The sequence below is a fragment of the Paramisgurnus dabryanus genome, chromosome 1, assembly GCF_030506205.2.
Source record: "Paramisgurnus dabryanus chromosome 1, PD_genome_1.1, whole genome shotgun sequence".
Classification (NCBI taxonomy): domain Eukaryota; kingdom Metazoa; phylum Chordata; class Actinopteri; order Cypriniformes; family Cobitidae; genus Paramisgurnus; species Paramisgurnus dabryanus.
In genome coordinates this window covers 65,785,335-65,857,423 of record NC_133337.1, presented here as the reverse complement: position 1 = coordinate 65,857,423, position 72,089 = coordinate 65,785,335, and the positions used below count along the sequence as shown (strand labels likewise).

Genomic DNA, 72,089 nt, shown 5'->3' with positions numbered 1-72,089 from the left:
GCTATAAAGAATATTGTATATGTGTGAACAAAAGCCAGTTGGGACTGTGTTTCATCCTGTGTGCATGAGAGGGTTTCTGTTTTCTCTCAGCTGGCTCTTGGGGTCAGATACAAGCTTCACAAAAACATATACACCGAGACGTTGCCTTATATGCAATTACATTACAGATTCCATTAAACACAGAAGCCATAACATACATACGTAACAGAGTAAAACACAGAGTAAATTGTAGTTTAAAAGTTAGGGAAATGTACAAGACAAACATGCAAACGCAGTATTAGCAAACGGAAACCAAACTTTTATGGAACTCTTGCTAAGGTGAAGATTTTCAAACTCCGGTCGCAGCATTGTCGTGTAGTCGCTAAAACTGGAGTTTTGGGCTTGTGATGTTGTTATTTGTGCCGAGGCGAGACCCCGCAATGGCTTCTGATTGACCAACATGGCTTTACGGTTAGGGATATAACGCCATCTGTTGGTTTGGCATGCTTTTGACAGTGCTTTATACCATTTTTTCATGTGGACTCAAAATATTTATTGACATTTTTTTTTTTATGAAAATGGGAAAAACTCTTAAATTGTTACCATTGTGTATGTGTGCACAGGGCCTAAGTCCCATGGCTCTGTAACAGCAAAGAAAAAATATATTCATTGATGTAAAACAGCATCTTGTTCTTTCTTAGAAATTTCCACCAGTTCTTCCTACATCTGTGTACTTTTGTGTCATGCCAATACACAAACTCTCTCTTGTTTGAGAAATTATTATAATGACCTGATAGGATCTTTAGGAAAAACTTCTTGTCACCGACCCAAAGAACACTTCCTGGAGCAATTCCATATTATCCAGGATAAATGCTGTCATATTGTAGTTTATAAAAGTTTGTAAGAAATGCTTGACGTCAATGACTAAACATCTCTGATTTGTTAATGTTGCAAATTCAAGAATTTTTGGAACTGTCTTTGAAACGCCGATAAGCATTTTTTTTTAAATAGATAAACAACCGTTTCTAGCAATCTGCATGAGCCTGTGTCCACCCATACACAAAAATCATAGGTGAACCAATTTAAGTGCCAAATACAGGTAGCACCAATCTATAAGTGGAGATAGACATGCTTATGGTTCTACATAGGTGCTATATAGCATTTAAAGTGGTTCCCCTATGAATACCTCTTTAACATTATGGCTTTAGCGTGCTGTGGAATCATCTTCTGGCCTGGAAAATTAATAAAGCTGACTTCTCTGTGCACATTGTTTAGATGAGTTCAGTACAAGTGTGAGACAGTCTAAATATAAAATCCATCAGCCAGCTTGCCTTACATTCCACATTTCAGTTACCATGAACACACCCTCCAAGAATTCATTCTTCTTTAATTCATCATTTTTCAAACCAACTACTTCCAATTTCAGTAATATCTATAGGCCACGCCATAGCCTGAATATAGAGAGACTAAAGCAATTTGCCATTGAACATATAATAAAATTGGCAATACATCCGTCGATAAATCCATCTCAGTCATTGTTCATGAGATAATGTTGAGAGCACATATCGTTTGATCTGAAAAGCTATTGAAACTCAGAGACCTTGAAGAGCGCTCAGGCCTCAGGGATTTGGATGCACGTCCTTTTAACCGGATTATTGAGAGGTGAGCGGTGTGTCACTGCTGTATAATACTTTGTGAATGGCTCACTCAATCTTTCTCTGACATTAACTGCCAATCATAGCACCTCAGGACTGACATAACTGCATCTTTTGCGTCATTTAAGGAATTCGCCCTCAATCAGTGCTTGGTCTAATCCTGATTTCATCCTCTCTTTTTACATTGTATTATTAATGTTATTAATCAAACGTATAGCGTTAGTTCTGGCAGGTCACTATAGCATCCGCTTTTCAATGTTAAAGTCACAATGAAATGGAAGTAGCAATTGTGTCATTTCCGCCTCATGACGTATATCCGATGGAAACAGCTTGTGAACTTAGAAAAAAGGTATGACGGGACTTCATCCATGGAGAATTAATTTAAACGTTGGAAAATGGGTCATGCTACTACAGTATTTGCTAATTGCTGTGATCTTTTCCCATGCCCCTCCATTCCTTGTGACCGGAAGTAAAGGGAGCTCCATACAGTATCATCCAAAATGTTTATGTCTTCCTTTGTTCAGTTGAGAAGAAATAAATTTTTTTGAGGAAAACATTCCAAGATCTTTCTTCATTTACAGTTTTTATCGATTGCTAAAACACTATATAACCAGGCTTTTGAACTAAAATTAAAAACGATAATGCCATTTTTCAAGAAGCACAATCATTTTGCTGAACTATAAACACTACTCCTCTGCTTTAACACATGAGTCAGATTTGGTGAACTGTTACTTCAAAAAATCCCTACATTTCTCAGTGCTTACACCATCTGGTCATATGGAAAGCACTAGCATTCAATGCTGTTCACTCAAGTCGGCACAGCTTAGGCTCAATTAGCAAACAATTACCAAGGTGGAAACACTAAGAGTCAAAATTGAACACACATCAATCAGATCCTTCAAAAGATAGATAAAAGGGCCTGAATCAGTTCACTGAGTTTTGAAACAATGGATCCACAGAGAAATGAAGGAATAGGTTGAGATGAAGGAGAAGGAAGAGGAGGAGGAGGGAAAGAAGGAGGACGTGGTGAAGGAGGAGGAAGAGGATATGGTGAAGGAGGAGGAAGAGGACATGGTGAAGGAGGAGGAAGAGGATGTGGTGAAAGAGGAGGAGGGAAATAAAGGGCAAGGTGACAAGCAGTCTCAGATGAAATTTGAGCCACTCTAGCTGACCATGTCCTTGTCCATGGTATGACTATGAGGGAGGCTAAGCAACGAGTAAAGCCTAATTTGAGTCACCTAATTCTTCACTGTAGCAAAGAGTATAGAAGCCCAAGAGGCGAAACTCTGTTGTGTTATGGGTAACAGTCTGTAGATGGCGCTGCGGAGCCACGGCCGCCATTATGGACTGTAAGCTGCTGAAATCGTTAGCGCGCCTCACAACTGTTCCACACTCTTCCATTCTATGTCAGTGCCTCTTCTCTCACAAAAAGAAAAAAATACAACAAAACTTCTCATACACTAATGCTCACACAATAGATGGTGGTGTCTGATTAATTACTGAGATCTTATGGCTCCATTTTAGTACTGTTTATAGTTCATGTGTGCACTTGCTAGATTGCACATCTTTTTTATACCTTTCCGCCTGTAATAGGACATTCACAGATTGTTTTTGTTCTTGCCGTTGAAACGTTCACTGTGTGCCCTTTCACTGAAGATGTTGAAAAAACTTTTTTAAATATTTTTGTGATATTCTATGTAAAAGATTAACTCTTAAGAAATGTTCATTTATAATTTATTTATTTATTTTTCCAAATCATATATATATGGTGATGTTCACTCATTTCAAAATCAACATTTGAATAAATATCTTATTACTGTGTGTCTGCCTTTATATTATTTCATGAATTTCTGTTATTCATATAACAAGGAAAATGCATAATAGAACATGAATATTGATAGATTAAAGGTTTGCAGTAATTTTATAATTGTATCTTTGCAAACCGTAAGTGGAAGGCTAATGAAGCCGATTCAGTGGGGGAGATACCCTTACGAAAAAGTACTATAGGAATCTTATAGTATTTTGGGACAAAATAGTATAGTAATCTTATATGAATACTATAATTATTTGGGACATACTATAGAAGTACGATAAGACTACTATAGAAATACTATAGCAGCTTTAAAATATTATAGAGGTATTAGAACATCACAGAAGTATGTTATGTTCTGTAATACCTCTATAATATCCTAGAGCCGCTATAGTATTTCTATAGTAGTCTTATCGTACTTTTATAGTAATATTTTGTCCCAAAATACTATTTTCCTAAGGATAATTAGGCCATGCATAAACATGTTGTTTTCGTATTTAGATATGACGACCAGAAAAAAAATAAGTTATGCCAAGTTTTTGTTATGTTAAGTTGGTTCAGTGCCATTGACTCTCATTATTTTTCGGCGTTTTCCTTCAGTTTTCAGTCCATAATGGCGGCCGCGCCGTCACGTCATGGGGGCAACTGTTGCTATGGAGCGTTCTATTGAGCTTCGCCTCTTGGGCTTCTATACTCTTTGACTGTAGCCTCCATCTTCAGAGTCTTCAGGGAGGAAAACAGATAGGTGTACTTTCAGTAAGACTGGTCTGTATCTTGTGTGTGTATACACTGTTGGACTATGCTACTGGAATAAAGACATGCATAAAATTGCTTTCCATACAGATAGACATATCAGTAGATGAATGCCAGGGGTGGATCATGCAAGAGGATTTTACCCTTGCTGTTTGACTAGGAACAATAGCCTATATCTTGCGATGTGGATGAGATTCTCTGTTCTGACTCAGAACAAAGACGGCATGTTGAGGCGGAATTATTTTTTTTAAATGTTTTACAGTTCTGTTGTATAGCACATAATTCAATTAAAAAAGGGGCTAATGCATACAGTGATTTTGTCTTTTTTGGTCATATGAAAAGGTTTTGAGGGGGAGAACCACAAGCAACTTACCAGTTTTGGATATATTGTTTTGAATTACGTGCACCTGTGTGTACTATGTTGTAGTGTGTGTTTTTTGAAAGCTTGTGTGTGATGTCTGAGGGAGTGAATGATTTTGAATGTAGAGCTTCATTTTGACCTGAAAATAGGATGTTTGGAGAACTGTGTGAGATGTTATGGAATTGTGTTTACTGTTTCAAGAACATGAGGCATAGTTTCAAGAAATGTGTTTAAGCAACTGAGAAAAACTGTAATAGACATTTTTAGACCCCAACAGTTTACAGTTTCAATGCAGTTTAAAATTGCACTTTCAGCAAAGCTTCAAAGGGCTCTAAACGATCCCAGCTGAGGCATAAGGGTCTTATCTAGTGAAAAGATTGTCATTTTCAGCAAGAAAAATAAAAAAGATGTACATTTAAACCACAACTTTTGGGGTCTAATAAAGTCTATTAAATGAAGAAGAAATTAATTTCTTCTCAACTGAACAAAGGAATTTTTGGATGATATGGGGCTGAGTAAATGATCTGGATTCTTTTTTAAGAAAGTGGAAACATCTATACCAAATGATTTGCTTCTAGGTATTGAATGCTCGATCCTGCAGCATTGATGTGCATATCCCTTGTCTATGTTCCTTGTTGAATATTAATTAAAGATTATCATTTTGGATTCATCCTCATCTCCATCTCCTCCTTTATCCTCCACCACACCAACCATAATAGAAGAACGGACCTCAAAAAAATGTATTCTCCAGAGAACCATTAGCTATATGCAAATATATCTCTGTCATGCAAATATAATTCTAATAAAATGTTTTGGATCCCCAAGTGTGGGGGAAATGTTTTCCTGCACTGCCCGTTCTGTCCAGGCAAAGCTTCGTCAGTGATGAACGTTTTCATAAATGATGCACCAGTGCCTGCTGTTTAGATCCGTAACTAGGTAACAACTCAGTAGGGGAATATGTCTGTGTTATTAAAGTATTTGTCTCTTACGATTTATGTGTTAACTTTAAAGATACAGAATGTACATACATCTCTTATAGGGGGCATTTCACAAGACTTTCTTAAGATGTCAAATAATTCTTTGGTGGAAGTTTTGGCTCAAAATATCATATGTATAATTTATTATAACATGTTCAAACTGCCACTTTGTAGGTTTGAGCAAAAATGTGTCCTTTAAAATGCAAATGAGCTGATCTCTGCACTAAATGGCAGTGCCATGGTTGGATAATCCAGATTAAGGGGTACAGTATTATCCCCTTCTGACATCACAAGAGGAGCCAAATTTGAATGACCTATTTTTTCACATGCTTGCAGAGAATGGTGTACACAAAACTAAGTTACTGTGGTGTTCATTTTCACATTTTTTAGGTCGATAGAAGCACTGGGGTCCCAATTATAGCACTTAAACATGAAAAAGTCAGATTTCATGACATGTCCTCTAATATTTTACTCCATCCCACACATCATTCACAGTATATTATATCTGCATAAGGCGTTTTAAGTTGCACTACTGGATAGCAGTGCAAAAGGTCATGGGTTCGATTCAGGGAACACATATACTGATAAAATGTATAGCTTGAATGCTGTACTGTAAATCGCTTTACAGTCAAATGCATAAATCTAAATGTAAAGCACAAATCAAGTGTGTATGTGTTGTGCATCCACATGATGTAATAAGAAAGAGATAGATAGGTGGACCAGTGCCCCCAGGTGATTTGGAGTGCTATGTTAACTAAGACTGGACAGGATGTTCAGTGGTTTGTTTGTTTTTCCTCTTTGGATTGGACATATACGGTGGTCTGTCTGCCGGGGGCCCACTGAAGCTGACTACTGCTCGGAGAATGTAAACAGATTACGAAGACATGCAAGCACACAGTCCGCACCATTCCTCATCGTTCATCAAATCCATCCGTGCAAAGAGACACTCAATTGATGATAATTATGATTGTCACCATAAATATGTATTTAAAACCAAATAATGTGTCAAACTGATTATATCATTAACATATTAAGGCACAGGTGAAAGAGTACACGTACATGTACTGTAGTACACTTTGTTCTGTTAGAATGCTACATGGTTACTGTAGTAAAACCATGGTTACCACAAATACCACCAAAAACATGGCTACTACACTTTTAACACATAAAATAACATGGTTAATTTTTGTAAGAGTGGAGATATACACATAAAGGTTAAAATCAAAACACGTGATGAATTTCAATGATTATGCAGGTCAAACAATTTATGTATCTTATAGTCAATGTGTTTACATTTTCTAGACACCACCTGTCTCAAGCACCAAACACCCTTTGACCCATTTACATCTGCCCATAAATAGCTTGAACCGAAAACTGAAAAGATTCCCCTTTGAAATGTCACATGTTTACCAGTGGCAGCCGGTGACTTTTTTTTCAAGGGCGCACGATGCGAAGCTCATCTCAACATGTATTTAGCCGTCATGTGTGTGGCTCGTCATGACAAAATATGTGTTTGGCGCGTCATGTAAACTTATGTGCATCACGCATCATGTCAAAATACGAGCCTGCTGCAGATGCTTCAAAGGGCTCACGTTTGACAGATACTCACTTAATCTCATGTGCAGCAGGCATGTATTTTGACAAGACGCATCATGCACATGGTTCATATGATGCAACAAACACATATTTTGAATTCAAACGTACAAAATCAATGTGTTTCAGGAAGATAGGAAAATCTGGAGCTACAAAAATGTGCAATATGTGAAAATGTGTTTTTTGAACCATAAACCACGCAAACACATTGTATTATACCAATACACAAAATAACGTTTTTAGCAATGAAATAGGTGCACTTTAATGCCAAAAGTAATAACAAAAATACCAAAAGCCTTTTGTCATCTAACAAAGCTACAATACTAGGAAACCTAGAGTAGCACAGCCAGTGTTAACATGTAAGATGTGTTAGAGACCTTGAGAATCTTTGACTGTTAACATGTTTTACATGTTTATATGCATTTATTTTTTCAATAATAGTTCAATAATTACTAGTCAAGATACCAGGTTCCTAAACATGTCATGCATATTAATATGCTTAGGCTAAACTGCACTTTAACAAGTGCTTAGTGATGGGAACCAATTATCTCAAATTTAGTTTTATATATGGATATTTTGCATCAATTACCCTCAGAGTTTCTGTATTAACTCTTTCACCGCCAGCGTTTTTAAAAAAAGTTGCCAGCCAGCGCCAGCGTTTTTCATGATTTTCACAAAAGTTTAATGTCTTCCAGAAAATTTTCTTCTTCAAATATATAAACATACAATATACCAAATGAAAGAACAGACCCTCTGCTTTCAAAAAAAAAAAAAAACTTTCATCCTACCTTCAGTGGTTCTTTTGTAATCAGCTTTTGAATATGGGTAGGTTTCTGCAAAAACACCACATTTTGAGCAAAAAGCAGAGATAATTCCATGTTTGTGACGGACTTTTCATAGAGTTCCAATTCAGAGCGATCTTTAAAACAGACATGCAGCAGCTTGCCATAGGGCAATACTTCCGGGTTTAAAAAGTTGCGGAAGGTGGATAATAGTGGTATTGCGGAAAGACAGAAAAACTCGTCATTGGCGGGGAAGCATTTTCTCTTGATTGACGAGATATCTCGTCAATGGCGGGGAAAGAGTTAATCCCCCTGGAGCCGTGTGGATTACTTTTGCGCAAGATGGATGCAAATTCTGGGGTGGAAGAAACCTTCCCATTTCTAATATTGTTATAAAGCTTATAAAGTTATAAGAGCAAGGACATTTTCTAAAATAACTGAAAAAGTGTTCGTCTGAAAGATAGTAGATTTTTTATGACAAACTATCACTTTAAAAGGAGGCAGCATAGCACCATGCAGTTAGCTTAGCATAGCTTAAACAACTGTTGGTGTGTGGAGTATTGTTTGTGGACTTTGGATTTCACTTCTTTGGATTGTATATACACCAGTGGACACTGCACATTTGGACTTTTATGGTACTAGGCCTTATTAAATTGTTTAAGGTATCGTATTATTGTGTTTTCCATGCTTTTAATAGTCTGAGTTTTAGTGTGCTTTAGGTTCGATGTGAGTCTTGTAAATACACTTTTTATATCTGATTAATTTAACTTATTTGTCTCATCCTCCCTTTTAACACAGTTTTAATCTTGTGCAGTAAAAATCAGACCCTTTTTAACTTTTGTAACTCAACCGTTAATGCTGATCGTTACACTCAAAGATGAGTTTTAAGTGATAAAATTACTCATATGGCAAAAATATATATATTTTTAAGTAAATTTAAGTAAATGGCCAACAAATATATGTTTACATAATATGTTTACAAAATATATAAATATATTTATTTTTGGTCATTTTAAAATAAAAAAATACATTTTAATATGTTTCCCCATGCTGCTTTGCGTGCCAATTTTTTCCCGCTGCAAGTCTAGCATGGAAACTATGGACCTTTTTTGCCTCTGAAATAGGGAACCAATTACAGAACGGGCAGCAAGATGATGATGACGTCTATGCGACACACGGAAGCAGTTTTTTTTTATCCAACACAGCAGACGCAAAGTTACTTTTCAATGCAGCCTTAGATAGTGTTCAAAGTCATTTTGAACGCAAGTTTATTTAAAAAAAGAGAACTTTTGGGGTTAAACAATTTCATACAGTATCTGAGAAGGATGTTTGGATATTACAAGACATGATAGCCACGGAGTTTTATAGGACCAACCTGCTAGGCATCGTTGTCGACGAAATACAATTAACTTATAAATGGTAAGTTGTATTTATTAATATCATTTGTCATTATGCCTGTACTTTGGTTGTCACAGTGCCACTAAGTTGTGTTGCTTTTCAATATCAATATACAGTCAGCTACCGGTTTAGTTGTATAGCTTTCAGCTGTGTGCACACGTACCGATACAAGTTGTTTACGTTTGAATTGAGGTCGCTCTACATATGTCATCTGGTATAATTGAAACGATTGGCTATGAGCATAGCGTTCCCAGACCACAGCAATTTCTCAATATGCGTTCTTGTCTGTACTTGTGTTCTTGTGGACTCGTGAAACGTCATCAGCCGCGGCCCAAGTACTGTTCCAATTCAAAGTTCGCATCAAGCCCAAGTTCACATAAAATCCCCGGATGTGTTCTTGATCCGCCCATTTTATCGAGGATGCATCAGAGGAGACTTGTGTGGACTTATGACAGCGAAGTTTCCCAGAATGCATTTCGCGTCAGGAGTTCGTTCTTCCGAGTCTGAACTTGCAAATTCGAACTACGAAGGACACAAGTCCGAGTTCGGCGTACTTGGTTTTGAGAAAAGGCTTCAGCCTCCTTCCTATTATGAGGTGTTACTGTAAAAAATGCGCTAAACATGGCATTTTAAAAACCGGATGGTTCATTTATAGTTCGAATACGGATATTTCACGTCATGTTCGAATGCATATTCGAATATCGAATAAAAAGTGACAGCCCTAGTTGAAAGCAAACTTTGTTTTTGTTATGCATCTGTAAACATAAAATTTTTAAAAGGGTTAAAATTAAATATAGTTTCAACCTCAAAAATATACTTTATAAAATGAACTAATATTTGAAATATATTTTTTGTAAATATTACTTTTTTGCTTTATGGGATGTAAAATTAGAAATGTATTTGCTTGCCATTGATATGTTGATATATGAAGGTTAAAATTAAATATATTTCCAAATTCAAAAATATATTCAATTGAGCATTACTTTCTGCAAAATGTATTTGGCATATATTTTAAATATATTATTGTCCAGAGATTTTTTTTGCCATATGGGTATTTACTACAGGGGGCTAGTATTAGTAGCAACTGCCCAGATAGCAATTTTGTTCCGGCCCAGCTCCGGCCCACACAACCAGTTTTTCCTCGGCCCACATACAACAAAGAATGACGGCCCTACAGTGGCCCAGTTCTGAATTACGGACAAAGGCCACACATGGGCCACAACTGGCCCATGTCTCTGACAGATAATAGCCCATAATTGGCCCAAACCTGGGCCAGAACAGGTTATAACATCGGTACCAGTTCTCAGCCATAGGTCAACCATATTAAAACCAGCATTTAACCAGAACTTCCAAAACTGAGCCATAACTCAGCCTAATCTTGCCCAAATTATATTAATAAATAAATCACACGAAAAATTACTTTCAAATTGTTTGCCTTTTTATTAATCAATAGCACACAAGTCAATAACACTACAACATTGTATGTGTTAAAACTCTTCTAGTATAAACTGCCAGCAATAAACAAAAATACTAGTTTGTTCAAATACATTATTGGCATGAATCTACCAACAACTTAAATTACAAAGCAATTTCATCCTTAGTAAACAAACAAATGTTTAGAACAAACTGATAATAAAAAAAACCTTTGTGACAGTTACATTTGTGTGTTAAACGTAGCTTGCCCAAATTGCCAGCTATACACAAATACAGAAGTTCATTGAAATTAATATATAAGCATGAATAGAAATTTAAATGAATTACCATGGGTAAATACAAGTTTAAACCAAACTGAACTTAAAAGTTAGTTAATTAGAAACTTCATGTGTATGTGAAACCAACTCTACAGCCAGCCAGCCAGCAAAGATACAAGGTCCAGTTAAAGTATTAGCATGAATCTAACTTAGGTAATTTCAAATAAAACGAAAAATTAAAACAATACAATTCATAAAAATGAAACAAACAATCAAACACTAATAATAATCTATGTGTATGAGAAAGTGTTCCTATTCAGGATTGTCCTCAACAAGAAGTAATGCTTTCCAGTGTCTCTTTTCTTCTCAGCTCCTCTTTCCATAGATGTAAACATTACAGCAGCCCACTGTTATATAAAAGAAAACAGATGCAAATCAATAATTGTTATGAAGCAAACGCCATATAATAAAGTAATTAAAAGCATAATGATATACTTTAAAACAAACAGTTAGATAAATAATTAGAAGATGAACCTTTTAGGATGAACTGCTTCTGTTTTCTTCCTCAAGTTGCTTTGGATGAAAATGTCTGCGCTGAATGTCTAAATAAAATGAAACATAGCTTAGACCTTAAAGACGTACTTTTCATTTAGATACAAAGCAAATGAGATATGTTCTAAGCATGTATTTAAAATATATTATATTAGGAATATCCCCATTATTATTTACCAAGAAAATTAAGTCAAATCAATATAAATGAAAGAGAGAAGAACCATATACTGCACGTCTAAGGTCTTCACAATTGCTGTCATACTTTATCCACCTATGACAAATTCAGCTTTGCAGATATAATTCTAAAGATTTGTCAAGTATTGATTTTGGAAGCAATTAAATTAACATTAAATTAAATGGTGCCCCTGATGTACTGTCACTAACCTGAATGTCACCTCCTCCTGTCCTGTCAGCATCCTTGTCCCACCTCTTTACCTGAAGCAAACACAGCAGATGATTAACAGAAAATAATTTCACAGTATTCTATATATTCAAAATATTTGTATTTTTACCAATTTCCTTTGTATTCAACAATGCAATTCGGGTAACTAAAGTAATGTTAGGCTATGGTCAGTTCTTACTCACCTAATGAATGAAACCACTGTCCAGCCCTCTGTATTTATCAGCTTTCACTGAAATCACAATGTGACTATTTAGGCATATAGAGCAATCTTTTGATATATAAACACAAAGATGCAAACATGAGCCTCAATATTTAATTTACCTTAATGTGTCTATTTGAATATACACCCCATCATCCTTCTCTTGTCCCACTCCATAGTCTTCATGTCTTGATGAACACAGACACACTTTCATCAAAAAAGAAAATTAAACGTTACAGAAATACGTTTTTTAAATATGTTTTTTATATAAATGTTCTAACATCAGGAAGACCAGATAACCAAATTCGATCACTTTATTATAATATGATCACAGTTATTCTTAACCTGATAGAAAACAGCTAATTTAATATCAATATAACGTTAATTGTCACACATTACGTTATACACGAATCACGTAAACGTTTGCATCCCTTTATACGTTTGTAAGACATTTAAACAAAAACATTTTTATGATTGAGTTTAAATATTTAAGTTCAGGTACTTACTATCTTTCATCCTGCTGCCTTTGAAATCTCTGTGTCCGTTATGATTGATTGACACGGTGTAACTGCTACTCCGACGGTAACCCCGCCTATTGGTTAATTTGATTGGCCGCCGCTCGGCTTCCGTTAACAGGAAAGCTCGTCTTCTGTTATGTGATTGGCCAGTGGCACTCGCCTTTTTTGATTTGATTGGCCATCTCAATCATTTTTGACAAGGTGTTCGACGTAATGCTGAGTTGCAGGAACTAGAAAAAGATGACGTTAAAATACCGCGAGAGTGATTTGAAATCAGAATGCTGTCCATGATCTTTCGAGTCGCTCTCGCAGTACTTTGATGTCATCCGCGTGTAGGTTCTTGTTGCACTTCATAAATAAACTGCGCATCCTTAACGTAACGCGAAGGTTAACAATACATTTTGTTTATTTCTGCAGTATCTAACATTTGATTGTACACAATGATAGTTTTACTTAGTCATTGAAGTCAGAAATCTTCAGCACAGTAACGTTTATTTCTGCAGTATCTAACATCTGATTGTACACAATGATAGTTTAGTCATTGAAGTCAGAAATCTTCAGCAGGAATAAACTCCTGCTACAATGAAAATCGCGCAAAAGCAAGTTTAAATAGAAACGATCCATGGTGCTTCTCAAAGCAACGTTATAGAAACTTTTAAATTCAGAAAGAAAAACTTTTGGAAGTTCAGGGTCATTTGAACAAAATAATCTTGACCCATCTGAAGGCAAGTTTATGTGATTGAAATGTAGACAAACATTATTGTCCAAATATATTAGTTTCTTTTAATACAAAACTAACATTTTACTTAATAAAGGTTAAATTAACATTAAGATTAAGATAGCCTGAAAATCCTTCAATTTAATTATTTATTATAAATCAGTATTTTAAATGTGGCTTACAATCACTAGACTGATCTGGGCCAGAATCACTACACTGATCTGGGCCACATACCTCCCAATCACAACTGGCCCAAATATTATCTGCCATCATGGATCCAGTGCCATCATTGCCACACCTGGCCCATACTTGGCTGACATGTTGCATGCCGTTGCCGGCGGCACGCCAGCAGTGCCATCATGAGGCCACATTCGGGCCGAGTCCGTCTGCTATCTGGGTGATCTTCCATTTCACTGCAATTTAATGTTGGATAAACATAGAAAGCACTTTTTTCTAGAGTTTCCTGTCATGTTTTCAGTTAATAATTGCACACATTACACTGTTGTCCCCAGTTGGGTTTAGCTGGGGAAATGTTGCATGCTTACAATTTTTCCCTTGATTACAAAACATATAAAGGAATAACCCAATAATAATTTTACATTTAATAATATTTGTGTTGTTCATACATTAAGTATTTTATTCACATTTAATTGGAGGCACTGTGAAGATCAAATGTAGCAACTGGCTTTGGTCAACATTTGGACTGTTGCTAGCATGCTTAGTGCTCACTGTTTACACAAAGTGTCACAGACCTCATAAGTGCTAATGCAGTCATTTATCTTTCTAATGTTGTGGAGATGAGCTTGTGGCGGAAACATACACTCACCATGTGCATAGTAGGCTTTGTCATGTCAAGATGGAGAAAAAACTTGCCTGGAAATAAACACTTCTCTCAAAATCCTTTTAAGATTTGTTTGGTAAATAAAGAGTCCAAAGCAAAAGGTGACTCATGCTGTTGCAAATCCTGACCTCTACTTGCAACACTTCATTGTTTTGTTATTGAAAATACTCTCTTGTAAAATCGGATGGTTAAATTATAATTATATGAGAAATGCCCTAAAATCTCTTGATTTTAAACAAGAGTATTGCGGACATTGATGATGGTGCAATGCTATGATGCACGTTTAAGTGCATTTGTTTATCATCTGTTCAGTTTTGTATATCTGCCTCTCATCTTGACCCTGCAGAGAGATCATGAGAAAACATCAAGTTTCAAACTGCCTGACTGCTAAAGTTCGTGGCCCATTTTGTTTATATCTCCAGGACTCGTAGTATCACATAAGTCCGAGAAAGTTGATTGGGAACCAGTGATTCATTTTTATACCTAAAAATACAGCACTGTAATATAGAAATTTTTAAATGCTAATTCAGGCAAAAGCCTCTAAATGCCACCTTCATCAAATATATAAGATTAACAGAATGCACTCGGCACGCGTTATACGCTCATCAAATATTTGATTCAAATCTTACTCCCGGCCTCAAGCCATTCAGAAATACTGGTTTGTTGGCAGAATCCATTAAGAGTCTGATTAAGATTTCCCATTCAAGTTTGGTTTATGTAAAAGCTTACAACTTTCCCCATTCAGTCAACAAGCTCTTTATAACAGTAAGCCCAGTAGAGAGCCCTAAATCAAGTGTTAAAGACTTTAAGGCCTATCATACACCCAGCACAATGCAGTGCGATGCACAACGCAAGTGTTTTTAGCCCGGCGCAGTTAGCATTTTCACGTTCAGAACCACATTGTTTAAATAGCAAATGCATTTGCACCTATTTTTGCGTCCATGGGAGTTCTGGTCTGAAAACGAGGTGTGTTCAGGCGCATTGTTGGCGTGTTGCTATTTTGAGGGAACCAAAACTACGCCATTGATCAACTAAGACCCAGTCTAAAGTCAATGGTGTAATATTGTTTTTGTTATTTAAGAGCGAGTTAGTAATACAGTATGTGCCTATAAAAAGGGCGACAACTTGCATTTGCTTATCACACAGATGGATGCGCAGCAGCACACAAACGTTTATAAATATGAAAAAATTTTGGACATAAATGAGGACCAATTACGCAACGTTAGAAGGTGTTAAGAACTAGGGCTGTGACGGTCATTATATAACCGTGAGACCGACGGTTATAGTTGAACACCGTCATTAGAACTCTATAACCAGCAAAACCGTGTTATTAACATATTTAAAAAACATTTTTATCATAAAGAATGTTTAAATACTTATTAAAAACAGTTGTTAACAGTCTGTGTTATACGCCCCACCATGTTCTCACGTAGTGAAAAATACAGGACGGGGCAGACACTGACAACGCGCTGACATACAGGACAGACCAGGTTACTTTTCAGTTACTTTTGAGGTTTAACATATTAAACAAAGTCTCACCTTTCAAATCATCTCTTCCTTCTAGTTAATTTATAGCATCAAATAAACATGAATGACCATAAGAAGGATGTTGTTTTAACCGCGGAAAGGCGTCAGTACACTCCGCTTTTCAAGTTCAAATCCTCCCGTGCTAATCTACTAACTCTCCTGAAAGCACATTCACTGCTTGTCTTGCTGTTAATTTTAAATAAACGTAGAGTAAGTAGCTAATCAGTGTCTTGTTTATTCAAACGCCGGTTTACTTCGCAAGTGTGAGCACTGAACAGCGCGTACTGTATGTGGAGAGCGTTTGCCGCGCGTGGCCATTGTCGGCTGCGTTTGCAGCGCATACTTTGCAGTTTAATAACAGTATAAAAATCTCAAGTTCATATTACTTTACTTTACATGCATTTATGAGCAAAACCTCTTCAAGACGCTTTTTAATCCACATTCAGGTCCATGTAATGACAGATATAGACACAATTAAATCTGTTTCTCTAAAGATTATCAAAATAGATGAGAGAGGATTCATTTATGCTGAGCAGAGAGTGACAGCGCAGTCTTCTGTTAACAGTGTGTGTTTTTTTTTAATATTTCATTGCTTTCTGTTAAATTGCTTAAAGTCATTACTGTTTAAAACACACTTGGCATCACATTCATGATTTTATGATAAAATGACACTTTCGCGTCAATCCACAAGCATTTAAACGAGCAAAACGCCCCCCACAGACGGTTATGTTACGAACCGTCACATTTGACTCACGTCATAACCGTCATCACCAATTCTGAAACCGGCACACCCCTATTAAGAGCTGCTTCACCTGTAAGTAATTTAATGTTTTGCTGTAAATAAATGCAAATATTGCATTTATTTTGAAAAAAAATGTAAATGCTACCCCACAGATTTATTGTATATGATGACTTTGTACCTGTGCATATGGTGAGATGAGAGCCGTTTTTATGAAATGCTTTAAAAAAATCTCACAGCGCTGTCTGAGTGCTGAAATGTTTGTAAATTCTTTTTTCTCCTGTTTGTTACAATAAAAGTATTTTTAAAGTACAAATCTTTTCTTGCATATACTTGTAAATTATTCTTTGAGATTACACTGATCATGTGGGCTATCCATACATTTACAGCAATTAAAACGCTGCTATGACTGAAAGAAAAAACAAAGGTTTAAATACAAAAAATAACAATTTCGATACAAATGAAAACAATGGAATTTTTTTACATCAATCTTAAAATGGTGGTCTTCTTCCTCCGCTTAGGTTTTCAGTTTACAAATTCCGCCATCTACATAGGGAATCGGCATGGCGCCAGCGCAACTGGCTTTTAAAGGGTATGGGAGACGAGACTCTCATTGGTTTCTGGCACGTTACACATTAAATGCGCTTAGATGGTTTAATTGAGCCCTAAATGCAATTTACTCAATATTTAGATTTTTTGCACTAGGTTTAGATTTTCAAATCGTTGTATCTCTGCCAAGTATTGTCCTATCCTAACAAACCATACATCATTGGAAAGCTTATTTATTTAGCTTTCGGATGATGTATAAGTCTGAATTTTAAAAAAATTACACTTATGACTTGATTTATGGTCCTGGGTCACAAATACAGTATTGTGCAAAAGTCTTAGGCCACCATGCCCATAATAAGATTTTTTGTTTTTGCAATGTAATAGTGATCATATAAAATTATTTCTCTGGTTCTTTATTAGAATACAACCAGAAAATACAGGAAATGTGTTTGTTGTATTAAAAACAGTATAAATGTATAAGCTGAAGTGTCAAGTATTTAGGGTAAGCTCCCTTACCACTTAATCAATCTGCAGGATCTCTTAAACCTAAATGACATTAAATCCTAATTTCTAATTCTAATCAAATAACTTCAGGACTTCAGTCTCCTCAAAAAAAAGCTCAAGATGTGTTTCGTGCCAAGAAAGGTCACACTAAATACTGACTGATGCCTGAGGACATTTAGTTTGTGTTTGTGTACATATTTGCTGTATGTTCTGTTTGTATCTTAAAGGTATTGGGTGGATCATCAAGGCTATTGGTCCTCCTAGTTGTCAAACAGGAGTGTTGCGCAATTCCATTTTTTTAAAAAGTGGAGAAGGCGGTTCTTTTCTAAAATTCGAGAAAATCCTCTGCTACACCTTTAATAAAATAGATTTAAAAATAAATATGGATGGACATCAAAACTTCTAAAACAACAAGTCTGGTGCACAGTTTTGCACATTACTGTAAATTTCTCAAGTTGTTGTCTTTGCAGAATAGATGATCCTTTGTATAAGTTTTGCGTGTTCATATGATGTGTAATTTCTAATTCATTGATAAGAATTGTTTTTAATCCACCATAGCTAAGCAACTAAGAAATGTATCTTCTGATGAGATCTAGATCATTTAATTTCTTTACACTCTCAGAAAAAAGGTACAAGAAGGTACAAAAGTTATCACCAGGGCAGAGCTTTTCAAAGGTACACGTTTGTACCTAAAAGGTGCATGCTGGTACCTCAAAGGTACACATTGGTACCTTAGAGGTACATATTGGTGCCTTAAAGGTACCTATAAAGATATATCTTTACCAAAATTACACCTTTTTTAAAAGTACAACTTTTGTATCTTTTTTCTGATAGTGTATATATGCATTCCATTGTCATTTTAACTTTCTGAACAGTAGCATTAGTAATAAAGGTCAAATGGCAGTGTTTGTCTAAGGGACTGAAATGGGTTAGTGTTGCTTTATTAAAGTAAACATCCATAGTAATAAAGTCATTCTGTTAATGCATCATAATTGCCTTCTCGAGTGAAGCACATTAAACTTTTATCACTATTAGCAACTTATGTTAAAAGTTGATAATTATGTTCGGTAATTAGCTCAACAAGTGAAGTACTGACATTGTGAATTAAGATCTAATGTAAATTTCATTTATATAGACGAATACTGCAGTACAATTAAAAGTAAAAGGTTGGAGTGTTGCAGAGGCAATGCATCACTTGTTGTTATTGATGCACGAGTGCAAAGATGTGTAACAGTGACACAATGGTACTTAGTCTCGAAGACTGCAAACATTTATTTATTTATTTGTTTGTTTGTTTGTTTGTTTATTTATGGGTGGCTCATAGTCTGCATTTACTGTGATTTAGGGTAAATTAATTCCTTAAAAGCAATGGGCAATTAAAAACCTTCGTTTTTGAAATTTATTTCCCTGCAATTTACTTATTTATTGAAAGAATACATTTTTTGTTCCTGTGTCAACACACTGCGTAAACACGTTTGTGTAAGGTGCAATAAATGAAGTGACCTGATTTAGCTGTTAATCAATCTGAAGGAAAGGCGCTCAGAAGTTGCTCTTTTATAGCTTAAGAGATTTATTGGAGTTCTCAGTTATATCAAATAAACTTTGTCTCAATTTTCTACCATAATTTCATCAGAGGAATAAAAACAGACACATAAAAGGCAATTACTGAGCTCAGGAAAAAAACTCTTCATCTAAGCTCCTGCAGGCTTAGCTATGAAAGAGAGTTCAGTTCTATATAAATATGTGTGTTTCTATGTATGTAAAATGTGATGTTGTCCATGAAATCCAGGCTGAAGTCTTATAATCTAATGATGAGCATCAAAGTTTGATTTCAATTATTGATTTCACATTGATTTTCTGACCTTACTCATTCAGTATTAAATATATCAAGGTTATATTTTGCAGAATGTGCTTTACAATATGATTTTGTAAATAATAATAATCACTTCATCTAGGTTTTCACATACATTAATCTATTATTTTAAAGATGAGCCTTTACAATAAAAATCTGAAAGGAATTAAGAATCTGTGATTTTGACTTTCCTTAAAAATCAATGCTGTCTGTTTTAAGCATGTCACCGCCCACTGTTTTAAGCAAGTTTCACATCTGAAAATGGTCTCTTGCCTTATCTTGATTGGCTGGGGAGTCTGAAGTGCAGCAGGAGTGATTGAAACAACACAGACGTTCTCATTTAAACATTAGGCAAGCAAGTCTGGGAACTCCCTTTGATCGGTCACTGGAGAGTGTACGGTTCTGCTTAAGGTCATCCACGTCAAGACCGTCCACATTGAATGATATATAGAAATTTGAAAGTGATGCCAGAAAACAATATGTGCGAGATCGGATTAGGTAGGCTGGGGAATGTGGCATGAAGTCGTGGAGCTTCTTTCACTTTGCGGTCAGGTGAATATTGAGCCATGTTTATGGTGCTGGTACAGTGTCCAGAGAAAAGGCTGGTGGACAGAGATTTTCTGCGTTGTGGTCTGTTTATGGTGGTCTACACTACACAGGTAAGAGTGGATAACTTTCATATTTAATGCTGTCTGGGGATTGTACTTTCTTTTTTTCTCTAACAAATATCTGCAGACAGTTAAAAAAATGTTGATATGGTTAGAAGATTTTTTACTTTATCCACACACTTTATAAGACCATAAACGTTAGTTTGGTAACTTTACAGTTAGTTTGCTGATTTAAAGAGAAAAGTCTTTCACAAGTTTTGCTTTTTTATAAGTATCAAACACAATCAAAATCAAGTTTACTGTATGTTATTCTAGATGGATCATGTGAACAAGCAAGATATGTAGATCTGTTTAGCAAAATATATTATTTTTAAAAGAAGGTTTTTTTAGGTTAGTGAATTGTCAACAGATAAAAATCTCTGTCCATGTGTTTCTGTTTAAGTCCTATTTCTACATACCATGAATTATTACCAATAATCTTAAAATGCTGAAAAGAAAAGATGTCTGCGTATGCTCCAGACATGATAATCTGTTTTGATTTGTGGGAAGCCGTAATGACGTCTTACAAAAATTTATGATGTGATCACAACATTGATGATGCACATTATCTGAATAAAAATCTCAAAGTCTTATTTTATCTATGCAGTCTAAGGATACATTTTAGAAAAGGGTAAGATCTCTAAACATACACATTTTTCCAAGTACAATTTGTTCAGCTGCCTAAAATTTTTAGGTTGAATTAATTTGACTGTGTTAATTGAAGTCACCAAATTAGGTTAAGCAATTTTAACTTATAGGAATTCATAACATTTTTTTTTTCAAATATTTTTTTTCTCAAATTTGTTGAAATTGCCTCACTGAATCTATAAGTTAAAGTGTAGTAAACATTTTAAATAGCACATTAAAATGACTTGCAGAGCTGATCTGATTCAAATAAAAAAGTTTAAGGCAGCTAGAATATGTTTATAGTGTAAAAAAAATATCAAATCAAAATATATTTTATGTTACTTTAACTTTACAAATTAAGTTAAACAATTTTATAACAAAACATACAAATGTGGGTTGAATTGAATTATCATAGCATAATTATATGCTATTTAAAGGGACACTTCACCCATTTGCATTAAGCTTTGTATAGTTAGAACCCCAGTCATGTTTTTGAATGGTCATGCATCATTTCCTCAGTTGCGTCTGAGACAGGAGAAATACAGATTTCAGTGTTGCACTTCCTTCTTTCAATGATGTAAAAATCATCATTTTGCATCATTGAAAGAAGGAAGTGCAATATCTTTGTTGAGGGAGTGAGACTACAAACACCCCTTTTCTCGGTCAAATAGGCACCAAAATCTAAATGTATGTTACATTTCAACTACAAATATGACACACTTTCAATAAAGATTAATGTTTCTACGGGTGAAATGCTCCTTTAAGTTGTTAAACCTCATTGTGCATTTATTTTTTACAGTGAACAAAGAACTTAATGAGTACTCATTACTGCTTTGTTATATTTCTGCAAAACACTTTACATTTATATTTAATAAGAAACTTAATTTCATTTAGAGACTATATGAAGAGTTTGGTTCCAAAACGCAATAAACACCAGTCCTCCTTCGCTGCAGAATGCAATAAATCCCCTCAACAAATCACAGTGCACCATTCCACGCATTGTAAACAACAATGGTGGCGTGTTGAATACACACAAAATCCTAGTTTTCCTCATCTACTTTGTAATTCATGATCAACAAACACACAAAAACAAAATAATACTTTGATGGCATTGACAAACCTGTGGCGGTTTTCTGTGACGGGGAATAAACGTAAGCCACCTGGGCACTCGGGCACCGGAAAAATGCCGGCTGTTGCTTGTTTTCACAAGACAGCATCAGGCTTCTGTCATGGTAAATGGACTGCATTTATATAGCGCTTTCATAGACCAATGGCCATCCAAAGCGCTTTACATATTTCCTCACATTCACCCATTCACTCACACATTCATACCCCGACAGCAGTGTCAGCCATGTAAGGCGCCAACCAGCTCATCAGGAGTAGCTAGGGTTTGTCCAATTTTTAATGTTATTATAACCTAACCTTGGTATAGAAATCACATTTGTACCGAAATTAGTCAAAATGGATTTATTGCATTTTGGAACCAAACTCTTCATATAATTCAGTGTAATTTAGATTTATAATAATACACAGAAGCATCTAAACTGTTAGTTCAACAGCATGCTTTAACATATTGTAAATTCTGTTAATAATATGGCATTCTTATGACAATCAATGCTACATGTATCCAAACAACTGTATTGCTCTAAACTGACATAACACTGAAACATTTTATATTTTAAAAAGGGAAGAATGTAAATATTTATCTGTTCAATGAAGCAGAAACCCAAATGTGTTTAAGATCAGTGACGATCAAAAGCAAACAACACTTTTTAATACATTTAATTCTGTCATAATAAAAAGTGGAAGATTTATCGTCTGGCACATTATTGCCAAAAAGGGAGAAAACACATACAACATCACACACGTTTTTCTGCATCTCTCTCTTAAATACTGCCATCTTGTGTTTGAAAAATTCTCAAAAGGGTAATACATCAATCCAATAAAACCATCTGTTATCATTATGATAGTTTATAAAGTGACTCTACCAATGAAAACAGTGTAGAATTCCCTCGGATGGTTTATAATCCACACATAAACAGCAGTAAATGTTGTGTTTATATTGTTTCGTAAAGGTCATGGGCTCCAGCCTGGATGATCTGATTACTAAACGTGCTGAATATCAGGAGAACTGTACCAGAGCCCTGACAGCTACCTTCCCTACTGGAACCGGTAAATGAAAATGTATGCAGTTTAATCATTAAATAAACTTGAAGTTATTGCTCTAATTTCTTGTACAAATCACTCCTGTAGAAATTTTCTGCAATGGAACATTTGACAAGTTTGCCTGTTGGCCACATTCATCTCCTGGGATAATATCTGTACCCTGTCCTCCGTATTTACCATGGATCAAAGAAGGTCTGTAATTTATTTTATTGTGTATTAAATATCATTGTGGACATGTTGTGTGCATCGTGCCTGCAAATATGCTGGAAATCATAAACTGGGGATGCACCGATATGATTTTTTAGGGCCGATACCGATTTAAACAGGAAACTATTGGCTGATACCGATAGCAATAATAAACACTTGTAAACAATACTATACAGTGGAGCTATTTATTTTTGCATCAAAATATTTTTTACTAAACATGGATTGGATCTACTTAACATTCAACTGACAAACATAATAATAAGAGAGGCACAAAGTAAGATTACATTTTGGTGATTTTTGGTCTTTTTCCGAGATTTTGAAAGAAGCAGACATTTTCCCGAAATATAATAACCTGGGCAGAGCCAGCCAATTACATTGCATAAGGCAATATGATTGGCTGACGCACGCGTTGCTGCTTCAAAAGTTGAGAAATGGCGCAGACGGATCCACAATTCAGTTCGGCAACGCATGACGTCACCCATTAAAAGCAAATGGGAAGCGTTAACAATAATGCCCCGTGTGAATGTACCGTCACTCTGACCTCATGGCTCACGTGATAATCTCTCATGGGATTAACTACGTGATTTAATATTTTTTCCCCATCCCATGTCTAACAAACTATAATTTGTACAGATTTGAATTTGTTTTGGGAAGTATTTAATTATTTTGATAATAATTTTTTTTAAAGGCTGGATTATGCAACAGCACTGAAAAAAATCTCTGGTTGCACATGATTAAAATTAAGTTTAATTGAAATGAAATTAATTTTAATTTATGTTAATTTCATTTTAAGAAAACCTAATTTAATCATGTGCAACCGAACCGATGTCCAGAAGATTTTTTTAAGTGAGATATGCAACTTATTGCCTTCACGCATTTCATTAATAAACAATCAGTATCTGCCTTTCTTTTGCTATTGTCGATATGCTGATGGTTTTAAATTCATCAAAAATTGGCAGATACTTATTGGCGGCCGATACATCGGTTCATAACTATCATAAACACTTCTTTCACTAGTTAAAATAAGCAATGTGAAAACAAAATGTCCATGGATGTTAACTGATTCTCTGTAAAAACAATGGTTTTCAGATTATTGTAAATGAAATTCCAAATTCAATCAATTTTTGCTTGATTTTGAAAGACTTGTTTAACTTGTTTAGATCTTAACAAACACACTTAAGAATATTTTAGTGGACTTGTCATTTCAGGCGCTACTGGAAATGTGTTCAAGGAATGTACGGTCAACGGGACCTGGAAAACAGAGGAGAATTCCAGCCTTGTATGGAGAAATCAGTCGGAGTGTGAAAACCCTCATTTTTTTAAGTCTGAGGTAAACACTGTTGCCATACATTATAGTATGATCTCCATCATGGTATATTTTTTACATTGGTTTTTCTGAATTCACAGGAAGACAAAGTATTTCGTCAGTCTGTGTTGAGAGTTATATCCATCGTCGGATACTCGCTGTCCTTTTCATCCCTTTCATTGGCTGTTCTGATAATGAGTCGTCTGAGGTAAGTCGATTATGTTTTGGTTCTTTAACAATGTACAAAAATGTGATTATTACTAATTATTATAACAATAAACTGTTAATGTAACCATACAGTACAATAACCTGTACCTTTTCTGTCACTAGGGTGGTACCCTAAAGCTCTGTTTCGTTCCTTTACAGCAGGTATACAGCATAATACAATGTTTTACGTACATTAAGGACCTATTGTGTACCTTTAAAGATACAGTTAAATGTTTTGTACCCCTAACATTTAACTGGTTCCCAATAGGTCCTTAAAGGTCCATAATAGGGTCCTTAGGGTGTAATACTGTACCCAAAAAGGTACAGCATTTCATTGTGTTGTATTCATAAAAAGGAACCGTTGAGGGTACCACCCCAGTTGTACTTTTTTGTTGTACAGTGTAAGGTTTTGTAATAAAATGGGGTTTTATCATAAAATAATTATGATATTAACAATTCATATTTTCTAAATACACTCTAAAAATGCTGTGTTATTTTCAACAACAATGTGTGAACTTTTATATTAATTCTGGTGAAGATATTTTCACGCTGATTCCAGATCGAATACATTCACTTCTATCTTATCCGGTAATTTATTCTGTCCCAGTCCAGAGCTGGCTTCAAATATCTGATTACTAATTTTATTAGTCTCTAAACAAGCTATTTTTACCTGTCGTTTTCAGGAAGCTACACTGTACAAGGAACTACATCCACATGAACCTCTTTGTATCATTCATACTTAGAGCAACAGCAGTCATTACTAAAGAGGTTATATTACAAGTAATGTATTCAAGCCTGCCTAATGATGAAATTGGATGGAACAGCTACACAAATTCAGTGGTACAGATTAATATTTTATTATTTATTTGTGTACACTGTCAGACAAAAATTACCAAAAAGTGTTCCCAAGTTGTCACTGGTGCAGTACCATTTAAAGGCACAAGATGTAAGGTTTTTGTATGATAAAATATGCAATAATCACTTGCACAGTGCGATATATTTAATTCAGTTGCGTACTTACATTATCCCAAACGTGCTCAAGGGAAAATTCAGTTTTAAATAATGGCTCATCCCTTGTCCTCTTTGTAATTGTTGCCCTTTTAGTGATGTAGTCAGGGCCGCATTATTGCATGGGCTTACCTGGGCTTAAGCCCAGGGCCCCGGGCTGGAAGGGGCCCCGCCGTGATGCCATAAAAAAATAACAACCGCAGTTTATAATAAGTTGATAGTCGCTTTAAATTTAAATTTGTCGGACATTGATAAAGTAGATAAGATTTACAATTTAGTGTGTTTTTTTATGTTTTGTAATTAAGCTTACATGGCTTGTTATATTTTTATTTAGTAACAGAAAAGAAGACTGCATAAGTAATATAAATATGATAATATTTCAGGTTTTTTTGATCTGCAAGGCCTCAAAGGTATCCATGGAATATTTTGTGGGGTGTAACTACTTCTGGCTTTTGGTGGAGGCATTGTTTCTGCACACGCTTCTGTTCACTGCAGTGCTGGCCAGGAAAAGACTTCTCAAGACATACATGATTATAGGATGGGGTGGGCTTTATTTTCATTACATAAAGTATTTGATTTTAAAAATTCTCCATGTTTTTTTCTGTTTGTTACTAATTCTTTTTTTTCCACCAACTCTATTTAACAACACCGTCTAGGCACCCCATTATTATTTGTGATACCCTGGACTGTTGTCAAAGCGTTGTATGAAAATAAAGAGTAAGTGCTGTTTACTTCAGATTGTTTCACTTGAAAGAAAACTGTTGCATGTAAAATAATTTGTTTTAGGATGTATTTTATGGGGGCAAACTTTATAGTTTTTTTAGGTAGTTTATGTATAATGCATTAGAAAGATTTATAATGCCTTTTAATACTCATCATAATACATTATATATTTTTATTCAATTTTGTTACCACTGTTAATAATTAACTATTAATCTATCCATTAATATAGTACTATAAATGATATATTATAAAATGTGATATAGCATTGCATTTGGTGTATTGGAATGTATTGTATTTCTTAAAGCTATATATTAACATGAATAAGAAGTTAAATCTCTTATAAGAAGCAAATTTGCTATTTTAATAGTGATGATAAAATGTATTATAAGGCATAATGAATGCATTACAATGCTTTGAGAGTTGTGTATGCTTCATGGTGTTAGCATTTAGTTGTTAATTTTGGCATGCATGTTTACCTACTGTTGAAGACTTTATATTTATATTATTTATATTTAAAGCTGTTGGTCCAATAACATAAGGTGGATCTGGTGGATAATCAGAGGTCCAATAACATTAGCAGTGATTGTGAGTATGATGCTCTGACAATTTTTTATTAGTTCACTTTTTTATTGCAACAGTTACATACTTAGTATGAAGTGTGAAAAGGCTCCAATCTCTGTAGGACAATTTGTATTAACATCTGTTCTACTGTGAGGGTTTAATGGAAATTTCACAGTAATTTTATCTACTCATCTCATGCTGGTCACAAGCAGTCATGAGATTCACCCGTAAAAAAGATGTGGTTATTTCAATGTATCAAATGTAGAAATGGGTAGAGTGTGGTGTTAGCAAAGCCTAGGTCATGGGTTTAATTCCCTTGGTACATTAATACAAACTGTATACGTTAAATGTACTTTTGCTTTGAATAAAAGAATATATGTGAATGCCAAACATGATATGATGCACTTTAATGTCTCTTTCAGGTTGTTTTTTGCATTTTTCTTAAAATCATCAAACTTTTGCTGTCAAAGTTAAAAGCTGACCAGTTAAAATTCACCGACTACAGATACAGGTTAGTGACTGTTCATCCAAAATATGTACTCATGTACTTCTACACCTAAAATACCAGAGCTGAGAAAGTAAATCTAATAATTCAGACAATTTAGTGCAATAAATATAAAGGCATTTTTCACATCATTGCAGATCAACAAGCGAATATCACAAATGTTTGCATATATTTTCATATAGTTTGCTATTAGTGTTATTCAAACAAATAACTGAACCAAATAATCACACATTATTTTATAAAAATCTGATTGATTGACAGCTGTATTAATTACGAAAAGATAAAAACATTTCATAGTTTTTGTACCTCACAGTTTAGCCAAAGCAACACTTGTGTTGGTTCCTCTGCTCGGTGTCCATGAGATCGTCTTTACCATAATCATTGATGAATCCGTTGACGGAAGCAACCGCTATGCTCGAAACTTCATCAATCTAACCCTGAGCTCTTTCCAGGTAAGAAAAAACAAATAGATTTTTTTGTTGTTGCCAGGTATTTGACTTATTACACTCAACAAACTGCACTGGTAAAAACGCTGTAAATGTGACAGGTCCTTTACAAAAGTCTTAATATGTACCATTTAGTACAGATATGTAATTGGATTTGGTATCAATATGTACCTGTGAGTACATATGAGTACTAATTTAAAAATTTACCACCTCAGTGACAGCTTTTGTACCTTTATTTTGAAAGTGTGTAAAGATTCTGACCATCTGCTTTATTCTTCATAGGGTCTTATAGTTGCAGTGCTGTACTGCTTTGCTAATGGAGAGGTAAGATTCATGTTCTAATGTTTGCTTTAATTACTATATTAATTTATTTATTAATATTTAAAGATGCAATATATAACTTTTTTGATTAAAAGTCTAAAATTAGTTATTGAGCAAGTACTTTAAAAATTTTCTTAACCAAATAAGCAAGAGTAAGCTTAAATAATAATGATTTTTTTTAATGTAAAAAAACTGCAATTTTAATGTTTCAAACAAAGATGGTGATAGAGAGAGAAAATATATAGCCTGGACTGCAGCAGAGTATGTTCTCAAGTATTTTTACTTCTATTAAAGTGCATTTTTTCAAGTATCTGTACTTTATCAGGGTGTTTTTCTTTAACTTTAATGCATTTTGAAGAATAGTTTTATTCCATTACATTTCTCATTATATCTTTTAATACTTTAATGAATGGCTGAAACCGTAGCCCACCACACATATACACCTGAAAGTGCGCATGTGAAGAAAGCGAACCTAGGGACAAGCACGTACGATGGCCTTATGTAAACATATCACTAGAATGATTGACAACTGGGATGACCAATAGTCTAGATGATCCAACCGGAAAAAGAAAATCAAGATGTATCGATCTCCAATTGCGACGTAAGGAGGGAGGATTGTAAAGATTGATATCTCCTAAAGCATAGTTCCAAAAAATGCACGGATTAGTCTTGTTTTGTCGCAAGTGAAAAACAATATTGACCTTCTAGTTGAAAAAGGAGCCTCATATGAGGTTAATTCATTCCCCTTCGGAAATCGATTATTTACGTCTGGCAGAGATGACAAGCGGACACCTTAACAGGCAAAGTCAGTTGTACAAAACCTTTCTTTTTTGTAAACTCTGTGTACACAAACAATGTTCTCAATGCTCGCGTTCATGTGTAGAGATCCAGGTGATACTTCGAGCAAAGTTTCATGTTGTGTCGCGCCTTCTTATGTTGTAAAATAGTGGTAGTTCGGTAGCAGCGGACAGCGGCTGGAAGAACGCATCAGGGATCGAGCATCACACCCTAACCAAGATATATTTTTTTAAAGTAGCGTTTATTTTCATGGTAGTCGAGATGCGACATGTTGTCTTTCGTAGCCCTTTACTGTATCCGTAAGAATCATAGACAGTAAAAGATAAAAAATCCGTAAATCGTAGCAAGGTAGCCAATGCTTGTCAATAGCCTACTGGTACTCGGTAGGTCCTAAAGATGGCGGCATGACGTAAAAGGTCACGTGACTGAAATCCATCTATACCTTTAATTACTTTTAATCGAGTGCTTTCATAAAAGTAAAACTATAAGATACTACTACTGTAGGTTTATATGTATTTAAGTATTAAATGTTAAAACAACGTGTTTTTATGAAATGAGGTCAAGTAAAAAGTACAATATTTTGCATATGAATGTAGTGAAATGTACTTTTTACATTTATTCATTTAGCAGATGTTGATGCTTTTATCCAAATCGATCTACAAAAGAGAGATCATTTAGCATTTCTTCTCATTTAATTATAAAGCTGAAGTGTGTCATTCGTCACCGAATAAAACTGCAAAACACTCCCACTGGCTGTGAATGTTTAGCCAAAAGAATATGTTGACACAGCAAGAAGGTGACCTTTTGTATGGCCTTTCTGTGTCAGCGTGGGTTTACTCTGGTTTCCTCCCACAAGCCCAAAACGTGTTGTTAAGGTTAAAGTTATGTGAATTGAAGATAAAAAATTGCCCCTCCCAAACCTGTGTATAGATCAACATCTGTATGGATTAACCAGATATCAGAAAACAGACAAGGCAATGCACACAGTTAGCTCACTTTAAGGGAAATTAACCAAGAAATAATGCATAGTCTGTGTATATTAAAGTATAGAAAAATCAAACTGAAAAGATTTTCACATTTCAGCTTTATGTGAGTAAGAATATTGTTAGTTTAAAAAATCTATTTGAAACTTATCCTCCAGGTCCAGGCTGAGCTAAAAAAGAGGTGGCAGGTGTTTCTTTTTTCCAACCGCTTTGAGGTCCACAACTGCTTTGCAGACATGCATCCCAAATATTTGTGGAAGTGTTCACAGAAGAATCCCAGACAGGCCGCAGAACAGAGTGAATCCAATACAGAAGGAAACCACAACATCACCCAGGGACAACTAATGCAAGTGTGTGTCCAATCAACGGAAGATGTGCCTTGTGGACGAAATACAGGCCTGGAGTTTTACACCAGAAAGAGTCTCTCCAGCAGTGATGGGGAAATGACTTTCGGAGAAACAGTGGAGGAAGTCATAGAGGAGAGTGAGTTTTAAATAACTCATGGTCATTGGTTCATTCTTGGGATTCATTTTTGTATAAAAATGTAATTGAGATGTATATTTCTATATATTAAACACTGTAAATTGCGTTTTGATAAAAAAAATTTGTATGAAAGGACTAAAATTATTGAAAGGATATATGAAAGGGCTAAAAAAAATTAAAGAAGCTCCACAATATAGAATTTAATTTTTTCACAATTGTTGTAAATAATGCATCAACAAACATGAGATAATTGAGACCTATGGTAGTTTAAATAAAAAAATTACCTGGTGTATTATCTAGATTATAAATTGATTGTTGTGGCTTTAGCCTCAATTTTTTATATTTACTTTATAAATATGAACATAATAGCCAGTCCATCTTTGGCTGAAACACAAAATGCTGCTATCACAACATCACATTTCAGAATTTATTATAATTTTTTATAATTTTTTCGAAACACAAACTGTGTTCACTTTGTAAAAAGCATTAAAGAACAATACTAATATGATTTTTGATGATTTTTTTAATGTGAAATATTACAAAAGGTTATGTACATAGCTAATTTACGTGTTACACATGAACAGTGTGGACACAGGGACTGAATACAATATATTTTCACAAAGGACTGCTTACATTTTAAAGTATTTCATGTCAGTAAGTGTCTAGATGAACATTTATGCAGATATTGATACATTTTAGGTTTGTGAAATATCTGTTATTTTGGTGAGCATGCCTGTACAGAACTGTAAATCAAAAGTATAACATTGCACATCCACTTTTACACATATATTATTTATAAAAAAAAATTCAAACTAAAACAAGATGTATAAATTAATTTGCTTGGACAGAAATTATTTAAAAATCGTATTGCTTCTTCTCTTTGAGCCTTTCTTGGACCTTTGAAGGTTCATCAAACTGAATCAGTCTGAGGATGTTCTTATTCTCCATGACTCCTTGAATGAACTCTCCCTCTGTTATTTTACCTGACAAGAAAAAAAACAATAACCTGTCAGTTTTGTTCTGGAAAAATACTCTTCAAAGCTCAATAAAAGAAAAACTGTCTATATTAAAAAATTTCCTGTACATCTATCTATTACATGTATTTTGGTTGTGGCTGGAGGATTTACAAGTCATTTCAAGTATCTTGTGATGCGCTGCTGTAACTTATTAAATCAAGTTGAATTTGCTTTAGTTGTCAACTCATATAGTCAATGCAGTTAAAAGGACATTTGCAAATTTGCAAGTGAAAAATATTTTTACTGTGTAATTCATGATCATGATGTACAAAAATAGTTACTCACCATTTTCTTTTTTCCCAAAAAAGGCCCAAATTTTATCTGTTCGTTTTTCTGGGGTGTTCTCATCGTCTGGAAGGTTTTTCTTGTCTTCTTTAGAGATCATGTTGAATATTGACTACCAGAGGAGTGAACAAGATTAATCAGCAACAACAGATTTATTAAACAAACATTGAGTTAAAAGTTGAATTTTGAGTGTGTTTAAGAAAATACCCCTTCACAAAATACAGTAAAAAAATTCTACAGGTTCTACAGGTATCTTACCTTCACAATTTCATGAATCTCATTTTTTGTAATGGTGCCATTCCTGTCTACATCATACAAAGCAAATGCCCACTCCAGTTTCTCAACGGTCTTCCCTGAAGATGTCAGATGCAGAGCAACAATGTACTCTTTAAAGTCTAGTGTCCCATCACTGTTGGCATCAAAGCTCCTAAAAACGTGCTGAGCGTAAGCCTTCGGGTCTGCATCCGGGAAGAAACTGGCGTATATACGTTCAAACTGCTCTTGACTGATGCGACCAGTAGGGCACTCCTTCAAGAACTTCTGGTACCAAGCATAAAGCTGTTCCTCTGAGTACTTGGTGTTCATTTTCAGCTCCTCCAGAATGTCTTTGGAAAGGGCTCCACTTTTTGCATTGCCCATTTTGTGAAGAAACCTTTGAGACGAGCGCTCCTTGAAAGCTCTTAACCAACTGTCTAGTAATTGCACTGGCTGCTATTTAAACTCAACTGAGCACAGCTGTGGATTACAGAGGATAAAGCTGTGATTATAGCTAAACCGTCTTTTAATTTGATGTTGAGAGATTTTCTGGAATATATCATGGCAGGAGTTACATAGTCTTGAAAGAGCGACTAAGCCTATGGGCTTATGTAACAGTAGAAGACTTCTTGATCATATTTAATACATTTGGATTAAATAACAATATGCTAGTGTACCATCATAAAACTAATTGATGTGGTTCATGTGTTTCTGTAGCTCAGATGGTGGAACATTGCATAAGCAATGCAAAGGTCATGGATTTAATCATAGAAAACACATACAGATATAAGAAGACTTAATGCATGCATTGTAAAGCTGTTTTGGATAAGTGTCTGTCTCTATTTTATAGAAAAAAGGTACAAAAGCTACACTGAGAAAGTACCCTTTGAAGGGGTCATCAATTGTATTATTTAGATACAGATGTAACTGTAACACCTTACATTAAGGTTGCATTTGTTAACAAATAGTTTTTGCAATACCTATCATGAAATAACAAAGAACAACAATTATACAGCATTTATTATGTTAATTTTGGCATTTACTATATTGACATTTGTTAATATTAACAAGAATTAATACATAATATTGTTTATTGTTTGTTCATTTTAGTTAATGCATTTATTAATGTTTACTTATATGCCCTTTTTGTAAAGTGTTACCGATATAACTACATTTGGAACCAATACGTTCCTTTAAGGTTTTAATATTCACTCTTTAGGTACAAATGTGTACTTTTTGAAAGTGTACCACACCAGTAAGTTGTTACACCTTTTTTTTAGAGTTGGATTGTTGTATGTTACTAATTTATCTTATAACACTGTCTTCTTAGTGAATTGATTATTTTAAAAAATTACCCAAAACAAAGACAAACAAACAAATATAATTCTTGATACACTAAAGCAGATGTTAGAGTGTTAGTGACGGACAGCCTCAGTCACCATTTACTTTAATTGTATGGAAAAAGCAGCTGCAACATTTTTAAAATGTATTTATTTGTGCTATACTGAAGTAAAAAAAATATATTATTAAAAAGTCTCGTTATTAACACAGTTACAATGATAAAAAATAAATGTTGAAAAAATAATAACTGTTAAGCATTACGAAATGATAGAAGACATATGATAGACATGAGGATGGAAAGTGCTGACGTCATAAAATAATCGATTACAGATGGCATGTTGAGAGGCGGCTCTATTAAGCCACGCCTCCACTAAACCGAAAATATTAGTATCATGCATATTTTGCAGTGACAGTCTAATTTATTTGTCACTTACAGAAGGCATTATCGTCAAACACAGTACAGATTAGGTCTGTAAGGAGAAGATGGCTAACGTTGAGACTGAACGTATCGCCTACATCACGCGGGTGCAGAGTTTTAGTGCTTGCCATCGATTACACAGGTAATATAACGTTAAATACATAAACGCTGTTGCTGCGTTTCAAAGCACAGCGTTAAAACTAACAAACCGCGCGTTGTCTAACCCTACAATTACGCTTTGACGCCTTTCTGTTTTTATGTTTCACAAGCTTAGTTTTACGCCTTTGTTTAACGCAGTGCTAACGTTAGCTTTCTATCATTACACTTTTCGTAAACCTTTATGACGAGCGAAATTTAAATCAGGTTTGGGTACTTCTGTGCTTCCATTCAACGTATAAGATCCTAACAACCTGTTTGCATGATTTTTGAAACGCTCCGTAAAGACAGTAGCGTGCTGCGTGGATCGTAAGGGATTATGGGAATTGTGGTTTTATACGTCAACTTTTGGCCAGCTCACAAAACATCTCATTTATTTGTTTATTTATTTAGCAAATCATTAAGTGACGAAGAAAATAAAAAAATATATGGAAAATGCAACAACCCCAATGGCCATGGACATAACTACACAGGTGAGTTATTTATTATGCTGTATGCCATTATGAATGACCATGGTTTGCTGCAAATAAAAAAAAATAAAGTTACTATAGTGAACCATGGTATTAAGGCATTTAAATAAGTAAATCGATGTTATTTTTGTTTTCCAGTTGAAGTGACTGTTCGAGGAAAGGTACAATCATGTCTACATACATTGTTAATTATATCTATTTGTCTATATGTTGCCTATACATTCTGTAATCTGTCCTTATAGATAGACAAAAACACTGGAATGGTAATGAACCTCACTGATCTAAATCTAATTATTGAGGTAAGATGCATTACTTTGTTTTTACTGAATAGAAATGGGATGTATCTTGGCATAAAACAAATTACTAAGTGGTATCAGTAAAAGAATAATAGCCAAAACACAACATATTTGCTTTTGATCATATTTTACCAGCTATTACACAAGTACCATGAAACAATGAGAACCTAGAACATTACAAAACTTATGGCAAGAAGTCCAGCTAACCTTATAATAGTTTGACATGGGGAATAAATTATCCACATCTGTCACAAACTTTCTGTCACAAAAGTGTGAGTGTATGGACTTCAAACATTAATAAGTTATGTTTTATAGGACGTCATCATGAAGCAGCTTGACCATAAAAATCTGGATCTGGATGTTCCATATTTTGCTAATGTAGTCAGGTATTTACAATCAAGTCTTCACATATCTTAAAATGCCACATTTTTGCTCCCACCTACAAAGTGCATTTTTTTCATGCTATAATCTGTCGGGTATTTTCAGCTAAAATTTCACATACGCACTCTGGGAGTAGTGCAAAGACTTATTTGACATCTTAAAAGTATCTCATAATATAACCCTTTTAAAACAATGGATTGAATGATCTTTAACTTTTTCATAACAAATTTATGTGTATTTATTTGTATGCAGCACCACAGAAAACCTGGCAGTCTTTATATGGGACAACGTGGCAAAGCATCTCGCTCCAAACATGCTGTATGAAATCAAAATGCATGAAACAGATAAAAATAAAGTGGTATACAGAGGTGAATAGAATCTCGACGGCTTTGAAAAAAGTTTATTAAGAGAGAGTGACACTTGCTATGGTCTGCTCACCACATGGGCGACAATATGGGATTAATCTAAGTCACTGAGAATTTGGCTCAGCTGTCAACCATGTGGAATTGATCCTATTAAATGGAGAGAGATTATGCACATGTACATCTTTATCCAGATTGATTAACAACTCCTCAGTCTTTCTGTTGTATTTACGCAAATTGTCTCTCAAAGTTGGAGGGGTGTTTAAGCAGAAGCAGTCCTTTTTGTAATTGAAAACCCATTATTTACTTACTAATAAACAATACATTTGTGTGTTAAGTGGTTTTTATTAGATTAATCTTTTTTAGTATTATTATTTTGTAATATTCAGATACTTTCATTGTGTTTTACTGAAACTCAATTCTGTGTTATTTGTTCTTCCAAGAGATGGCGCTGCAAGTGTGTTGCATTGCATTCCAATAAAATCTTCAAAAATAAAGATGAGAGTGATTTTTGTACACACAAGATATGCTATACGTTTTCAGGTTTAGACATGCATGCCATTTTTCAATGATACCCCATCTTTAACATTATAGAAGTAATGCTGAAGGGTTTGACTGTTGGAGATGAAACACAACCAGCAACCCTGTTGATTTATATCAATGTCAGGGCTCTGTAACGTGGGTAAGTCTAGACAGAACATGGATCATAATGGCTTTAATAAATATAACATGATAGTGTAAACCTCACAGACATCAGTGTGAAATCTTTAAATGCTCAAGAAAAAGTGCATTAAACCAAAGGCTTGTTGTAAACAATATTTTGCTTGTCTTGTCATGCATTTCGTTTTGAGAGGTGGCCTGTTCAAGTGGAATTCGGTTGTCTGCCTGTTTATATCACAAAACCATCTTTGTCCTGCTCTGTTGATGTCTTTGAAAATTATGCCAAATGCAGGCTGCCTGACATTCAAGTATGTCTGTTTACACTTTAAGCGCACATGGCCAGGATCACCATTAAGGTTGTGCAGTCCAGTAAATACTGGGGTACAGTTACAAAGTTTTCAGAGATCTTTAATTTGATCGTTATTTCTACAAAATGTCAATATGTTTTAAGTAATTACACTTAATAAAAAAGAGCAATTCCATGCACTCAAATAGCATAAGTACTATTCACCACACAAGTTAATTGATTCATCTGAACATAAGCCGGGGAAATTGTACTTACAAGTAAAAACTAAGTTCACTCAACTTATTTTGTTGAAATTAATTTGTGTTGAGCTAACTAACTTTTTTCGTTGGACCATTTAAAAAAAAAAACTTTCTTAATTTTTTTACCATGTGAATAATATTACGCAGTGCCCAAAAATGGTCCCCTGCCATTGAAAGTTACTAAGGGGACTATTTTCAGCTACTGCGTAATAACATTGCGCCTCCTGCAGCCATGTTACAGCAGCAAAGTCCTTGATTATTATGCCAGAATGAGAGTATAGTTCCTAGCCATATCTGTCTAGAAAATCACAACTTTAAATTTGTACACAATGTTACTACAGAAGAGTCAAGTTTATAGGTAAAATATCGAAACTCTTTGATTATTTTTTAGCGCAATGCTAATGGTCTAATCAGATTCAATGGATTATGCTAAGCTAAAAGTAGTACCGCCAGACCCGGAGATCAGCTGAATGGATTCCAAAACGGTAAAAAGCAAGTCTTTAACTCTAGGGGAGCTGGAAAATGAGCATATTTAAAAAAGGGGGCTGTCCGATTAAATACCTTTATGAGGTCTCTGTTAAAGTTTATTAAGCATTAAAAAAAATCATAGTTGTGCATAGAAAGTGCAGCTTTCAGAACTGTCAGGTCTATAACGGAAAAATGTCACATCATTGTTTCTTCCTCATAAATGTGCACACGAAAATGAAAACCTTTCTCTTCTCATTTGTTGAATATATTATTGCTTCTGGTTTGTGCCTTCTAATTCACAGAATTCCTATAAAGTATGTTTTCTCCCAAAAACTTGTCTGTTTTTGTCACGTTTAAAATGCATGCATGCTTCCCTCAATGGAAAACTCATAAATAGATTGATATTTTTCTAATGTCAGGTCCCTATCATCAGGTGTTTAGGAAAATATAAACAGATGGTACAACATATCGGTAATAAATACATTCTCAAAGAAAACAATTAATGTTCTCTGTATAGATTTTTTCAAAAGATTTCAACAATTAAGATCTTTTTGACATTTGTTAATGTTATTAAAACATTGCCAGACACCACTTTATAACAAGTAGCCTGAGCCAATACTCATTTCGGGTCGATAATCATTAAAGGATGTAAATAGGCACAAATCTTCAGCCATCCCAATAAACCGAAGATTATCTATGTTTATTAAACCATGTCAAGCCTATTACATAAGAAAGCTCTCAATAAAATATTGTGAGTGGGGTATTATTGGCACAAATAGTGTACTGTGCTTGTAGACGTTTATAGAGTTAACAGCACGTTGGCATTGCTACACAGAAAATTGGGCTATCATTTATTATGGACAGTGCCCAAACAAAAGCAGCATTCAGTGAGAGATGGCAGAAATCCAGCGAACAATCTTTGCCTGATGAGCTGTTCTGTACAATAGATTACACTGTAACACTGTCTGATCACTCAACTATGAATTCTACCCATTGTTTTGGGTATTTTGATTTATGTAGCAGTCATTTAACACAATTCGTTACATTTTTTGGCCTTTAAGGCGGTAGCTCCTGTATGAACGCATGCTAAGGATGATGAGTACAGCTCTCCAGTCATAAATCTCTTCAGTATGCCACTGAGTAAACACACACAGGAGAGTATATCCAGACAATATATGTAATACATCATGCTAATCTCAACTGGAGAGAGGCAGATTATGTTTTACTGAACTCTTGACCTGGATAAAAATTTATGTGCAAAGATTGATGCCCATATTAGTCTGAGACCACATTCCAGATCTGGGTTCTTAAATAATAAAAACTTTAATGGGATTTTTCTGTCCAACTACTGTTGGACATTATGATGTACAGTAAATTTGATGCAATCTGGGAAAACCCAACACATGGTGAAAGCTGGATTCAAGGCTTTTCAAAATCTGTGTTTGTTTCTTTGATAGCTTGCCTAAAACAAAAGTTATGGTGTGAAGTCGGCTGATCAGCATGGTTTTCAGGAACGCAATTTTGAGAAAAACATGTTTAAAGAGAGGCAATGATAATAGAAGTGTCACGGGGTGACGATCTTTCAGGGCGGAACCAAAAGTTGAGGAAGTTTTGGTTCCGCCCGGATGTTTCCGTCCAGACCGGAAAACGGAAACACCGGACATCCGGCAGATTCACGGAGGCTGTAATCAGCCGATTGGGCACAGCTGCGCCTAGTTGAAGAGATCGCCGGGCAATTGGATGATTATAGTACAAAGAGGAGTATATAAAGCACAGTTAGAACACAGTTAGAGGTGCTTAGTGTGTGCTGGGAAACGGAGCTGTGCTCGTTTTTGGACGTGGTGGCTGTCTGTGGTTCTCTCTCTCTCTCTCGTTGCAGTCTTGATTGTGGAGCTGCTGGAGTAAACAGGAAAATCCTATGGGTCGAAAGGAACTTGTTCTAATCAATACTGAAGGAGTAAAGCAGGAAGAAAATTGACCTTCTGGTACAACGTAAACAAAGGCTATTCGCCGTGAGTATACCCTTTTTGTGTGGAGTAACTGGCAAAAGTTAACTTGTATAACTATTGGAAACCTCCAGGAGAAGGAGGGCGGCCCTACCCCTATAAGAGTGTGGTGGGCGAGCCGTGAGAAGTCCAACTTCAAACAGCCACCGCAACGAGACTTATTGTGGTCGTATTTCCCATCGCCTTATCGTAGCCCAAGCGCAGTGGAGGACACCGGGCGCTTCCCTTGTTGTGGTGCACTTATAGTGTGGTGAGTGAGACTGTGTAATAAATCTTTTTCACGTTTGGAGTGGTGCTGTGTATTGCTGTGGGTTGCTGTGTGTCTTGTAGACGAAGCCCCGCATCATCCATTTTCTTCCACTGGGCAGAGGACGGAGAGGCCAACGACTACAGAAACCACTGTTACTATAAATAGTGTGCTGTTTGGAGTGCGAAGGGACGCAGACTAAGAGCTGTCCGTGACCGTGAGTAAACCATTGGAAACCATTTTGTGGTGTGAACTTACCTGTGTCTGTTTTGTCGCAGAGTCAGAGGCGAAAGGGTCCGCCGCCCCGTGGTCTCTACGAAAAGGGCGCCCCCGTCTAGGAATCGATCGGCCTATGGGCATTGGAGATAGGGCAGCGCTCGACCCGGTGAGGTGGTGTGTGACCTTCGCCCCTCTGCTGACCTACGGAGGAGAACCATACTTACCCAGAAAGCTGTAAGCAGCAGAGCCGGTGAGAAATACTCGAAGTCTCAGTAACAGTGTCTTTGTGTTCTAGCGGCCACCTGTGGAGAGAGAGCAGAACGAGAGTGAATCGTTGAAGAGCCACCTGTGGACGTGATACCTACCCAGAAAGCTGTAAACAGCAGAGCCGGTGAGAAATACTCGGAGTCTCAGTAACAGTGTCTTTGTGTTCTAGCGGCCACCTGTGGAGAGAGAACAGAACGAGAGTGAATCATTGAAGAGCAAACTGTGAACGTGATACCTACCCAGAAAGCTGTAAACAGCAGAGCCGGTGAGAAATACTCGAAGTCTCAGCAACAGTGCCTTTGTGTTCTAGCGGCCACCTGTGGAGAGAGAGCAGAACGAGAGTGAATCATTGAAGAGCCACCTGTGAACGTGATACCTACCCAGAAAGCTGTAAACAGCAGAGCCGGTGAGAAATACTCGAAGTCTCAGTAACAGTGTCTTCGTGTTCTAGCGGCCACCTGTGGAGAGAGAGCAGAACGAGAGTGAATCATTGAAGAGCAACCTGTGAACGTGATACCTACCCAGAAAGCTGTAAACAGCAGAGCCGGTGAGAAATACTCGAAGTCTCAGTAACAGTGTCTTTGTGTCCTAGCGGCCACCTGTGGAGAGAGAGCAGAACGAGAGTGAATCATTGAAGAGCAAACTGTGAACGTGATACCTACCCAGAAAGCTGTAAGCAGCAGAGCCGGTGAGAATTACTCGAAGTCTCAGTAACAGTGCCTTTGTGTTCTAGCGGCCACCTGTGGAGAGAGAACAGAATGAGAGTGAATCATTGAAGAGCAAACTGTGAACGTGATACCTACCCAGAGAGCTGCAAGCAGCAGAGCCGGTGAGAAACACCCTAAGTGTAAGCTAACAGTGCTTTTGTGTCACAGCGACTATCTGTGGGGCACAAGGAGAACGTGGGCGGACGTACGACAGGGAACGTAAAGGCACGTGGGGCGAGGACCCCCTGCCGACCCGAGGAAGGGTACACCGACAGTGGAGATCCTCCTTACCAGTCACACCAAAATTATTCTGCCTCCAGGACGGAAGAAGGAGGGCGCCACGGTTAGCAGGGTCCAGGCCGGAGCCTGACGTTTCCCTTTCTCCCCCGGCTTATGGTGGTTGGCACCCCTGTTGTCCTTGGCCTGTCTGCCCGTGGCTGCAGTCTCCCTGGAGGGAGAAGAAGAGACCTAGTAGTTTTAATTTCCCCTTACCCCAAATTCCCAGTTCTTTTAAATATTTAAACTAAATAAAGCTTGTTTTAAATTTTACTTACCTGTTCCCGTGTTTGTCTGGTCATTGGGTTGGCTTTGGGGACCTCCTCGAGGTGGGAGTTGCAAAGGGGCGTGGCTTTAGTTTAAACCAGCCAGCCCCTGGTGGTGACAGATTTTGGCGTAGTCGGCAGGGCCCCACCTCGAGTTGAGTAACCAAGGTCACCCAATGACTGACAACGCGGGGCCTGCAGCCCCACCCCGTGCCACATCTATTATCATGGGAAGCCCCTGGATCCAGAAATACGGAGGAGCAGAGTCGGAGGTACGACTGACCGAATGGAAGGCCCAATTAGAGTACTTGGCCGACTTACAGGGCCTTAGCGCCGCTCAGCGGCTCCAGTTTGTGTTGAACTCCCTAGAGGGAGAAGCACGGCGAGAGGTACAAGCCGCCCCCGAAGCAATCCGAGCCACCGCCCAGACTGTGTTCCAGTTCCTTACTGAACAATATGGCGACCATACCCCCGTAGCTGTCCTCCGTTCACAATTTTTTAATTGTAAGCAAGGCCCCCGACAACCTATTAGAGCTTTTGCCCTCCGGCTGCGAGAGCAGTTCACTCGCCTGCAGGCCCGACGAGACCATGGGCTAGGAGACGGAGAGACCTTGTTACGCGACCAGTTCCTCCTGGGGATGAAAGAGGGCCCCGTGAGACAAAGTCTGAGGGTCCAGTTTCGACGGGACTCCGGGCTCACCTTTGAGGACCTAAAGAAGGAGGCGCTGGCCTTGGAAGGCGATGAGGTCGAAGTAAGTGGAACCCCTGTATGTGCAGCCGTAAGTGGGAACACCGCAGCACCACCTGAACACGCAGATTGGAAGCAAGCCCTCAGAGTAGAATTGTTGAAAGATGTCCGAGAGCAGATGTCGGAACTATCTAAGGCTCTTCTGGGAGAACTTCGTCAAGGTAGGGCGCAAGAGGAACCGAGGCCGGCACCCCGAGAGCGAGTCTACTCTGAGAGGGGCCGAGAGCCACCGGGGCGCCCGAACCGTTTTAACCGGCCCCGCTTTGAGTGGGATGACCAAGGGCGGCCAATCTGCAATCGTTGTGGAGAACCAGGGCATTATAGCCGTCAGTGTGGGCCCCGCAGGGCATCGGAAGGGGGTTTTTAGGACGACCGGCCACAGTGGGTCGTGTGGCCGGGACCCCTCGAGGAGACCCGGAAAGACGTGATAATTCAAGAGGCCAGATGGTGGGGCATAGCCCAACGGCGGAGGTGAAGGTATGTGGCAAGACAGTACAGTGCCTGGTAGATACAGGCTCTCAAGTGACATTGTTTGCCGAAAGTCTCTCGCAGGAAGTATTCGGGAAGCAGAGAACCCAAGGAGGAGAGGCCCCCTGGCTGACGTTGCGGGGCGCCAACGGCTTAGAGATTCCTTACATTGGCTATCGGCTGACGGACTTAGAAGTGCACGGGGTGTTAGTTCCCCAAAAAGGGGTGATCATCGTGGAAGACAGGTGTTTGGGAGTCCACCGAGCCCTACTAGGGATGAACGTGCTCTCCGAGTGTTGGGAGGAGTTATTTCGGGCTAGGCCCGGCCCTAGGATCTCCCCTGTTGAGAGGCCCCTATGGGAGCGAGTGGTCGCCGACTGTCGTCGGGTCCAGATGACCCAGGTCCGTAGAGGCCGGGAAGAGGTAGGAAGAGTGATGTGTCGCTATGCTTTATCTATCCCCCCTAGGAGTGAGGCCATGGTGTGGGTGAGAGTGGCCCCCCGAGGAGTTGGCCCCGAAGAGTGGGTATTGGTTGAACCCCACGCTGATTGCCCCCAAGTGGAAGTAGCACGAGGCCTAGCGGCGGTCCACCGGGGGAGGGTCCCTGTAAAGGTTCGAAATGACCATCCCTACCCAGTACACTTACACCGACACCAGCGGCTGGCCCGACTCACGGGGGTTGCACCCCATCAGGTGAGGGAAGAGAGAGATGTTAAGTTCCGTCAGGTGTGCCCCACTGTCATCGAGGTGGCCCTGACGCAGATGGAAGCCCCTTCGAACAACGGGGAGAGGGACGTGCCGAGACACCTGGCAGGTGAGTCCCTGCAAGGGGAAAAGCTGGAACAGGCGCAGACACAAAGACTCCAAGCCCTCCTTCAGAAATGGCAACATGTGTTTGCAAGACACGAGGAGGAGTACGGATGCACTAAGGTGGTAGAACATCATATCCCGACTGGAGATGCAGGACCCAGCAGGGAGAGGTACCGGCCGATCCCACCCACTTTGTATACAGAGGTACGCTCACTATTGCAGGGTATGCTGGGGCGGGGCATCGTCCGGGAAAGCAGTAGCCCATGGGCAGCCCCCATCGTACTGGTGCAGAAGAAGTCGGGAGCTTGGAGGTTTTGTGTGGACTATCGTAAGCTCAACCTGGTGACTAAGAAAGACGCTTTTCCCCTACCCCGGATCGAAGACTCCCTTGCGGGTCTCACGCGGTCTGCATGGTACTCCACTCTGGATCTGGCCAGTGGGTATTGGCAGGTGCCAGTGGCCGAGGCCGATAGGGAGAAGACCGCTTTCACGACCCCGTTTGGACTATTCGAGTGGGAACGGATGCCCTTCGGGCTCTGCAACGCCCCAGCCACGTTCCAACGCCTGATGCAGCGCTGTTTGGGAGGTCAGTTAATGGAGTCAGTCTTGGTATATCTAGATGATGTAATTGTGTACTCCCCAGATTTCGATTCCCACCTCCGGCACCTCGAAGAGGTTTTCCAGGCAATGGAGAAATATGGGCTGAAGTTGCAACCCGATAAATGCCATCTGCTGAGGCGAGAGGTCCAGTTCCTGGGTCACGTGGTCAGCGCTGCTGGGGTGGCTGTAGACCCTGGGAAAGTCTCTGCAGTGAGAGATTGGAGTGCGCCCAAGACTGTGAGGCAAGTACGTTCATTTCTGGGGTTTGTGGGATACTACAGACGGTTCATCAAAGATTTTTCCAAGATCGCTAAGCCACTTAACCAGCTGCTGGTCGGTACAGGGCGGAACCGGGGACGGGGATCACCCCCGATTGACTGGGATGAGTCCTGTGAGGGGGCATTTCAGAGATTGAAACAGGAATTGTTACAGGCTCCTATCTTAGCCTATGCAGACTTTACTCAACCATTTATCTTGTATACAGACGCTAGCAACCTGGGGTTGGGGGCGGTCTTGGCCCAACGACAAGCGGGAACAGAACGGGTGATTGCTTATGCAAGCCGAAGCCTCCACCCAGCTGAGAAGAACGATGCCAACTACAGCTCGTTTAAACTGGAACTGCTGGCCCTGAAGTGGGCCCTGAGCGAGAAGTTTAAGGACTACCTCTGGGGCGCTAAGGTAACGGTGATTACAGACAATAATCCGTTGGTACATTTACAGACAGCGAAGTTGGGAGCTGTGGAGCAGCGCTGGGTGGCACAACTTGCCAATTTCGAGTATCGACTGCAGTATCGGCCTGGGCGAGAACACACGAACGCGGACGCCTTGTCCCGATTGCCAGAGGCGGACCACCCCGGTTGCCGGGGAGGCAAGGAAGAAGAAAGCCAGAGGGAGGGCTATCTGATAGGGGCCGTGGAGGCCCCCGGAGGCCAGCAGGAGGCGGTACCGGAGAATTGGGGCTGGGACCCCTGTCGGTGGAAAGCGAGGCAGGCCCAGGATCAGGATGTGTGTCAGGTAAAGATGTGGGTGGAGCAGGGCCGACGGCCGACATCGTCTGAGAGGCTGACCCAAACAGAGACGGGAAAAAGACTGCTGGGACAGTGGGACAAGTTGGAACTACAGGAAGGGGTGCTTTGCCGGAAGGTTAGTGACCCAAAACTGGACGAAGAGGTGCGCCAGATCGTGGTGCCCGCCGATCAAGCAGCAGCCTTGGTGTCCGCCTATCATGATCAGCTGGGGCACCAGGGACAGGAACGGACAGTATCGCTGCTGCGCAGGTTTTTCTACTGGCCGGGGCTGGAAGCGTCAGTACGCAGCTTGGTCCAAGCTTGCCCCAGGTGTATGTTGTTTAAATCTCGACGAGAGGCTCGAGCGCCGATGGTGCCCATACATGCCAAAGCCCCCCTCCACATCATGGCAATGGATTTCCTGACACTGGGCCGGCCACAGGACCGCTATCCGAACATCTTAGTAATCACCGACCTGTTTACAAAATACGCATGGGCAGTTCCCACCCTTGATCAGACGGCAAACACCACCGCAACGGCTCTATGGCGGCACGTCTTCCAAACGTTCGGATGTCCAGAGTTCCTGCACTCAGACCAAGGGGCAAATTTCGAATCAAAGGTGATCCGAGAATTATGCCAGCTGTATGGGTGTACGAAGACCCATACGACGTCGTATCACCCTCAAGGAAATGGCTGTTGTGAGAGGTTTAATCAGACCCTGTTGGGGCTCCTAGGGACCCTGGACCAACGGAAGCAGAGCGATTGGGTGAGTGCTCTACCGAATCTTTTGCAAGCTTATAATAACAGCGTTCATAGTACGACGGGGTATGCCCCCACTTATCTGATGTTCGGCAGACATGTGCGGATGCCCACGGACCTGGTCTTGGGAGTGGCCGCTGGCCAAGAGGAAGGGAGCGTGACGGAATGGGCGGGGCGCCATCACCAACGGCTACACTTTGCTTACGAGCAGGTATCCCAGAAGATACGGGCTACAGGGGAAAAGAACAAGCGGCTGTACGACCGGACGGCCCGGGACGCCCCCTTGTTGCCAGGAGAGAGAGTCTTGGTACGAGACAATCGGCGGCAAGGCAAAGGAAAGCTGAGTGACCGTTGGGAGCCCATCCCGTACGTAGTCTGCAGGCAACAGAGGCCGGGACAGCCGGTGTATACCATCCGGCCGGAAGGAAAGGCCGGCCCGGAACGTGTGGTGCACCGAAACATGATTCGCCCTTGCCCAAATTATCCCGAGGTTGCGAAGGAGGTAGTGGCAGAACCGGCACCGACGGCCCCCTGGATGGAAGGATGGGCTGTGGTACCAGGCCTACCCGTGGCAGCACCACCCCCGGCCGCCCCAGGAGAGCCAGAGCTAGCACCTGAGCCAGTTGAACCCCCGGCCGCCCAGAGACAAGCAGAGCCGGTACCAGCGCCAGCCGAACCCCCGGCCGCCCAAGGACAACCTGAGGTTGTGCCCGAGCCCGCCGAACCTGACTCCCCTGTGAGGCGCTCCCAACGGGAGAATCGAGGCCGACCCCCTTCCCGTTACGGTGAGTGGACTACTCAAAGGCATTCCAGGGACTGGAATGCATTGGCGGGGGAGGATGTCACGGGGTGACGATCTTTCAGGGCGGAACCAAAAGTTGAGGAAGTTTTGGTTCCGCCCGGATGTTTCCGTCCAGACCGGAAAACGGAAACACCGGACATCCGGCAGATTCACGGAGGCTGTAATCAGCCGATTGGGCACAGCTGCGCCTAGTTGAAGAGATCGCCGGGCAATTGGATGATTATAGTACAAAGAGGAGTATATAAAGCACAGTTAGAACACAGTTAGAGGTGCTTAGTGTGTGCTGGGAAACGGAGCTGTGCTCGTTTTTGGACGTGGTGGCTGTCTGTGGTTCTCTCTCTCTCTCTCGTTGCAGTCTTGATTGTGGAGCTGCTGGAGTAAACAGGAAAATCCTATGGGTCGAAAGGAACTTGTTCTAATCAATACTGAAGGAGTAAAGCAGGAAGAAAATTGACCTTCTGGTACAACGTAAACAAAGGCTATTCGCCGTGAGTATACCCTTTTTGTGTGGAGTAACTGGCAAAAGTTAACTTGTATAACTATTGGAAACCTCCAGGAGAAGGAGGGCGGCCCTACCCCTATAAGAGTGTGGTGGGCGAGCCGTGAGAAGTCCAACTTCAAACAGCCACCGCAACGAGACTTATTGTGGTCGTATTTCCCATCGCCTTATCGTAGCCCAAGCGCAGTGGAGGACACCGGGCGCTTCCCTTGTTGTGGTGCACTTATAGTGTGGTGAGTGAGACTGTGTAATAAATCTTTTTCACGTTTGGAGTGGTGCTGTGTATTGCTGTGGGTTGCTGTGTGTCTTGTAGACGAAGCCCCGCATCATCCATTTTCTTCCACTGGGCAGAGGACGGAGAGGCCAACGACTACAGAAACCACTGTTACTATAAATAGTGTGCTGTTTGGAGTGCGAAGGGACGCAGACTAAGAGCTGTCCGTGACCGTGAGTAAACCATTGGAAACCATTTTGTGGTGTGAACTTACCTGTGTCTGTTTTGTCGCAGAGTCAGAGGCGAAAGGGTCCGCCGCCCCGTGGTCTCTACGAAAAGGGCGCCCCCGTCTAGGAATCGATCGGCCTATGGGCATTGGAGATAGGGCAGCGCTCGACCCGGTGAGGTGGTGTGTGACCTTCGCCCCTCTGCTGACCTACGGAGGAGAACCATACTTACCCAGAAAGCTGTAAGCAGCAGAGCCGGTGAGAAATACTCGAAGTCTCAGTAACAGTGTCTTTGTGTTCTAGCGGCCACCTGTGGAGAGAGAGCAGAACGAGAGTGAATCGTTGAAGAGCCACCTGTGGACGTGATACCTACCCAGAAAGCTGTAAACAGCAGAGCCGGTGAGAAATACTCGGAGTCTCAGTAACAGTGTCTTTGTGTTCTAGCGGCCACCTGTGGAGAGAGAACAGAACGAGAGTGAATCATTGAAGAGCAAACTGTGAACGTGATACCTACCCAGAAAGCTGTAAACAGCAGAGCCGGTGAGAAATACTCGAAGTCTCAGCAACAGTGCCTTTGTGTTCTAGCGGCCACCTGTGGAGAGAGAGCAGAACGAGAGTGAATCATTGAAGAGCCACCTGTGAACGTGATACCTACCCAGAAAGCTGTAAACAGCAGAGCCGGTGAGAAATACTCGAAGTCTCAGTAACAGTGTCTTCGTGTTCTAGCGGCCACCTGTGGAGAGAGAGCAGAACGAGAGTGAATCATTGAAGAGCAACCTGTGAACGTGATACCTACCCAGAAAGCTGTAAACAGCAGAGCCGGTGAGAAATACTCTAAGTCTCAGTGACAGTGTCTTTGTGTTCTAGCGGCCACCTGTGGAGAGAGAGCCGAACGAGAGTGAATCATTGAAGAGCAAACTGTGAACGTGATACCTACCCTGAAAGCTGTAAACAGCAGAGCCGGTGAGAAATACTCGAAGTCTCAGTAACAGTGTCTTTGTGTCCTAGCGGCCACCTGTGGAGAGAGAGCAGAACGAGAGTGAATCATTGAAGAGCAAACTGTGAACGTGATACCTACCCAGAAAGCTGTAAGCAGCAGAGCCGGTGAGAATTACTCGAAGTCTCAGTAACAGTGCCTTTGTGTTCTAGCGGCCACCTGTGGAGAGAGAACAGAATGAGAGTGAATCATTGAAGAGCAAACTGTGAACGTGATACCTACCCAGAGAGCTGCAAGCAGCAGAGCCGGTGAGAAACACCCTAAGTGTAAGCTAACAGTGCTTTTGTGTCACAGCGACTATCTGTGGGGCACAAGGAGAACGTGGGCGGACGTACGACAGGGAACGTAAAGGCACGTGGGGCGAGGACCCCCTGCCGACCCGAGGAAGGGTACACCGACAGTGGAGATCCTCCTTACCAGTCACACCAAAATTATTCTGCCTCCAGGACGGAAGAAGGAGGGCGCCACGGTTAGCAGGGTCCAGGCCGGAGCCTGACGTTTCCCTTTCTCCCCCGGCTTATGGTGGTTGGCACCCCTGTTGTCCTTGGCCTGTCTGCCCGTGGCTGCAGTCTCCCTGGAGGGAGAAGAAGAGACCTAGTAGTTTTAATTTCCCCTTACCCCAAATTCCCAGTTCTTTTAAATATTTAAACTAAATAAAGCTTGTTTTAAATTTTACTTACCTGTTCCCGTGTTTGTCTGGTCATTGGGTTGGCTTTGGGGACCTCCTCGAGGTGGGAGTTGCAAAGGGGCGTGGCTTTAGTTTAAACCAGCCAGCCCCTGGTGGTGACAGAAGCACAAAAGTTAAGTATTACAAATACAATTCACTGTGGTAAAAGACTCATTTTAGTCACTAAACAAGTTCTTCAAGAGACAAAATGGTCACTTTGACCACAAGGAACACACAACACTTACAAACATTTGAACAATATGTTATAATATTATCTGAACCACATCTATTCACTTTTATTGTATTTTACTGACTTTGATCACCCCTTGTATGTTTAGATTGCACGGTCATTTTACTTTGTAGCTTAAATTTAGAATAGCAAGCCCAGCAGAGGTTGCCCCAATAGCGTGACAATAGCATGACTAGGGCACCTTCACCTGCACTTCAGTAACAAAAAGTACAATTTTCTTATAAAAATAAAAGTTTCCTTACAGATAATCTCACCAGGTTTCTTTTTGCAACATGTTAAACTAAAGGCTGACACACACTAAAAGATAATCGGGCTGAATTTGGAAAAAGCTACATGAAGGTACAAAAGTTGTCACTGAGGGGGTACCTTTTCAAAAAGTACACTTTGTACCTCAAAGGTACATATCTGTACTTAAATGGTACATATTAGGAACGTTTTTAAAGGTATCATCCAAGGTGCAACTTTGTTACCCTTTGTTATGAAGTTTATTTAAAGCAACACCAAAGAGTTTTTTTTACCTTAAAATAACGTTTCCAAAAAAGTTTCAGTGGTTCATCCACTCAAAACAGGGTGAATGGCACTTTCACATTCGCTTTGCAGCCCTCTATCGGCCAAAACCGCACTAAAGAAGTTTCTAACCGTCGGGTAGTGGTCCTGTAGTTCGAGTGAAAACTACAAAAACTTGCTTTACGGCAGACCTACAATCCAATCAGAGCCCGCTATGCTGCAGTATTTACGACAGTGCTAATGAACAATTACGCTTCTAACCTGTAGGGGGAGCAAAGAGCAATAACTCTTTAGTGTTGTTTTAATTAAGTTCAGGAGGAGCATGGTGATGTGATCCAACCAGTCAGCGTGAAGAGGTGTCTATATACCCGAGCCCTACACTCTCAGCTACTGTAGTACATCTTTCCCAGTTAAAGAGGGGGGAATACTCTGGGTTCGGGCATAAAATTCCAAGCTCTGAGCTCTCCCCTCGGAGAGGACGCCAGATATGCTTGCTCTCATTCCTTATTACATGTTAAAGAAACATGCCGACTTTTCGGGACTTTAGCTTATTTACCGTATCCCCCAGAGTTAGATAAGTCCATATATAACTTTTTCATCTCCTTATGTCCCGTAACTCTGTCTGACGCACCCACCGCTAGCCTAGCTTCTCAGGTGCTGTGAGCGAATCACTCCTCCCAAGTAGCAGTGCTTCACCTTCTGAGAATATAGTTCCCAGTATGTATACGGTTAAAAGATGGCTGTGTCTCATATGACCTTGTTATTTGTGCACACTGTGACTATACAAATCACAACATATAAATAGGAAAATATTGGCAATACTTTGTCACTTATTGGTAGGAGTATGCTAGATGGAGCCCTTTACTTCCAGTCTTTGTGCTAAGCTAGGCTAGCGGGGAGTGTATCAGACAGAGTTGTCACGGCCGGGGGCGGACCCAAGTTGACTAAAAGGCCACGCCCCGCTCTAACTTCCACCTCGAGGAGGTTCCCAAGACCACTCCAATGACCAGACAGACAAGTATACTACGTTTAAAAATATATCTTTATTTAAATAATTAAAAATAAGGAAAGGGGAGGGGAAAAGGAGAAAGGGCACTTTAAAAACACTTCTCGCCCCCCAGGGCGGCCTAGACCATGGAGCGGGGGCCCGGACTCCTGTCCACTTGGTCCTTGAATCCGTGGCACCCTCCGCTTCCTCCTGGAGGCAAAACAGGTAAAACACTGTTAGGGACTTGTTTTCAACGCGGGATTGCGACTAATCTGATTTTTCCTCCGTATCTTCTACACCCTTAGGTTTTCCTTGTTGGGGCCCCTCACTCTCTTCGGGAGGTGTACTAGGACAAAGGTAAGTAATTTACTCCTTCCACACAGTTCGTTCTTTCCGCAGGACATTGCTGTGGGCACAGATGGATCAACACATAACACAGGTAAGTTACTCACGGGGCTTGGACCTCTCGTCTGCTTCGAGACGGTGCACTAGGGCAAAGGTAGGCATTTCACGCTCTCTTCACAGTTCGTTCTTTCCTTGGGGCTTTGCTATAAGCACAGACAGATTACCACATCACACAGGTAAGTTACTCACGGGGCTTGGACCTCTCGTCTGCTTCGAGACGGTGCACTAGGGCAAAGGTAGGTATTTCACTCTTTCCTCACGGTTCGTTTCCTCCGCAGGACTTTGCTATAAGCACAGACAGATTAACACATCACACAGGTAAGTTACTCACGGGGCTTGGACCTCTCGTCTGCTTCGAGGCAGTGCACTAGGGCAAAGGTAGGTATTTCACTCTCTCCTCACAGTTCGTTCTTTCCTTGGGACGCTGCTGTAAGTATAGGTAGGTTAATACATCACACAGATAGGTTACTCACAAGGTTTAAACTTCTTGTTTCCTTCGGACAGTGGGCTTTCGCAACAACGTTCATGCACCGTATACCTCCACCCGTCTGCTTACGCCTCAGGGGTGTCGTAGGGGCAGATGGGTCGAGTGCCACGGAGCTGAACGCTTCCCTAGCTCTCCCTCCTTGCTTGGACAGCAGGGGGCCGCGAGCTGGAGCGAACTCTCGATGAGGCTCCGCACACACCAAAGACTTCTGGGGGATAGATTCAAATATTGCCACGACCCAAAATCCGTACAGTACACTTAGTTGCTACTCACTTGGACGTAACGCTGGACTTCACCACTGCCTACTTTCAAAGTGATGCGGTTATTACTGACACGCAGGGGGCCGAAAGATTTGGTCTCTTCTTCGCACGGGGCACGAGCCACAACGTGTTCTTCTTCCCTCACGAGTCGTCCGAGGCTGGGGCAGTTCCAGACACTACAAGCACAGCACACACAGCAAGCTTTGTGTAGACACCAATGATAATTGCACTCACCCACAGCACTCGACACATTCTCACATGAATTTCGGGACTGGACCACCTAGCCTCGAGCGATCAGTGAGGCTGGTTGGGCGTCGCTCTTGTCGCAGGAGAGATAGTATAGTACACAATGGAAAAATCAGCACAACCCCCGTGTGTTATTTTACTACCTGTTTGGCTCACCCACACTTCTTGTGTTCGCAGGGCCAGACGACCTACAGCAGACGGCTTCCCCAACCGAGTGATTCCTGTTCGTGCTTCCGGTAGTCCCACGACTCACCCACGCTTCCCTTCACAGTGGGGCCAGGTACCTTTAACACACTCAGAATACACAATAGCAGCCGTTTGTCAATACTGCATCCACACACAACAGCGGTTACTCACTCGTTGTTTGTTCTCACAACCTGGGGTTTAACTGCACTCATTGACTCTGAATTCGCACACTCACAAGTAAATCCGTCCACCAATCTCTTCACCTAGTCACCTTCTGCCTCTTTCTTCCCCAAGGGATCGATGTGCATCAAAACGGCGGCCCTACACAGCAGCAACACAGCGTGGACAAAGTACACCAACAAGCCCTCCTCTGATGTCTTCAAAGGCCTTTTTGTACTCTGCTTGTTCTCCTGATCGACCTATCAGAAATCGCTGTGTAAATCGCCCCCACCTGTGTATAATTTGGCCTGATTTCGTGTTCGGGGAAACCCCGGAAATTCCGGTGTTTGGAGTTAGTCGTCCGGGCGGAACCCGTCTTTTCCACACTTTTGGTTGCGCCCTTACAGATCGTCACCTGGTGACAGAGTTATGGCACGCACTGAGATGAAAAAGTTATGTATGGACTTATCTAACTCTGGGGGATACAGTGAATAAGCTCAAGTCCCAAAAAGTCACCGTGTTCATTTAATGCGAACTCATAAACTGGTTGTATGTAAAATCCTGAGATTGTCTTGTATTTTAACCAATTATCTTATCTGTTCTTCTGTGGTGTCTAAAGAGTGAATAAATCTGCGCGGAAGTATGATGGGGCCGCTCTGATTGCAAATCGTAAATATTCAACATATTTAATATTTACGATCAAAAATCCTGTTGTGTGGGGTAAAACCCCGAAGGCAAACATGCAAAACATTATGCCAAATATTTATAAAATTCTGTACAGATTTTTTTACATTTCAAATTGTTATGTTTTTGGTAGTATATACTGAATCTAAAAAATAATTCAGATTTTCATGTTAACACTATCAGGGAAAATTTAGGACTGAAATGATCTTAAACATATTTTAATCTTAATGCATAAGCTTATGCTTAAATGTTTTGAAATATTTCAGCATAGGCAACATTATAATTGTGCAAACACACTGTATTAGTTTTAGGAAGTTTGAATAAATGTTGAAAAAATTTTAATAAAAAAGGAGTAAATGACCATGAAACAGTTTAATTTACTTCCACGTGGATCAGAAGCATAGTCTGTGGTAATGGGACATCAGCCACAATTTATCTATCATCAGTAATTTTTCAGAACTCATGCTTCTGGCTTGGGTGTAAAGCCGCAGTCACATTTGGTTTTGTATCCGACCACAAGGAAATCATATTTTCCACGTTAAGGATAAGTAATTCCCCAGGCCACGTCTTTTTTGTTTCCTTAAAACCCTGAATATGTTGTCTGACATTTTTCCATGTCAAAGGTAAATATCATTTCATGCCCTTAGAGCTTTTATCCTGTAGCCGTTTTGTCAACTCTTACAAGCCCAGAGGGATTTTTAAATTAGAGTGATGAGCTTTGGAAAGTAATCTTGAGGCTTTTCCAGCATTACTCATACTATACACCCTCTGAACTACCAATGAAAAAGAAAGTAATCTATTTTCTCTAGTTGTGTATAAGAAACTAAACCAGCATCACAGGCAGGAGAATGCATTTGGTATTTTATCCAAAACAGCTTGCTGTGCATTTAAAAAAAATATATGTTTTATCAGTATGTGCATTTTTTTCAGATTCAACTTACAACAACCACATTGCATTGGTTGTATCCCACTCCAAACTCTCAAAAATAAAGGTACAAAAGCTGTCACTTGGATGGGACTCTTTAAAAGGGTCCTAATATGTACCATATAGCCTATGTGGTACCAATTTGAGTTACTGATATGCAATCTGTGTAGTTTTTGAAAGGGTACCACACCAGTGATAGCTTTTATTGAGAGTTCACCAGCTGAGTTACAGAAAGAAAGAAAGCTGAGTAGAAAGTTAACGTGTGTAAAACAGGGTGGCCCACTGACAGTGGGTGGTTGTGTTGGATGGGTGGAGAGGTGAGGAGTTCTTTTCTTGCTGGTGTTCCCTCCCCCTGCGAGAGTGTGCATGAGATTGTGTGCGTTTGGTGTGGTTCAGAGTCAGGTAACAGACGCTCTTTGAGCGTGGAGGGAAGAGCGGGATGGAGAGAGTGCACTTATGCTGAAGATGGAAAAGAAAGTGTGCGTGATCCAAACCGACTTCCATCAATACCGTCCCATCATCGCCATTCACAGCAAGCCATTGGTTCATGTAAGAAATCGCATTTTCTTTTATTTGTGTTTTATTTGTTGTGTTGTGTCACACACATGCACTCCTATGTTATTAAGACACACCCTCACGTCAATCTAGCATTCCTGCATTGCTTGCTAGGGTCTGCATTGTTCTTCCAGGTATCAGGAAAAGTCTTTTCTAGTTGCGGTTGTAAAAGTGTGAAAGTGCAGTGTTTACTTTAAAAAGAGCTTTTGGGAATGACAGGTACTAATGTGCAGAGTAAGAGTAAACGCACTCATGCGTCTCAGGTATGCAAACATTTCTGAACAAAGCAACCGTCCCAGAATACATCTGGATCTTCAGCTGGAAGACCATAGCCCTGCCAGGACATGCATAAAGAGATTTAATGATTGAGATTAGTGACTTTGTTGGCACTTCAAATGTACTCAGAATAATGTATGCAAGCATAAGCCTGTATAAAGGCAGCAATCATTAGGCTGTAAGTTCTTTCCCAACATTGCATTGATGTCACCGCTGATCTTAGATAGGATTTGGTTTTGTTTTGCAGTTGAACAGCAACACAAATAGATTTTAAATAGCATTGATGTACAATATATTGCATCCCAACAAATAGTCTGTACATCAGTGTAACAAGATAATGTCAGGTTGTATCTGATATATATAGATTTGTTGTCAGTAACAAGAATATAGTAACAAAAATTTGAATGTTTTGAAAACAACGTGAACAAGACTGACATAACTTGAACTCACAGCCTCTAAGTTAACCCCATTACATTGTGAGCGAATCTTTCAAACATGGTAAGGAGCGTCACATTTCCGGCTGACTTCAGAGGTATCCCAAGCAAAAACCAAGACGTTGAAATGACGGCTAACTATAGACCCAATATAGATCGGCTATGAGTAACCCACTTTTACCCTAAATAGCTTTGAATTTGGTTACATGCCATTTTTGCCAAAATAACTTGAAGATGTATGATATTCCAACATGTAGGCAATGTCAACAGGTGTTCAAGGTGTTTTCTTTCATTTGTTTTAAACTTATACGTATCGTCTATTCTTGGGCTATGGTGGTAGACGTCTATTAGATTTTCACTGACAGCCCAAATTTAGCCTGTTTCTTAGCCCAAATTGTAATCACAATGTACAGATTAGCTGGCCAATCAGGGACACATCGCTGTTCAAATCAATGAGTATAATGTAGAGCACAACTGTTTAACAAATGGGTGAGAAAATTTGAGTTACAGATGCACTGATTTAAAAAAATTCTTCAGATAGATGCTGATACTGTAGTTTGGTGGTTATAACTTGCACTAATTTAAGATTGTATTTTCTGAATGCTATTCATGCATATAACCTAATCAACGTTAATACTGAACATTAAACTAATGATGTTTCTTTACACTTTCTATACACAGAGCTCAAATTCATGGTATTTTATTTTCTTGTTGTCTTTTAATTGACATGATATATCGATCGTGTTACATGATACTTTATTCAGGTGGAAGGGCTGCAGACGCGCGCAGACACTGCAGACGCAACAGCGCAGTCGCAAACGTCATCAGTGCACGTTCGCGGGCTCCTTAGTGCATTTTGCTATCTGAAGAATTTAAACGTCGTCCGAAACGCTCACAACATTTCCAAACATCAGTTCGGTAATGTGCAGTTTCTACAAACTTCCGTTTGTTAACGTCGTTACGTTTGTAAACTTCCGATTGTAGAAAATGTAATGGTTCAAAATGTGACAGTCTCGATATTATATTAGTAGGCCTACAACGCCAGACTTCGTCGGAGTTCACGGGGGCACGGAATGACATGCTCATACATGAGGTAAAATTTAGTGCAAAATGCGTTCCTCTAATAATTTTATATAAACAATTTTTTTATCGAACATTAAAACCAATCATGTGACTGTTGCTTATATCATTTTCAGTGTTTATATACTTTATGGATTTAAAATTGCATTACTTTTATAGCATAACGCAGTCGTTGTGCAAATGCATTAATGGCACAATTAAACAAGTAATTCAACACAAGGTAAATAATCCCAAAATTCCATATCAGATGTAAATATGATGCCAATCTGTCATTATTCTAAGTGAATAAATGAATATAAGTATTTGATATGAAAGTTAGTCAACACATTCATTCTGGTGGTTTTTGCATGGGCTCAGATTGTTAGAAATGTAGTGGGAGTGCCATGGAAAAGACTATGAAAGCTCTATAATATTTTTTTTAATGTCTGTGAATGCACACATTTTTTTTGTGAGCTGTGCACACTAAGCCAATCAATACAATTATACATATATATATTGTTTTAACATAACTGCTAGATTATTACAACCCATGGTTGATTAACAACAACCCAACCTTGGGTCATTTGTAACAAACCAGTGTGTTTTGGCCAATATTTACCCAGCATTATGTTAAAAACAACCCAGCATTTTTGTGTGTGTTGTTTTTATTTTAACATATTTATTCCATTTGGTCTGCTTATTACATATTTAGGCTACGTAATGACACTGTTTCATACTGAATGAATAGTACATATATTTCCACATAATGCTAAAGGAAAATTGTGAAGAGAGGGCTGAAATTTGCCAAACAGCTGTTGAAATGCTTGGAATCTGTGTGTTTATGTGCGTGTGTCACCTCTGTAGATTTGGAATGCAGAGTAGGGGAAAACATTTATTTGGAAAACTTCTGCTCATGATCATAGTCTTGAACTATCAAGTATGAAGGCAGGAATGTGCAAAACTTTATTGCCAGAGGGACGGTTAAATTTGCCAATGCATATGGATAATTAATTATTCATGATAACATAGTTTACAAATAATACAATTTAGCATTTTGTGTGTTTTGACATTAAAATCTGAATCTGGAATATCCTCCCGTCTCAAGTTGAAACATGAAAACTTTGCTAAACAAACAGTCTCATTCATGAGTCCTACTCTGTTTACACGTACATGGTTATTTTTAAAAACTGAGAGATTTACCTTCGTTTGTGCCCCTCGTTTACACGCAAACGGAGAACTCGCCTCTGAAACCGATTGTTTCTAAGAACTCCGGCCAGAGTGGAGATCTTGAAAATCTTCGGTTGCACGGTTGCATGTAAAGTGAGACAAACGGATGTTTAAGCAGGCAACGTCACAGAGTATGCGCCAGAGCTCGCACCTACGTCAAAAGTGCGACCCATGTTTACATGTGACTGCTACTCTGAACGCTTCCCAGATCACATTTATGTTCGTGCAAACTCGTTTCGTGTGTTTGTATCTGCAAATACAGCTGCTCCTTTATGTCGAGGAGCAGAGATGAGTGTTCTGAGGTCAGCAATTTTACGCGTGTTTGACTTCATGCGGCGCTGCAACGGATGATGTCAAAGTACCGCGAGAGCGATTCGAAATTAGACCTCTACGTATGATTCCTCAACTCGCTCTCGCGGTACTTTGACGTCATCGATCACCTACTGCAACAACTCCTCCCTCCAACATGAAGAACCAGTTCGCGTCACCACCAGCGCAGCCGGTGATTGGCTTACGTGGGCTTGAGCTTCTCTTGACGGCATATATGCACGGGTACATGTAAATAAACACTTTTCTGAAAACTGACACGTGTGCACGATATTATTTTTGAAACCGGAGAGGTTGAAATGTCCGTTTATGAAAATAACCGCCCACGTGTAAACATAGCCCTAGAGAGGAAAACATTGTAACTATTTGAAGTCCATTCCAACTAATAATCTAACTTTAAAGTCATGCATTCTGGTCACAAATAGTTTCTCCAAATGTATTTGAGTATGGTAAATGCACTGCATACTGCACATACTGTCAGAATTAAAGAGCTCAGATGCAAAACTCGTCTTACATGTAAGTGCGTCTGACATGTTTTCTTGTGAACTAGGATTTTTATTTGACTCTTAATGGATTTGACCAATAAAGCAGTATTTCTAAATGGCCTGAGGCCGGGATTAAGCAGATTTGAAGAGAAGGTATTTGAGGAACGTATAATATGTGCCAAAAGCATTTGTTTAATTTTATTATCTCATTTTGACAGAGGTGGCGTTTAGTGCTTTAAAGGGCTTTAAACCATTCCAACTCCGTCGCTCCAGCCAATGTTGTAAAAACGAGAGCATGACACTGACCAAGCATTTTTGGGGAGTCTTCTCCATGAAGAGAACACCAGTCGATGAACAGGTTCCACTTTAAAGCGTAAGCATGTCTCATAGACGGCGCTCATGCTGAAATGATGGTGTGCACTACCTGCTGGGGTAGGCCACTCAGAACCTCTGCATCCCACCCAGGGACCACACATGGACTTTCCAGAGGTCCGGGCGCAGGTGCCATAGGATGCCCCGTCTCTGAGAGAGGAGATTCTCCTCAGAAGAAATGCGCCAGGGAGGGGGTGTCACGAGAAATACTAGTTCCGGGAACCAGGTTCGGTTGGGCCAGGAGGGTGCTGCCAGCAAAACCTGCTCCTCGTCCTCCTTGACTTTGCTTAATGTCTGTGGGAGAAGGTTCACTGGGGGAAACGCATATTTGCACATCCCTGCTGGAAAAAACAGCATACCAGCAAGACCAGCATATGTTGTGTTTTGGTGCTGGTTTGCTAGTGAATACCAGCTAAACCAGCACCAAACCAGCATGAGCACCAGCTAAACCAGCACTAGCACCAGCATGCTGGTCATACCAGCAAGACCAGCATATGTTGTGTTTTAGTGCTGGTAAGCTGGCAACCTCCAGCTAAACCAGCATCAAACCAGCATATTTCCGATTCTGGTTTGATGCTGGGTTTTTTCAGCAGGAGTGCCCTGTGGTCAGCTGTTTGCCAGTGCATCTGTGGCGAGTGTTCCCTTGGTCAGGGAGTAAAACAGTTGGCAGTGAGCAGTCTCCGGAGCCGCAAACAGGTCTACCTGTTCGACTCCAAACTGACTCCAAATCAGCTGGACAGTCTGGGGGTGGAGTCGCCATTCGCCTGGGAGTGATGTTCCAGAGAACTTGTCGGATGCGCAATTCAGCATGCTCGGATGTGAATGGCTCAGAGTGACCTCAGATGCTTCTGACTCCACAGAAGGATATGGCGGGCGAGTTGCAACATGCGACGGGAGTGTAGACCATCTTGTCGGTTGATGTATGCCACAGTAGCAGTGCTGTCTGTGCGGACTAACCGCCTTTCTTGGGTACAATGAAGTTAATGCATTAACTTAAGATTACATTGAATGAATGTTATTCATGCATATAATGACCATTAATACTTAACATTAAACTAATGATGTTTCTTTACACTTTCTATACACTTTCTATACACATCGTGATCGACCGCTTTACAGAGGGAACCACCGTGTACCCTTTAACTGCCCCACCCTGGAAGGTGCTGAGAGGGGAGGAGATGCGAGATGTTAGCCGAGCATGTTAGCCGAGCATAGCCACCTGTACCAAAGGTGGCAACGCATGCTCCTCCACGTAGCCGATGAACACGCCCTCCGAAGCCATGATTGACGCAAACACACTCGTGTACATGGGAGAAATGCTGTCTTTAAATAGCTGTGCAGCCCTTTTAGAGGAAACTGCTCTTGTAGCTGCTGAAGCTGATAAATGTAATGTGTCAACGCCAAAAGAGGTGAATGGCCGTTACTGCTATAATGCTGTAATGGCAACACTGAAAAGCTATCTATCTCTTTGTTACAATTTAGCAGGAGCAGAACAAACAACTGCTCATCGCCGAAGCGAAAAGCGAAATGGCATATGCAAATACTGCATGCCAATGTTTATTGGCTCTTTTTACTATAAATGGTTCTTTGGGGAACCAAAAATTGTTCTTCAATGGCCTTGCTGTGAAGAACCCTTCTAGAACCTTTACTTTTAAAATCTGAGTGTAAAATCCTTTTTTTTTATGGCAGCCATTACGCAGTTTGACTCAAGCTTTAAAACGATTTTGTTTTCAAGTTTTTAAAACTTTTAAGTGTGTTTTGGAAAATTAGTTCACATCTGGTTTTCTATCCAAGAAAACAGATCTATGTGTTGGTACAGTAGCAAAGCCACAATTGCTTGTTGTATATCGTAAAATCTAGTAGTATGATTGACATCGTAGCATAAGCTCTCATAAAGATATATACTATACAGTATATATGACATTTATCAGGCAAATTATAGAAAGCAAAGCAAAACACAAAGACTTGCATGATCAGGTATATAACTACACCGTGTTCCAAATTATTATGCACATGACATGTTTGTTTATTTTTTTTCAATACAGACAGTTAGTTTACAAATTGTACTTTCTTCTCAACAGTTATATGACATTGTGGATGTTATTATATTTAAATGAAATAAAAATGTCAAAAGATACTTTAATACTTTGAGAAATATGCAAAATATGCTGTTCCAAATCATTAAAGGGGACAGAGATTGAAAAACCATTTTTACCTTGTCTTTGTTGAATAATGGTAGTTAACCCACATTTCCAAACATACAAAAAGTGCTTAACATGCTAAACATCTCAGTCTCATAGAAATTCCTCTTTTAAAAATGTCAGCCAGAAAACGACCCAATCTGAAAAACTGATGCTTATGACATCCCAGGCATCTAACTGCCCCTCCACTTTAAAATAATTGGCTATATTTTTTGAGTGGCAGCAAAGTCAGCCAATCAGTAATGAGATTGCAAGTTAAGCCAGTAGGGGGAGCCAAATAGGTGCAAAACCACTTGTTTAAAACCCCCCACCCTAATAGAGCTATCTGAGAGAGGTTTTTAGGAAGCTTCTAAGGCATTACAGACCCAAACTAAAAAAACTTTGTCTACATGTCACATCACAGAACAAGGATAAATACTCCGTTCAATCATTCTATGTCACCTTTAAGCAAGTTGTGATGTTAAAAGATCTTTCTAAAGACAAAAAAGTGTGTTATCTTAAAAAAGCACATTATTTCCTATAACAATTTATATTTGGTGGATCTACACATAAATAATTGAACTATTATAAGATTCATGAGTGATTCACAGTACAGAAAGATTTGACTATATAAAGGCTTTTAAAAATCTTTTTTAGGAAAATAGGAAAAGGCATCCCTAAAAAGCCACAGTTAAGGAGCAAACATGTATGTAAACCTGCTGGTGTCTATGGAATCCCCCCCCCCTAAAAAAACCTCAATACAGGATCATTCAGTGCATAAAGCTGAATTTCTACCCCTCCCCCAAACCAAAACTTGCAAAAATAAAACATTTGCTGTGAGCTCAGAATACAAGAAGACTATTTTCAAACAGTTTTATTCATTGGCATGCCATAATACACTGAATAGTAGAGATTAATCTTATTCTGGATTGTTGGTGAATAGCCATTTGGTTAGAAGCATTCTGCAAAATTATTTGGAACAGAATATTTTGCATATTTTTCGAAGTATTAAAGTATGTTTTGGACTTGAAATTCATTTAAATAGAATACCATCCACACTGTCATATAGGTGTTGAGGGTAAAATCAAATTTGTAAACTTATTGTCTGTATTGGAAAAATAAGCAAAAATGGCATGTGCATAATCATTTGGAATGCAGTGTATATGTGGAGATGAATGTCTAGTTTAAATTTTGTTAGTTTAATAATTTGAATTCTTTTTGATTTCTAACTTTATTATGGGACCCAACAAAGCACGTGCTTATAATACTGTACTTGTCAGAAGGTTATTTTTTGGATTACAGTTTCAGCAAAACTCACATTATTCAAATAATGTTGATTAATTAATTAGGTCCGGTCCACATGAGCACGGGTGTTTTCACACGCAGGAGATTTTGGCTTGTGACTTTTGAGTGCACCCTGTTGTCTATTTTGTTTGACGAGTTCTGCATCGCTATCTCCTTTGTTTACGTGAGGCGAGTCTGTGCAATGGTGAATGTAACTAAAATACAGTATTGCTGCTAATAACATTTCAGGCTTCTGATTGGCTAACATGGCTTTACGGTTAGTGTTATATTGCCAGCTGTTGGTTTGGCATGCTCTTGTCAGTGCTTTGTGTTTTCATTCGTGGCTACAAAACCTCTGCAACCGATCTCTACTGAAAGCAACTGGGTTTACCAGTCCCATTGGGCTGTTAGGTCATCGAGTGTAATTATGTCACAGGTCGGGGCGAACCCCTTCCTAGCTCCCACCTCGAGGAGGTCCCAAAGCCACCCCAATGACCAGACACACAAGAGAGGAGTTACAATTAAAAATAATCTTTATTAAATTACTTAAAAAATGCTAGGGAAAAGGGGAAGGGCAACTTAAAACAAAAATCTCTTCGCGCCTCCAGGCGGGGATTCCACGAGAACGGGGGAATCGAGCCTTTAAGGTTTTTCCTCTTGAGCCCGTGGTGCGCTCCCCTTCTCCTGGAGGCAAAATCAGAAAGAGTGCTTACTGTGCCGTATGCTTACTCTAATGCTGGCCTTCTGCTTTCTTCCACAGGCCCGTGATGCGAGCAGAGGCACGTGTCGCACAGGACTGTACTTTTCCTTCCTCTCTCTAGGTACGGGCTGTAAGCAAAGGTAAGTGTTGCCCAGGTCTGGACTTTTCTTCCTCTTCCAGGTACGTGCTGTAAGCAAAGGTGAGTATTACACAATACTGGACTTCTCTTCCTCTTCCGGGTACGTGCTGTAAGCAAAGGTGAGTATTACACAATACTGGACTTTTCTTCCTCTTCCAGGTACGTGCTGTAAGCAAAGGTGAGTATTACACAATACTGGACGTTTCTTCCTCTTCCAGGTACGTGCTGTAAGCAAAGGTGAGTATTACACAATACTAGGGCTGGGCGATATGACCAAAAAAATTATCGATAAAATGTTTTCCATATCAGTCGATATCGATAATTATCATGATAAATAACAAATCTTTACTCCTGTGAAATTTAAAGGCAGATTTTTGCTCCTGAATGAAAATTGTAAAAACCAGACAGTTAATAATGGTTTTAAACTACTTTTTATTCAGAACATGACAAATACAAAAACTAAAATCTTGTTTTAATGCATCTGTATTAAATGTAAATCTATTTGTTATGAAATCAACACATTTCTGACACAAAAGCAGCAGACTACTGTCCCTTTAAGACCCAAGACAGACTGCTTTAAGTTTCAATATACTGAGTAACAGCTGTTTGTGTTCACTTAAACAAGAAAGAAAACTTAGTTCAGTGATCACGCGTGTGTTATACATATACGAGCTATACACGCTGATAAATGGATGTCAAGACTGTCACGTTGCTGTGGGAGCTCACATACCCAAACACTATATTCACTGCAGTGGTGGATCTGCTGCTTTTCCTCAGTTTCCTGAATTTGTGAATGTCCTGTAAATATACTTTTAAAGCTGGGCGGACGTGTGCGTGCGCAAGGCGGACGCTGAATGAAAGTAAAGTATACTGCACGCACCTGTGTCTGCTGTGTTTGATGAACCCTGTTTGCGCGTCCAACATTACACACAAGAAAATGTTTCCGCGCATTTGGATTCCGTGATTCCGTCCGCGTTATCCGCATCGCGAAAATCATAGGTCTCTACTAATAAATGAATAACTTGCCTCATCTTCCACTCCTTCAAGTCTGACTGTCACTGTGATTGTTAACCAAGAGTGCGTGCCGCATCCGGAAGTGCTCGCGCAACATTACGCACAGTGCTTAAACATTATCGATCACTTATCGAACTGTCCTTATCGTTTTATCGAAAACGTTTATATCGGTAAAATTATCGTTATCGAATTATCGCCCAGCCCTACACAATACTGGACTTTTCTTCCTCTTCCAGGTACGTGCTGTAAGCAAAGGTGAGTATTACACCATACTGGACTTTTCCTTCCTTTTCTAGGTATGGGCTATAAGAAAGGGTTAGTGATACACAAGACTGGACGTTTTCTCCCTCTTTACTCGTGGGCAGTGGACTTAACAACGAGGTTTTACACAATGTGCTTCGACTTACGGCCTCCAAGGGCAGGGGGAAAAGACGTAGAGAACAGCAGTGCAGAGCCGAACGCTTCCCTGGTTCTTCCTCCACTCACGGCGTCGGACTTACAGAACAGGGACGCACCTTTGGAGAGGCTCCACACACGGGTAGTTATTTCCCACAGCCGTCAGCCCAATCGCCCCTTGGCACAAGTATTTGTCGTAAATCCATCTACTCACTTCAACCTTCCAGATGCTTCACCACTGCCCGTCCACTCGTCAAGGGAAAGGCTTCGTTGCTACACACTCAAGGAAGTACCACTTTATAAGGTGCTTCAGCCCACACTCCACCGTTCTCCACAGCTGACTCTCCTCACGACTCCTCTGGCCTTGAATGGCTTCTATCAGTATAGACACAGCACGACACGACACTGCAAGCTGTTAAGTGTACACACTCAAATAAAGACAAAGACTCACCCACGGCACTACCCACTCACTTCGTGAATTATGGATGAAGCCAAGCTCGACCCGGGCCCGCTGTATGGTGGGTTGGATGATTTTTCTCGGTGGAGGGGATGAGATGAATAAGGAGGAACACGAGACTTCCCCCGGCGGCGATCCAGATGTCCCACGGCACGCCCACGCTTCTCTCTCCGATGGGGCCGTAATGCTACGTAGCAACTCACGACACAGGGTCAAGTGATACCGCTTACATTCACAATATACACCACAGGCTGTAAGATTACTCGCGTGTTTCTCCACTTACAGGACAGCTCCCCGGCTCGCCCACACTTCTCTCTTCGGTGGGGCCGCAACGCTTCGTGACACTCACAGCACAAAAGCAGGTAACACTTTACTATCCACAATACACATCACAGGTTGAATGGTTACTCACGTTTATCTCTGCTTCCAGGACAGCTCCCCGGCTCGCCCACACTTCTCTCTTCAGTGGGGCCGCAACGCTTCGTGACAGTCACAGCACAAAGGCAGGTTATACTTTAATATCCACAATACACATCACAGGCTGAATGGCTACTCATGTATATCTCTGCTTATTGAGTCGCTTCCCGGCTCGCCCACGTTTCTCTCTTCACTGGGGCCGCAACACTTCGTGACTTTCACAACACAAAAGCAGGTAAGATTTGGACATCCACAATACACATCATAGGCTGAGATGCTACTCACGTATATTTTCTACTTCCAGAATGAACTCCCGGCTCGCCCACATTTTCTCTCTTTCTCCAGTGGGGCCTTAATGCTACGGAGCTTCTCACAATACAGCAAGCAGGTAATACTTTTGCTTATTCGCTCCCAATTGGCAGAATTCAGTTTACTCACACTTAATGTGGTCTCCGGCTATCCGTATTGAAAACCACAACCGTCTTCAACTTAGCTGTCTTGGCAGTTCGCTTAGCGATCCTCCTTCACTCCGTTCATACAACTCCAATTCCTCCGTAGTAGCCACAGCACAACAGCCCGACACGACACGACACGACACGACACGACACGACACGACACGACACGACACGACACGACACGACACGACAGCACAGACAAAACACAGCGTGGACAAACTTCACCCCAACTGTGCTTCTAGGGTTACTTTTATCCTCCTCTACTCCTTCTCGTCAGCCAATCGGTAACCGCTGTGTTAATTCGCCGCACCTGTGCCATATCAGGCTGTATTCGCCCCTAGAAGACTACAGGAAGTTCCGGTGTTGCAGGTAAGTCGTCCGGGCGGAATCGTCTTCCAGCGGAACCAAAACTCCAAACTTTTTGTTCCGCCTATACAAAAAGTCACACGGTGACATCTACATCTCTAAGGAGTTGGGTTAACACTGGCATGATTAACTCTGTCAATTAACTCCAACTCTGAACAACAATTTACTCTAAATATGTTAAATGTTTTTTTTTTCGACTCAGAAATGTTTAACACAGAAATTTTAACTCTCCAATTTTTGCTGTGTACCCTGTCAGGGTTGATGGGCTATAATGAGGTTAGTTGTGATTATCTTCGGTGTAAAATTGAGCTTCTGGTCTAAAATTTAGTTTGTAAAGTTTTAAAATTATATATATTTTCTACAAAATTGCATCGATTGACCTCAGAAGGACTGTATTAACCCCCTGATGCCTTGTGGATTACTCCTGTAAAGGAAGTATAGACTTTTTTGGGCTTCAAATCAGATCACCATTTACTAGCATTAAAAAGCTTGGAACAGACACACTATAAAAAATCTTTGCTGCCTTAAATTTTTTTGTTATGTCAACTAAGATTTGCAAGTCATGTCAACTTACTTTTATTTATCTTGATAAGAGATGAGTTGTTCACTTTTTTAACTATATTTTATAAGTTATAACAACTCATTTCTTAAGATAAATAATAGTTAATAATTTGAATCTGAGTAGATTCAATAAAAAAATTTAAGGCAGTAAAGTTTTTTACAGTGCAGGATTTTCGAATATAACTCTGATTGTGATTGTCTGAAAAAAGATAATCCTATACTGTACAGTACATTAGGAATGGCTAGAGGGTAAGGAAATCATGCAGTATTTTTTCTGAACTATGCCTTTAAATAAAGTGAACCATGAACAGAATCTTTTTTTTCAATGTAACATTGCTTTTAATAATGTGTCACTTAAACTTCATGGGCCCTATTTTAACGATCTAAGCGCATTGTCTAAAGCGCACAGCACAACGTCTAAATGGGCGTGTACGAATCCACTTTTGCTTATTTAAAGGACAAGTTCTGTATTTTACACTTAAAGCCCTGTTTTCAGATTGTTTATGATGAAATAGAACGGTTTTGACAGAAATTTCGACATATGCGGCTGCCCCGAGAATTTTCGGGTGTTTGTTTTTCACCTCCCAACTCTATAATGGCTTTATAGGTGCACAGGAACAATCCTTCCTAAAATGCATTAAACTTTCATTTACAAAGACGTGAAACTCACAGAGTGGTCAGGGGTGTTCACTGATATGCTCACACAAAAATCGATGCAAAAGATGCTTTCCAACAGGTGTTTTAGCATTCGTTGTAAACTTGTGGACCTATTTTTTTAAACGCCTCACACCCGTACATTCTTCCGCTCAGAGCTTGAATAATAGACACTCCAGCCCAGGTGGTGGCGCTAATCCGCCTTTGCCAATTGCAAAAATATAGAAACAAAGTTCCCGGCGCGGAGTAATACCGTACCTCACAGCACATCTAATACAAGTCAATGGAGTTGGATAAAACTACGATAAAACCTGTTGGAATGCGTCTTTTGCAGCGATTTTTGTGTGAGCATGTCAGTGAACACCCCTGACCACTCGTTGAGTTTCACGTCTTTGTAAATGAAAGTTTAATGCATTTTAGGAAGGATTGTTCCTGTGCAACTATAAAGCCATTATGGTGGGAGGTGATACAAAAAACACCCAAAAATTCTCGGGCCAGCATCATATGTCGAAATTTCAGTCAAAACCGTTCTATTTCATCATAAACAGTCTGAAAACAGGGCTTTAAGTGTAAAATACTGAACTTGTCCTTTAACGACGGGAAAAATGGTCGAAAAGGTTTTTTTTAATGAGTAATGGGAGTTTTTTAGGCGTAACCTGCAATAAACCAATGATAGTCTCAGCTCTCATTTCCTTTAAAAGCCAGTTGCGCTGGCGCTATGTCTAATCCATATTTAGATGACGGACTTTGTAAACTGAAAAACTAAGCGGAGGAAGAAGACCCCCAGTTTAAGATTAATGTTAAATAATTGTGTTGTTTTTCACTTGTATTGAAATTGTTATTTTTTTATTAAAACCTTTAAAACCTGTTTTCTTTTAGTCATGGAAGTAAAAAAGCAGTCTTTCAATTGCTTTAAATGTATGGCTATTCAATACCATCAAAAAATTATTTACAAGTATGTAAGAAAAGGTTTGTACTCTAAAAATACTTTATATGTAACAAACAGGAGATAAAGAATTTACAAACAGCTCTCCGCACATTTCAGCACTTGGAGAGCGTCATACGTTTTTTTAAGCATTACTTCATTTTTTACTTAATTAATTACATTTTCTCATCTCACCATATTCACAGGTACAGAGTCATCATATACAATAAATCCGTGAGGTAGCATTTAAAAAAAAAAACATTTAAAAACAGATGCATTTGTTTAAGGCAAAGCATTTATTTACTTACCAGGCTGCAGGTGAAGCAGCTCTTTACGCCTTCTAACGTCTCATAATTGTCCTCATTTATGTCCAGAGACTCAATAATAATCTTTTACATTCAATCCTTTAATCTTTCATATTTAAAAGGGTTTTTGTGCTGCTGCGCATTCATGTTTGTGATAAGCAAACGCGCGTTGTCGTCCCGTTTATAGGCGCATATTACTAATGCGCTCTTTAAATAACAAAAAACATATTGCGCCATTGACTTTAGACTTTAGACCAGGTTTTTGTTGGTCAATTGCGTAGTCTATTTTAGTTGCCTCAAAATAGCAACGCGCCAACAATGCGCCTGAACACACCTCGTTTTCAGACCAGAACGCCCATGGGCGCAAAAGGGAGCGCAAATGCATTTGCTATTTAAACTACGTGGCGCTAAACGTGAAAATGATAATTGCGCAGGGTGGATACTAGCAAAAGACACTTGCGACGCGCATTGCGCTGCATTGCGCCAGGTGTAAGATAGAGCCCCATGTGTCCAAAAGAAATATGTCAACTGACACAAAAAAAATCTTCTGTTGTCATTTCTTTTAAAGAGGCATTTGCAAGAAAGTACTGTAAGGATTCCCTTCCTGAGAATTTCAGTAATGTCTTTTTGCAGTCAAGTACAGGAGGACATATTGTCTATCACAATGAATAACACATGATTAGTTTAACAGATGGACTCCTTTTCCCCATTTGACTACTTAATGCAGTTATATTATTGCTTTTCCTCTTGATGTTTTTATCTGAAAGCCAGTACAATGCAACATAAATCTAACGGTTTGTGTGGGAGTTTGATCCAAGAGAGTTATTGTGGTGAAAGTATATCAGGGGAATAAATTCATGATTGTTTTGAATTGGGCTGAAAGGCCTCAGAAGCAGAAGGCTGGGCAGGAGGAGGGGGGAGGTTTACTCCAGACTAAAGGAAACTGAATTTCTCCACTGCTCAGGTTAATCCACTGCAACCCGGTGTAGAAGAAGGGATGAGGGAGAGAGAAGAGCTGAAGAAAGCCATCGAACAAACGGACCGGCTGTTGTCACGGGTCCGACAGCTGGAGGAGGAGAACTCAGAGTTGTGCAAGGAGAGAAATGACGTTTTCACTAGGATGCATGCAGTAAGTTCATTTATGGTTTTGACTTGGTATTGATGTGATTTAGTTAATGTATATTGAAGTACAGTTTACATACTTTTCTTTAAAGCTGCATGTCAAAATTTTAACACAGAATAGGTTTCACACACATAACGTGATTTTTCATAACAATTTTAAGTTAAAGTTGAACTAATCCCATTTTGCCTTAACTGCATGCATTTCACCTTGTGTGGGCTCCACAAGAAAAATCTGATGATCAGTGATATTCCAGCATGATTTTGGATTTTTCCAAAAAGCATCTTGTGTACTGGGATCAAGCAAATCCCTCATTTTTTATGATGGTTTAACATGGTCAATATACTGTAACAAAATATTTTGTCTGATTATGAATAAGGCTCAGATTTTGGACCACACTTATAAGTTTTTCTCCTGTTGTTTTACATGAAGGTAGTATTTTATTACTCTGTTGGAAGACAGTTTACCATTCATAATAATATGCTTTCATAAGCTGAGTTATTCAGCAAATGTGCAAGATCAGCCTCCTTTTGTAAAATGATACTCTCTTTGACTCTTTTACAATTTTGACTGAGCTCTGTCTGTACAAAAATTTTACTGTGTAATCTGCCTATATTTTATTGTGATTAAAACACAGAAACACAAATAAGGTGCTTGACAAAGGCAGGCATATGTGACCCCACTGGCACCCTAACCCAACCCACGTGATGCTATGTTGGCAAGTGAGCACCACATCAGTAGCTGTGATGCAGGGATTGTGGTGTCATTATTATGTTAGCAAAAATGCCACAGCACAGCTAGGCCAAGATAGCTTATTATTTTTGGTTTCTTAGCATATGCTCCAGTCCAGGGCTCTTTAAGGAATAATTGATCGTGTGCCGTTAAATTATTTGAAAATAATGCACATCCAAGTCATGCTGTTACACCGCGGGTGTGCCTTATTTTCAAATATTTCAAAGGACCGGAGTCAATTCTTATATATATTTGAAAGGTTAGGTGTTCGGTTTACTGAAAAATAATCAACACCTATGGAACATTTCTCAAACCAAAAAGCATTCAACATAAAACTGTAATGTAACGTAAACATTTCCCTTCCAGTCAACATTTTTGTGTCTGTCTGTAAAGACTTAAACTTCATATAAATGTAATTTATTTATGTTATCAATGTTCATCTTTATCACAGTAGGGAGCATCAGATCAGTTATCTTATTAACATATATAGTATTTGCAAATGTAAAAGTATTCATTTTAAATACATGTACGCATTTAAGATGGCAATGTGCCTTTCTGTGTGGAGTTTACATGTTTTCTCTGTGTCAGCGTGGGTTTACTCCGGGTACTCCGGTTTCCTCCCACATACCAAAAACATGCAAGTTAGGCAAATTGGAGATGCCAAAATGTCCCTCCCCCAATCTGTGTATGGATCAACTTGTCTGAATAAAACTTGTGTATGGATTTACTGGTTTCCGCCATGAATATAGCCGTAGATGCTGAAATGGCGTAAAGAAATAAAGGAAGAAGAAGATGGCAATGTAATATTGGGGATATTTTATTGTATTTAAATATATTTATATAGATATAAATATATAGAGTCAATCTGGGTGATAAGGCATAACATTTTTCTCCCTTTAAAAGTTCAGTGTCCTTAGTGAACGTTTTTTGGATAGTTGGTCAGAAGGCACTCTGTTCTCCTTCATGTGCAGGAATAATGCTTAACTGGAAACCAGTTGGAAAAATATAAAACAGAAATATCTTATGTCAGGTGTTTGAATCATGCAAATGACCCAGTGTGAAGTTACTTTGGCAAATCTTGTACAATTCTAGCACTTGGAAAATTAACCCCTTTCGGCAGTCCTCTTTTATTTTATCCTCGGCTCTATCAAGTTCCTTTGGAAATCTCTTTCTATGCTATAATTATACCAGATCTAGATTTTACACAGCCATATTTCATCTGTCTTCAGCTGCCAGGGCAGAACTATTGGTTGCTAGGTTAGAAAGATAATAATCAGGTCATATAATTATTTTACATTACTTAAAGCTACACTTCATATTTCCCAAGCCAATGTTTTTAACATCATATTTAAGGTGCCTATATGAGCACAGGCATTTCTCTGTGATACAGCTTAGCACAAGATGAATGGATGAAGGTGAATGGATGATGACAGAATTTTCATTTCTTGGATGAACTATGAACAGATTTTTTTCCATTGGAATTTCCACTATGCCATAATTCTTCATTTCATTGACTGTTTGTTCTCATTGCCAAACAAGTGGAAGCTTTATACCATCAGCTATTTCCATTTGACAAAAACTGACTGCAGATCAATATCAGATCTGGCAGTGTAATATTTCACCTCAAGTTGATGACAATCTTTCACTCTCACCTGTTTCTCTTTTTATAAACTTGACCTGTTTTTCATTTCGTTGATCTATTTAAAATGAATAGCAGAATATT

The 72,089-nt window shown here is 39.4% G+C and overlaps 4 protein-coding genes and 1 long non-coding RNA gene across 7 annotated transcripts in view; 3 read left to right on the top strand and 2 right to left on the bottom strand.

Moving 5' to 3' along the window:
• Positions 1–10,411: 10,411 nt before the first annotated feature.
• On the bottom strand, positions 10,412–13,771 carry LOC135734665 (uncharacterized). 3 transcript variants are annotated; one of them, XR_010527439.2, is made up of 6 exons: positions 12,660–13,771; positions 12,276–12,360; positions 12,137–12,200; positions 11,936–11,986; positions 11,534–11,601; positions 10,412–11,406 (listed from the first exon to the last, which is right to left on the bottom strand). It is a non-coding gene; the product is annotated as an uncharacterized lncRNA (long non-coding RNA). The 3 variants fall into 3 exon arrangements; XR_010527441.2 differs by having other exon boundaries at positions 12,276–12,341; positions 12,660–12,674; XR_010527440.2 differs by having other exon boundaries at positions 10,413–11,406; positions 12,137–12,183.
• Positions 13,772–19,769: 5,998 nt separating this feature from the next.
• glp2r (glucagon-like peptide 2 receptor) lies at positions 19,770–30,744 on the top strand. Its single transcript, XM_065257686.2, has 13 exons — positions 19,770–20,060; positions 22,751–22,847; positions 22,929–23,033; positions 24,257–24,378; positions 24,456–24,562; positions 25,245–25,401; positions 25,953–26,112; positions 26,226–26,286; positions 26,811–26,877; positions 27,276–27,364; positions 27,672–27,810; positions 28,087–28,128; positions 30,065–30,744. Exons 1-13 carry the CDS (start codon positions 19,968–19,970, stop codon positions 30,398–30,400), a joined length of 1,575 nt encoding a protein of 524 aa, XP_065113758.2. The 5' UTR covers positions 19,770–19,967; the 3' UTR covers positions 30,401–30,744.
• Positions 30,745–30,894: 150 nt separating this feature from the next.
• On the bottom strand, positions 30,895–32,935 carry rcvrnb (recoverin b). The gene is made up of 3 exons (XM_065257501.2): positions 31,949–32,935; positions 31,691–31,802; positions 30,895–31,372 (listed from the first exon to the last, which is right to left on the bottom strand). Exons 1-3 carry the CDS (start codon positions 32,327–32,329, stop codon positions 31,245–31,247), a joined length of 621 nt encoding a protein of 206 aa, XP_065113573.2. The 5' UTR covers positions 32,330–32,935; the 3' UTR covers positions 30,895–31,244.
• A 690-nt stretch (positions 32,936–33,625) lies between these two features.
• On the top strand, positions 33,626–35,866 carry pts (6-pyruvoyltetrahydropterin synthase). The gene is made up of 6 exons (XM_065253352.2): positions 33,626–33,846; positions 34,254–34,333; positions 34,469–34,491; positions 34,573–34,629; positions 34,942–35,012; positions 35,260–35,866. The coding sequence occupies exons 1-6, from the start codon at positions 33,770–33,772 to the stop codon at positions 35,381–35,383; spliced, it is 432 nt and encodes a 143-aa protein (XP_065109424.1). The 5' UTR covers positions 33,626–33,769; the 3' UTR covers positions 35,384–35,866.
• An 18,452-nt stretch (positions 35,867–54,318) lies between these two features.
• The window catches only part of LOC135734667 (putative uncharacterized protein MYH16), an 85,816-nt gene continuing 68,045 nt past the window's right edge, over positions 54,319–72,089 (top strand). Inside the window, exons 1-2 of the mRNA XM_065253547.2 lie at positions 54,319–54,475; positions 69,479–69,643. Of these exons, the coding sequence (XP_065109619.1) occupies positions 54,383–54,475; positions 69,479–69,643 (258 nt within the window). The 5' untranslated portion in view covers positions 54,319–54,382. The remainder of the gene's footprint in view (positions 54,476–69,478; positions 69,644–72,089) is intronic.

Coding starts and splice junctions, on each gene's coding strand:
- rcvrnb (XM_065257501.2), bottom strand. CDS start 32,329: ATGGGCAATGCAAAAAGTGGAGCCCTTTCCAAAGACATTCTGGAGGAG. Junction 31,803..31,948: donor AGATTCATGAAATTGTGAAG/GTAAGATACCTG, acceptor CTCCTCTGGTAG/TCAATATTCAACATGATCTC. Junction 31,373..31,690: donor TTTTGGGAAAAAAGAAAATG/GTGAGTAACTAT, acceptor TTTTCTTGTCAG/GTAAAATAACAGAGGGAGAG.
- pts (XM_065253352.2), top strand. CDS start 33,770: ATGGCTAACGTTGAGACTGAACGTATCGCCTACATCACGCGGGTGCAG. Junction 34,334..34,468: donor CCATGGACATAACTACACAG/GTGAGTTATTTA, acceptor TTTGTTTTCCAG/TTGAAGTGACTGTTCGAGGA. Junction 35,013..35,259: donor TATTTTGCTAATGTAGTCAG/GTATTTACAATC, acceptor ATTTGTATGCAG/CACCACAGAAAACCTGGCAG.
- glp2r (XM_065257686.2), top strand. CDS start 19,968: ATGTTTATGGTGCTGGTACAGTGTCCAGAGAAAAGGCTGGTGGACAGA. Junction 23,034..24,256: donor TTTACCATGGATCAAAGAAG/GTCTGTAATTTA, acceptor TTGTCATTTCAG/GCGCTACTGGAAATGTGTTC. Junction 27,365..27,671: donor TTCACCGACTACAGATACAG/GTTAGTGACTGT, acceptor TGTACCTCACAG/TTTAGCCAAAGCAACACTTG.